At 28.7% G+C, this 72,089-nt stretch overlaps 1 protein-coding gene, 1 long non-coding RNA gene and 1 other non-coding gene across 19 annotated transcripts; all 3 read left to right on the top strand.

Moving 5' to 3' along the window:
* The first annotated feature begins 455 nt into the window (after positions 1-455).
* LOC137837187 (uncharacterized) lies at positions 456-11,024 on the top strand. 17 transcript variants are annotated; one of them, XM_090301561.1, is made up of 19 exons: positions 456-703; positions 1,205-1,344; positions 2,332-2,379; positions 3,625-3,708; positions 4,273-4,356; positions 5,683-5,917; positions 6,072-6,169; positions 6,253-6,297; positions 7,080-7,166; positions 7,248-7,368; positions 7,587-7,796; positions 8,175-8,314; positions 8,414-8,611; positions 8,770-8,860; positions 8,957-9,122; positions 9,897-10,007; positions 10,089-10,188; positions 10,486-10,556; positions 10,718-11,024. In XM_090301561.1, the coding sequence occupies exons 5-18, from the start codon at positions 4,301-4,303 to the stop codon at positions 10,544-10,546; spliced, it is 1,719 nt and encodes a 572-aa protein (XP_090157687.1). In that variant the 5' UTR covers positions 456-703; positions 1,205-1,344; positions 2,332-2,379; positions 3,625-3,708; positions 4,273-4,300; the 3' UTR covers positions 10,547-10,556; positions 10,718-11,024. The 17 variants fall into 17 exon arrangements, with proteins under 17 accessions (XP_090157687.1, XP_068502188.1, XP_090157689.1 ...); XM_090301565.1 differs by having other exon boundaries at positions 457-703; positions 5,822-5,917; XM_090301566.1 differs by having other exon boundaries at positions 457-703; positions 1,205-1,358; positions 5,822-5,917.
* Positions 11,025-39,601: 28,577 nt separating this feature from the next.
* LOC137836418 (uncharacterized) lies at positions 39,602-50,301 on the top strand. Its single transcript, XR_011085262.2, has 3 exons — positions 39,602-39,697; positions 40,653-40,713; positions 50,121-50,301. It is a non-coding gene; the product is annotated as an uncharacterized LOC137836418 (long non-coding RNA).
* A 7,654-nt stretch (positions 50,302-57,955) lies between these two features.
* LOC137836417 (uncharacterized) lies at positions 57,956-61,387 on the top strand. Its single transcript, XR_016520617.1, has 3 exons — positions 57,956-58,406; positions 58,981-59,057; positions 61,134-61,387. It is a non-coding gene; the product is annotated as an uncharacterized LOC137836417 (transcript).
* Positions 61,388-72,089: the final 10,702 nt, after the last annotated feature.

Below are 72,089 nucleotides of genomic sequence, written 5' to 3'. Positions count from 1 at the left end.
TTTAACTATTATAATTATCGTCACTTTATTTTAATTCAGTATAATTATCATTACTTTATTTTAATTATAATAATCATTACATTCTTTTAATTATAATTATCATTACTTTATTAAATTATAACTACCATTACTTTATTTTAATTATAATTATTAAATAAAGTAATACTTGGTTTAAAAGCTTAGCTTAGATGACAGCTGTCTCCATGAATGAGCCATGTGTCAAATTCCAACTTTCAAATTATCACTCTCTTAACAACAATGAGAAGAAATATTAAACCTAAAAATAAATTCAGTTATGAAAAAACACTGGAAAAATAAAAAAATGAATAGAAAAAAAAACAGAAAGTATGACTTTTATTATTTTTAAAAAACAAATATATGTAATCCAGTGTTAAAAAAACTTATATATTTATTTTCTCAATTTTGCAAAATTGATCTAAAAGAATAAAAATTTAGACATGTTGATGGAAACTTGTGTATGATAAGAATTGTTTTGAAAGGAGAAGAAAGAATGAAAGGTGAAGCGATTAACAGAGGGACATCTCAGTCATGTGTGGTGGAGCTACTGTATTCTCCGGTCACCAGTTCTTCGGTCTTCCTCATACAACTCATCCCTACCCACCGATAAACTCGGTCACTGCCTGCTTCTTCATCTCGGATTCTGCCAAATGCTGGTGCCAATCGCTTCAGCTTGGTTTCAATGGTATTTTCTTTCCTCATTGGAAATACATCTTTTTCTTTTCTCAATATATGAACTGTAACTGACCGAACCCTAGGATGAGTTTGGAAGAAGTACTTTACTGTTTATTTCTGCTTAGGGTTTATATTAGATCATTTATAAGATTAAATTCCAATAATAGAAATAACTTTTGCATGAATACTTACATCATAAGCAGTTATCTAATAAATACTTTGATGCTGTTCTTTGAATTAATTTCACTTTAAATATTTATAAAGAAAGTAGTTAAAATGACTTGACTTTCCTCCAATAAACTAGAGTCTGCTTGTAAACTTCACTTCTTGGCAAAGTTAAATGAAAAAGTTAATCCCTCTGAGGTTACAGGAGAAATGTTTGGAAGTCCCACATTGCAAGTATCAAGTCTTGGTGTGCAACTTATATATGTGTGGGGGCAATTATGCTTAATGTCAATTTGCTAAGATGAAATAGTACTTATTACTTATTCGGGTTTGCCTGGTTTTCCAGAAACATGGTGAAGTGGAGGAGTTTGTAAAGTCCCACATCATCTGCTTACATTTGATAGCTCTGCTTTAGACATAACCAGCTCTGATTATCCAAAGAGAATTAAAAACGGACCTGTGATCAAAGGCTACAACAATATTCTGGTTGTCTAATTATGGTTTGAAGATGAAAATTTCTTTTAATTTTTTATGTTGTACCAATTTTCTTTCTTTAGCTTTATCAGCAAATACTGCTGGCATTACTTTCTTTTGAGGTAGCTAGTATAGTTCTGGAACCTTGAGCTCTAGTTTTCCACCGAAACAGAAAATACACTAGACAAAAATTCCAAATTTGAGAAGTGTTTTTTGGTCTCTGTTACCACAAATAATTATGATAGTATTGTGTATTTTCCTTTCCTTTTTCTGAAAATTTGTTTGTATAAGAAACAATGTATGTGAAAGTAAGAAACAAACTGTATATATCTGATTTCTTGTCTGTTAAAAACAAAAAATAACCTTAAAAAATATTTTCTCAGAACAAACAACCTTAATATTTCTCTTTATGAGAAAAATTATGGGCTCCAGTAGTTACTTTGAAAGATACTGTGTACTTTTTCTAATAAATTTCAGTTATTATTTCAACAATACCAGATAAACCATATGAATACTTTTTGTTTGCGAGTTTATGAGAATTTGGATTTCAATATCTTGTACTTTACTGTTTATATTGGTATTTTGTGAAGTATTTAAGAAAAGAAATATTGAACTATTGATGATATATACTGCGAAGTGAATAGGTTTTACACAGTTGTAAATGTTATTTCTTTCAATCTGTGTTGGCACAAATGAAATTGCTGGTGCATTTTTGATTTGTTTGTAACATGTCCCTACTCTTTGAGGGAACTATTGTATATTGTTAAGTTCTGGTTAATATCCCTCATCTCAGCTTGTTGATTCACTGCTTTACATGATTGTCCTTGCCCTCACAACATAAAATTTGCAACTGGTTGATGGGTTATTTTTTCTTAGGATATTGTTAATGGTTGCAGGATTTAATTGGCATGATTGGTCTAGATGTGGGACTACCACCTCAATTTTTTATTCATTGATTTCATGTAATACATTAAGTGCTGATCTTTTTATTTCATACAGCTACAGTTTTTGGGCAGCATATTTTAATCTTCTCCATGGATTCGAAGGGTGAGTTATGTTAATATATGACTTCTCTTTTGCAGTTATTGGAATGCCACTTAAGGTACACAGTAAATAAATTTACTAGATAGACAATCATCGTAACAAAATTGTGCAAAAGAGTCATGGTTAGGCCCTTTCCTAATTTTCATGTTGTCGCTGAAAAATAAGTCAACTCTAGAGGGGGAGGGTTGATAGTCGACAGTGTAATGTATGAATGTTTATGCTTTTAAAAGACTTTTGATAAAATGATTTTCGCAAAACTAAATTGTAAAGATTTATCCGCATAGACAGTCTCAAGTACACTAAAAGAGCAGAGAAAACTCGTTTTATCACTTTTTCCTGAGTACACAATCTCACTCCTGGAATACCCCCGTAAAATCTCTCCTTGAGACTAAGAAGACCAAGTATTCTCTGACACTAAGCTGCTTTTGCTTTCTTTGACACCATGTATTACTTATAAAAATTGTGTATTTGTTGTGTTGATGTTGTTCTTGTCTTCGATGTTGTTCGTATTGTTTAGGCTTCAAAAATGTGTTCATGGTAAGACATTTGATTGTGGTTACTGAAACAAATCTTTGATTCTCAGAAAAGTGAAGCAGATCTTCTTGTAATCTTTAATATTCTTGTAGAAAGTTACTCCAAATAGTTTTTTGTTCTTTCTTGTTGGTCTGCTTATGTTTATTTTCGGTTTATTGATAAGTGCTGGACACTTCAAAAAAGGAAATTAAATGTACAATGTGTCTTGGGGATAACGTGTAATATATTTCCTTTTATATGTGTTATATTATTGCCATTTACATTATATTCAATCTTAAATTAAGGCAAGTAAAAATATTCACCTTATTTTAATACAGATCTTACCAGAAAGTAAATCCTTTCAGAAAACAGCACATTGGATGCGGATAATACTTGTTGATAAAAACAAATTATATATGCTAGCCGGCATGCTGTTTTTGTCTTATAGGAGGTTAGGTAATATAAATTCATTAAGCTCTTTAAATGATTTAGCAAGTTCCAAAGCATATGTTGTTTAACTCTGTTATTACTTCAAAACTTAATCTTGGTTGTTATTATTAAAACGTAGTGTAAATGTCATCTAATATGCTTAAACTGTCTGAGACTAGACACTGCTTGAGTCTTAACAGTTGTTTCATGTTTCTCTTTATGCACTGATGTTTTGATTGAATGGTCCTTTGGGTCAAATGCTCTGTGTATTGTTAATATTCTGTTATTGAACCATCTTTTTTGCAGTATGCACAACTCATGCCAGCATGCTTCACATATTCAGATGCTAAAATCTTGACAGAAAAATGTGCAACCCCAATTCTTAAGCAGGTAATCTCTTGGTAGATTCATGCTTACTGTCATTGTTGGTTTCAATTTAAATTACTTATAATGTGTTATCGAAAATGGTCAATTGGATGTATAGTCTAAAACTTTCAGTAGTTGAGTTGGCTGATATGCACGTGTCAAACTGTATACAAACAATTAATCGGATATGAAATGTCGTTTAACCTTAGTTGTAGGATTTTAACAAGATTGAACTCATTTGTTAATTGTTCCTGCCAAATTACCTTTTTTTTATTCTGGACTAATAATATATTGTTAAATAAACCTTATAGTACAGAGTTCATTTTATGTAGTGTCCATGGATCATGCCAAAATTGCCAATGGCATATAGGTGTACATGTACATCTGCCAAGGAAATAGTTCATTTCTATAAATAGTCATTTTATGCACTCAATATGAAGTCCATCCATAGTTTTCAAACTGTTTTTTATTTTATTAACATTAGTTTCAATTTTCCCTGTAAGCATTCAATTCTACTCACAGCTTGTCTGTCTAACATAGGTGGTTTTGAACATTAAATGTATCATGTGTTGTCCTGTGCTTTTACAGGTGAAGAGTGATTTTACCAGATATTGGTATGGAGATGAGCAGCATTTGGATGAGTCATGGAAACAAATATTCTTATATGACCATGTATGTTATTTGAATTAGTGAATAGTCAATTTGGTACTTTTTATTTTTTGTATATTAATACTTCATTTTCATACTTTTAGGAATTAAACGAAACATAAAAGTAACATTTCCTTTTCTCTGTTCTCTGCTTGTGTTTGAAATGAAACACAACACAGTACTTGAACCAATTTCAAAGCTTAAATCTGGGATGATTTGGCTCTGAACATGAGCAAAAATGAATCCTTCTTAATACATAATGATATATTTGTCATTAACCAACCATCACATAAACTTTAACTATTAGGAGAATGCATGTGAATTTTTTTCATGCTAGAGATAGTCTTAACAAGGCTTAAATTTGGGGTGATTTGACTCTGAACATGGGAAAAGATTAATCCTTCTTTATACATAATGATATATTTGTTAACCAACCATCACATAAACTTAAACTATTAGGAGAATGCATGCTAATTTTTTCCAAACTAGAGATACTCTTAACAATCTTCATCCATACCTTAGTTAAACAACTAGATTGCCACTGCATGCACTTGTTGCAAATGGAATTTAAGCATTCTTCTTCTGTACCCTGTTATATGATCCTCAGTTCTGAGACATCATTTTATCTGTGTTGCTTCAGGGATGAGACATCATTCTTGTTCTCCTGTTCTAAAATTGATTCTTATAGAAGTATGCTACGGGAAAAGAAAATAATGGCATTTATCTAATTTTAATGTAATCGAAAAATGAGTGTATGGGTATAATAGGATGGGTAAATTTATGCTGCTGGTTCATCTATTCCCCTGTGCATACACTATCATCTCTCTCTGTATTATGAGCTGTTTTAACCACATTAGGTTCCCTTGTATTCTTTTCTTATTTATTACTATTTATTTAATTTTTAAACTACATTTATGATCATTTGTTGGTATATCCTGGATTTTGACCTCATCTTAGGCTTACAACTTCTATCCTTATCCTTAGCATTTATGAGTACGCTTTTTTCAAGATTCTTTTTGACAAAACCGAAGCAGCCAGCTTGTCTTTTCAGCATTTGTAAACAAAATACTCTTGAATTGTCTCAGTCTTCTTTTTGGGTATGACAGTATGTTTGTTGGTTTTGGAATATAAAACTATGGCTAATTCCATGTTTAATTATTTTCAGTTGCATTTAGATTGACCTTGAAATTCCACTGTAATCCACTTGACATTTAATAGATGACTTATAGTAAATTAGAATAACATTTGTGTCTGAAAATTGTTCAGATTTAGATTTAATACATTAATAGATTGATAAAAATAATTTAATACATTTATTACTGTAATTAATAAAGTTTATATTATAAATAGTATGGGGAAAGGAAGACAGAAGTACCCTACCAAAATTGCAAACCAGCCGTCTTCCCTTTGTTGCTCTCTTCACCTCACCATTCAAGGAGGGAATTCCTTTTCCTATTTCAACATGGATAACCGATTGTTTTCTACTCAGAATAAGAACTTCGAGGAGGGCTTTACCAGCGAGAAATTAAAACGTTCAAATTCTTGTCCCATTCAAATAGGAGCAAATGGGAAATCTTGCCACCAAGTACTTTTCTATTTTTATTTTATTTTGTGTTGCCCAATTTTTCATTTTGGAGTGTGGTGGTTTTGTGTTTACTCTTTGTTGTTCAGTTTGTTTCTTGATTTTGTTGTGCATTTGGACACTAACATTTTTGTTTCGTTGGTTTTCAACTGTGAAGTGCCGGCAAAAGAAAGAGGATTTTGCTGCAACATGCAAGAACTTGAAGAAAGGGAAGCCTTGTCCGATTAAGTACTGCCACAAGTGCCTCTTGACTAGGTTAGTTCAACATTATAAATCTTGGGTTTTCTTTTTATTTTAGATTTGTATTTTCAAAATTATCCCATGGTTTTTTCATAAAGGCTTGATATGCTTAGCACCACTGTGGAAGAAGACATCTCAACAAGGTTTACTCCTATACTCCCACCTATCACATGCATCATATCAAAGAAATATATGAAGATGTGGGAACAGTGGAAGGTCCTAGAGGAGCTAAAGGCCTTGTTTTTGGCCATGTTTATGGCAAAGCCTTTTTTAATTTGCAACATGGTCCAAAGATCCATTCTTTTGCAACAAGTATCCGAAGAAATCACAAAAATATCTTGTTTTTTTTCTTTGTACATGTCACCAGTATCCCTAATGATAGACTATCTTGTGTGAACAGGGTAGGACCATCAATAACTCTGTTGTTTTTTATAGTGGTTCTGCCTAACTTGAGTTAGATTGTTGATTATGCTGGATACCTATGCCTTGTACAGAAAAAAATAATACATTTTGGTGGTTGCTGTGTGCTTCAATTATAGTTGCAAAGCAATGAATTTCGTAGGCACTTGCAATGCAAAAAACAATTTCAAATTTTCTAAAAAGAAAAAGTTTTGTTAACATTGCACACAGTAAATAACACTATTCAAAAACTCATTATAATAATATTATAATATTTTTAATTAAAAATTAAAATGAAAATATTAATTGATTTGTTTGTTAAGAGAGTTTTTTACTGTAGTCAATGTTAAGATATCAGCATCCTTTCTAAAACTATGACTAATATTGTTTTTGTAAATGTGAACAAAATGTTCTAAATATAGGGTCCAATGTGCTATACTTTTAGAGGGAATCCTAAGTATAATGATACAATACTGGTGTATATGTATTTTCTTTCTCTCATGAGGATTTTGGTACCGTGAATTAGGTATGGAGAGAATGCTGAAGAAGTGGCACATTTGGCTGATTGGATATGTCCAAAGTGTCGAGGGTTTTGCAACTGCAGCTTATGCCAGTGAGTTTTTTTTTCGTTTTTACTATTTGTGTTTCATACTGTATCTATAAGTTCAATATGACAGGAGAGTTATGTTTGTAGGAAAAAACGAGGTGAGCAACCCACTGGTCCCCTATACCGTAATGCCAAAGAATCTGGTTTTAAGTCTGTAGCAGAAATGCTTGCGGTTAAAAAGGCTTCGGATGATTCAGGATTAAATAAGGTCAGTGGCACGAGTATCTTACCATCAAATGAAGCTATTGAGAAAAAAATATGCTATTTTTCTAAAATCTTCTCTTTTTGATAGATTTGGTTAGAAATGATCTCTTGTTTAATTGTGCAAATTCATGATTATATGAGCGAAAATGTGTTTTATGATATGCTTTTTATGAGATGACCTTATAGTTGGTGGTTCATGTTCGTTTTTGTTATTTCTTGCAGGAACTTGAAGTACATTTCTCAGGAGAATTTGGAAAAGAAAGTTGTATAGATACAAATGATGCCCCCTTCCAAGAAGAGAGCAAACCAATTGAGGAGGAAATTCTTTTGCCCCCTGGCAAAGAGTTGAAAGAAATATTTGGCATTGAGGTACCCTCCAAAGATGTTGGAAATGCTTTGCAACTTTTAGAGTTTTGCAAAGTGTTTGGAAAGGTATGGTTTCATGTTAACATCCTAATGTTTTGTTTGATTAATTGTAATTATTACTGTATTTAATAGTTGATTGACTGAAAAAACATAATTGACAAATTCCTTTGTTCTTATAGAGGGATATTACATAATTGGGACTAATTATTTTTATCAAATATTATGCAACTTAAAAGTCAAGTTTTCGATGATTTTGTAGTTGGTCATTTAATGGTTTCACCATGAATAATATTCCCTCCTGTTACATTAAATTATATATTCTAGAAATAATGACATTATTATCACATGCGTAATTATTGTTTTGTGGTTATGATATTGCTGCCATTCATAATATATTTTATTAAGTATTCCTTCACATTTATTCTTGTGTGTAATTTTAATCAGGCTCTTGATCTCAAGGAAGGAGAAGCTGAAGCCATACTAGAAGAATTAGTATGTAAACAAAACATGCATGGAGAAAACACCTTCCTGATTGAATTTCATATTAGAGTGTTGGACTTGATCCTAAACAATTCGAGAAATGAGTGAGTTATCTCTTACAACTTTTGTTTGGAGTTTTGGGTGATTAATTTTTTTCTATGAGATACTTGAATTAAAGTTCCATATGGATGACTTTGATGTAGGTCTCCATCCTTACCTACTAGGGATGGAAATAATTCATGGTTGAAACATGTGGAGGATTTAATCATGAAATCCTATCATATATTAAATGATTTTCCTTTGGATTGGCTTCAAGAAGGAATCGGTGGATATTATAAGTTGGATTTGTCTAAAAAGTTTAAACTGATGACTTTTCTTTGTGACGAAGCTCTGAACACTGAGTAAGTATTTCAAGTCTAGTTAGAAAATATCCTTTTTCTTTGTATTCTTTCGTTTTATTACTTTCACCACTTTATCCTTCTTTTTGTTGTCTTTTTCTTCTAATTTTTGTTGTCTTAATATCATTTAAAGTGGTTGGAAACTTGCTTAATATGTCCAGGAAACTGAGGAGTTATATTCATGAGGAAAATTCAAGACATGCAAAAGAAGTGAAAGAAGCAAAACATAAGGTTGCTGCAACTAAGGAAAAGGTAATAGAAACAAAGGTATTATGCTCTTTGTATATGGATTATCCTTGCTGCTGTTACATTGTGTTCATAATAATTTCATGTGCATGTTATTTACAGGTAAAGTGTCTTGAGAAGAAGTTGCGGAGTGAGAAGGCCAAAGTTGTTCATTCAACTGTGTCTCCCTTTCCGATGGAGGAGCATGAAGCTCTTCTTTCAAAAATAAGAATTGAGGTTGATGAAGCACACACTGATATGCTTGGGTTAAAGGGCATAACTCAAAAAGGTATGTCATGATTAATCGATTATGAATTATTATCATCATTGATGTTATCTTGCCTAAAGTTCTTCCCACTTTCATTTTCTTAGGTCAAAATGTTTTGGTGTGATACATAAATCCATAGTTCAAAGTTATCCAAGTTGTAAACAAGCAATCATTAGCAAAAGATCCTAAAAGCAGAATAAAATGTTGGTTTTGTTTTATGATCACACTAGGATGAAAAATAACTAATATGTATGACAAACATCTATTGGTACATAGGTTTAGTCTTAGGTTTTACAATAATTTTGTACTATATACTGCTCAATGCTTTTATCATTTTATAACATGTTTCTCTTCTTGCACAACAATATTCACTTACACAACATCCTATAAGATGTTTAATTTCTCAGTTTAAATTCATCAATTTTGTATTTTACTAAACATCTAGCTAGGTCTTGGTTTGATAAAGAAATAATTTAAAGGGTGCACTTCCAAAAGGTATGATACGAGCTATGTAAATTAATCATTATGTTATAACGCCTAAAGTTTTCACATAATACACAATAACATTCAGTTATGCAACATCATATAAGGTTTTAAATTCCATTTGGTTTAAATTCACCATTTTCTTATGGAAAAATGATTGTTTGCTGCAAAGCATTTATTTTTGAAATGGTTTCATAAATATATTACTGCTCTTGGAATGGAAAGTTTGGGTACATATTGTTGCTTGATATCTTGTAAGAATTTAATTTTTTGCTATTGTAAAGGTTGTCATTTGTTCTTTTAATGTTACAGCGAAATTAGGTTGTGATGCTTTAAGGATCAAACCTGAATTTGTAGACAATAACGGTCAAGCATTCTGGAATTTTAGAAGTTGCAGTAGTGAATATACTGTTATTTTGCAAGGTAACACTTAAAATCCATTTGAAATGTTTATAGAATTATGATTGGGGTTTAGCAAGTTTTCTAAAAGAAAGCAACACGCAGAAATTAAAATAGAGGATGAAATTGCCAAAGCACCGGAAGAAAAGTGGTATGTTTATGGTCCTGACAAGAAGGAAGAGGTTCATAAATATATTTCCAAAAGGTGAGTTCATTTCTTAAATTTATAGTGGATTGCTCGTGTGGTTTCAGATTCTGGACATGATATTGGAAAGTTTAAATTCTTTATATTTTATCCATGAACATGATGCTAAATAGTTAGCAAAGCTAGCTTTTTATTAACTATCATTATTTTATCTATTAATTAAGAAGTATAATGATATATGAAAATTGGATTTGAAGAAGTTATTTAAGAGACTTCAAGATTTATAATGTGATATTATATTTCTCGACTAAACCACAACTACTCAACTGCATGTTTCTTTTCTACCTTGGTTTGCAGGTCTAAAAGACTTAACCGGCGTAAGGTTTCTCACGAGCTTTTAAGTGAAGCAAGTTTGTAGAACTTTTGTGGTTAGTATCTTTGTATTTGTATTTATGAGACTATTGTAAATTTATCTAATCATGATATTAGAAGTAACGTTATTTTTCACATGATATACATTTTATTTTATTTATTCTGGATTTGTGGATATGATTAAAATCATGGAATAGTTTTTCTTGTGTTTTTGCAGGTTTTGGTAGAAATCTTTGATGGGAACATAAAGGATTTTTTGATGTTAGAAAAAGAGAATTAGATTTCTATTCATAGTTTTATTTTTCTTCATTTAAATAGTTAGACAGGGGAAATGATGTGTTGTAAATATTCCAAATGAGCTCAATTAATTATTGGCAATCTAAGAAAGAATATTAAGTCTTTTAACAATGGTAGAAAAGTTGAGTTGTATATGGTTAAATATTTTATACATACTCATGTAATAGGTTTATTTGTGATTTACATGATTTTTTTAATTAATTATCATCCCCATTTAAGTATGTTAATTGAGTTGCAATAAATGCATTATTATCTTATTCTTGCAATAATAAAGTCTGACTTTCGATGAGATATGATTTATATTGTGAAAATAAAAGTGAAGTAAAATAGATTTAATATTTTTAGGATTTTTTAAATGTAGATTATAATGAGGTAATAATAAGCTTTAAAATATGATTTTTATTTATAAGACATCTTTATAAATGTAGGACATTTAAACAATTTTCATATTTTTTAAAATTATTACATTTTTTTCTCTTTTTTTACAATTTTCTATATATTCTTTTAATTCTTAAAAAAATATTGTCTTTCGTTTCTTGTAAGAGAGATCATTATGGTAGAGATAAAAATAGAAAAAAGTTAATATAATTTGAAATCACTTTATTAAATATCTTATTTAATTTTTGCAAACTTATATCCAAAAGAGTTGACAGATGCTTTTAGATAAATAGTTAGTTCAATACAATAATTACTTATTTTTTTTATATATATTTAAACAACGAATAACTAAGAATTCTATATTTATAAAACAATAAGTAAAGAATAAAAAATTTCAATAAAGGTTATTTGCATTAATTTTTTTCTAATAAATATATGACAATTATTAAAGACTAAATACTTGTTCAGTTACTTTAATAGTTAAAAAAAAAACAAAATTAATGGAATTAAAGTTTTTATACTAAGAATTTAATTTTTTTTCCTTTTTGAACCAAAAATAAAATATGTTAATACTTATTGTATTGAACTGAATATTTATTCTTCTTTTATGAACATGATTTTTTCTACCTTTACGCGCGTACATGATCCCAACAAAGTCAAGAATCTAAAGTGTTTGATGCTTTTTTACTAAAGATATGTCACTTAATTCATTACCTATCAAGAAGAATGATGTATCTTGGAATGTCTTATAAGAAAAAAGAGTAAGATTATGGAAACGAAGCAAGTTTACTAAACCTTTTAAAAGAAATTTGATGTATTTATAAAGCCACTTATTATTTTGATAGATGTTTATCCTTGTTATTTCATTATTGTATTAAATAAATTAAATTTTAGCACAAATACGTTGCTCACATGATAAAACCCAAATAGAAAAGTAAGGAGATAAATCTTAGAAATCTCTCTACATAACCAATCGCGAGTGACAAGGACCGTGTTCATCATGTTCAAGAATATGCTCATCATATTAAAAGAAAAAAAAAACTATAATAAACAAAAGTAGAGGCTATAAATCATCAAAAGAGAATATTATTGAAACAAAAAGCAAAACACATGTTACGAAGAAACAAGATAACTACTATTTATATAGCAGAAAAATAGGAAACAAAAAAGTTACGCTAAAATGACTGACTCGTTGAACAAAGAAGCAACACAATGAATCGTAAACAATTTTAATTTTTCTGTTTTTCTTCTAAATTTCTTCCCTTAAGCCGAAAATAAATATTGGTCATACCTTACATGGAATAGAGATTATGAAAAGTAGGTGGAAGAGTTTTGGTCAATATGTTAGTTTATTGAGGTTGGAACATATAGATAAAATCTTGATAAGACCTTGATGAACTTTCTCTCTCACAATGTGATAATCAATTTTTATATTTTCATTTTCTCATGGAAAACTTGATTTGAAGCTATTTTAGACTCATTATCACAATACAAAAGCATTGGTTGTATGTGTTAGATTGGAAGTCTTGCGCATGGGGTAACTGACCCATTGAAATTCATAAGTGATGAAAACTAGAGCTTTATACTTAAAATATAAATAATTGATAGTTAAAATCTTATTAGTTAATTAGATACTAATTTAAAAGTTATTTATCAATAATATAAACTAATTTATATACCAATAATTTTTTTAATCTCTAAAATAGTATCTAAATTAGTTAATATAACGACTAATTATTTTTTTCTAAAATTAATTTTTATTTAATAAATTTTTAGTAATGTCAACCAAATCAACCTACACACTCTCATGCATCCAAAAAATAACAAATCAGAAACTCGCTATAACAATACAAACCACTATTTTTTTATTTCTCTATAAAATACTTATTTATATTTCATCTTTACTATTATGGTAATTTTTTTAATTAATATTTGAAATATTTTTAAAATTATCTTTTAATATATTAACTTGTAATTGTTTTATAAAAATAAATGTTTTTAATACTTTTTGTAATTAATTATGTCACCATAAAATTAATGAATATATGATTTGTAAAAATCACATATAAAAAAGCTAAGATCAAAATATATAATTTAGAACTTACCACTAGTGCAGAAAGGCAAAATGAGGATAGTTATTTTACATTTACATGAGCGGCTATATAGCCGCATTTGATCAGCACACATTCTTAAATCGAAGAGATACAAGTGCGGTTGTACAACCGCATTTGTAAATACTATTTATAAGGACGACTATTTATGGTAGTCGTACTTGTATATGCTTATGAATCAGGGTTTAGGGGTTTAAAGGTAATGCATTTATAAGTGTTGTTATTACCATAGTCACACTTATAAATCTTGCTCAGGATTTATAAGTGCGACTATGGTAAATAACTGTCATTGTAAATAGTGTTTTTTTAGTGCAATCTGTTTAGTGTTAATTCCCATATAAATTAACCTGTTCAATTATATATACCCAGCCAGACAAATACATAAATTCAAAGAATAAAATATATATTGATCAAAATGTGTTACAAACACTAATCAAATTACATATAATTCCTACACTATTGATCAACTATCCTAGAGTTATAAAAATTTATGAAATATGTGGACCAAGAATGTCTCACATATGTTATGGCATCCGAAGTCATTGGTGTTTCATCCGTGAAGAACTGCATTTCAAAATATTGTTGACATAAATTAGTTTTAAGATACATATATGTTCAAGAATTATAAACAAAAATTAACATGTCATGTTACCAATTCCCAATCACTTTTAAGGCCTAGTCTTACAATGGTAATCATCCATTGCATAACGTAATAGTCACACTCATAGCTTCCTGGTTGTTTATTACACTATAATTCAATAAAAAGTAAAAGTTAGTATATTGATAAACAATGAAAAGAGAAAGAAAAAAATTACAAACCTTTATTCTTATATCTAGTTCAAATTTTGAAAATTTGAATTGGATAGACCTTTTTGGATGTTATATCCACGTCAAGAACTAGTTAATACAAAAAACCTCGTTAGTAGATGGTTAATTAGTAACATATAGAGTTAAGTTTATAGTGTACTTATGTATCAATGATATTCTTAAGACTTGCGAATATCTTCTTGTGTAGGGAACAAAACCACACAACAGTCTTATCAACCATTGATAACACAAGTAACAGTCAATGACGCCTATATCATCCATGAAAAGAATATTTAAAATATGAAATAGTAATAATTAACGACATATAGTTAAACTTACTCATTAATACAAGGGCATAAATAAATTTGTTTTCCCTATTTTTTAAGGGTATTAGTGATGTATGATTGGGTCTCATTTTCCTTTACTCCAGTGGGACTAGTATATGTAGGATCAAAGAATCCATACACATTTTCCTTCTCCTCAGTGAGAAGACTCCATGCAAAAACCTACAAGTTATTAGTTAAAGCATAATTAATAATAATTTAACATAAGATAAATTAAAATATAGGTAAAGATACTTACATCATAAAAAATTGAATTATATTTATATTGAGTTCCTGATCCCCATCTATAAATTCTAATAAATTTGTCATGTATATGTATAGTGGCAGTTTAGTGTTTACTTGAACAAACGTATCATCCCAAGGAACTTCAAAAGGATCTGGACCAATCTGTCTAGCAGCTACAACTAAGGAAGCTATATGATTGTCAACCAGAGCCTCATGTTTCTTTCTCATACTTGGTTTCCGACGAGGTTTCTACAAAATAAAGAACATTTGTATTAAATTATATGTAATATATAAATATAAATTAATATAATGAAATTAAATTATTATCGGAGGTTCTGGCATAATTCAAATGAGGTGTCTAGGTCAGGCAACGAATGTCTGAAATGCATCGGCCACAGTGGTTACCTCATCTGAAGGTAGTGTAACACGAGCATCAGGTACTCATATTTTTTCAACTGTTACCTTTGTCACATCAAGAAAGAGGAACGTTATGTAAGGTGGTGGTCTCTTCATAGAATTTTCCAATGGCCACCACCTGAGGAAGCTTGTCGCTCGCTACCAGTAGCTTACATTCCCTCGTATGCCTAATGATATCCTCCCCTGATGTTGTAGAAGCCGCACAACTCCCCTTTGTGCTCTTGGGAGTGGGACTAACAAAGGGTTGAATCGGCTCAGCACAAACTTGTAGCGATAGAAACTCTTGTCGCAACTCTAGCCGCATCTGATCAATCTCTTTCTCATCTCCTCCATTAATTCGTCACGTATATTAGTCTTCATTTTTGCTTTGGTCTCTTGGGGGGAGGAGGATGAGTGTCGTTATGAAACTCCAAAATATAGTTTAATTCCAACCCCTTGTCTAGCTGCACGAACACGACCACAGTGCTCAGGTCCTCCAATTGCTTGAACCAGGATAACGTGATAACCCACACCTCAGACAACTTTTCAACAATTCAAAATCTTTCTGGTATAATATACAATCATTAGGACATGCATGTTTCTTTTTATACTCCATACCCATTGGACAAAGAATCATTTTGGCCTCATAATTACGATTAGGTGGAGTATTTCCCTCTGGAAGCACATCCTCAACAACTGAAGCAATTTTATGAAGCTTTTATCAGTCCATCCATTTACTGCCTTCAAATTCATCAATCTTAATAACACCGACAACCGTGTGAAGTTAGTTTCTCTAGGATACAATGGAGTCTCTGCATTGCTCGACATACTTCCATATCTATGCGCTTCTGCAAAAGACTGAACTCTCACATCACGAATCATGTCCTCCAATTGATCATCATCAACATCATCATGTACTGCATCATCCATGGTGGACCCCACATATTCTTCAGTTACGGAAACACGTGGTAAATTTCACAATTCACCACACTAACTTCTTTAAAGAAGAGTACTCATATAATTCTACAACATCTTTAATTTCTCTCCTTAAGCCACTCACAAACCTAGTGATCTTTGAATCTTCACTATCATGCATATTTATCTTAGTCAAAGTTATTTCTAAATCTTTAAAATATTTGTCTACCGTCCTAGGTCCTTGATGAAGCCATTGGAGCTTCAACAAGAGTTCCTTCCTATAAGGAGGAGGAACAAATCGCACGCGCGTACATGCTTTCAAATCATACCAAGAGACCACGATTGACCTCTTGTTTAGCCCAATGCCCAATACAGTTTGTTGCCACCATTGTATGGCATATTCTAAAAACACTAGGGAAACTAACCTAACCTTTTGGTCCTCGGTAACCTTATACACATTAAATAGTTTTTTAACTTTAGCTTTCCACTAAAAATACAAAGTAGGTCATTGTGCCCACTAAAACTAGGTAACTTTACAAAATTAAAAGAATGTTGTGGTTGTTATTGGTGTTGATGGTGCTGGTTTGCGAAATTGTGCACTCGCCAATTATGTTCTTGACTCCCATAGTGCATGGAATGTCCAGTTGCTCTTGGCGGCTCCCATCTCCTTTCTTGAGTTTGCCTCGCTTGAGCTTCTTCTAGTCTTTGCAATCTTTTCGCTAGTTGGCTTATTTCCTCGTCTTTGTGGACAATTCATTTCTTGACCTCCACAAGTTCTCCCAAAAGGTGGGTTTTGTGATGTGATTTCGGTTTTGAAGATTCACCTAAAGAAAAATGACCCATAATTTTTGCACAAAGGAAACAAACAATAAGTGAAAACAATTTAAACGCTCCTCACGTGTTTCACTCAAGAAAGAAATGCTCTCAACAAAGGCCTATCTTGGTGTTCAAAATATTCTCAAGTGAAAGAGGACAAAGCCAATAACACTTGATCTTAAAGAACCACAACGAAACTTAAGAAATTTGGAAAGACAATCAAGAAAAGCTCAAAACAAGAAAGCTAAACCAAATTTGGGAAAAGAGATTATGACAAAACATGAAAAGGAAGACAAGCAAGAAAAAGGCACACAAAAAGACTCTAAGATACTTACTAAACTTTTAACAATGAAACTTTCTTTAGAAATTTGTCAAAGCAAAAGGATAAAAATTCCACAATGTTGAAACCAATTTGCCAATAAAGATGAACCCAAAATTTTGAAAATGTTGCTCTTTGAAAGATTGGAACAATTTTTTTTTTTTGCGCAAGTTCCCATTTCTTTTTTATACTTGTTATTGGATTTTGGGAATGAAATGTCCATAGTTTTGACTATGCATATTTTCATATAACTCCAATTTTCACAAAAAGTTTGGGATTCAAAATAATTGATCACTTGAAATCTTTTGTTTGGAACTTAAATCTACTTCTACTAAAACAAGTTTCTAATTACTTATAAACTTTAAAAATTAAAAGCAAGTAAGCAGAGGAAAAATTATAAGGACTCCCAGAACACTAAAGAACATATGACTCAAGGCAAAGAGGTAATAACAAAAGAAGACATAAAGGAATATTCAAAAAGCGAAACAAAGTTATTGAATAAGGTAAAATGCCAAATTTAAAAGCAAGAAAGTAAAAGGCTTAAATTAAAAGTGCTTGAAAGTAAAGACAAGAATTTAAAGGTACTTGAATGTAAAGACAAGGAATTAAAGATGCAAGAAAGTAAAGTGTCAATCAACTTTAAACAAGATAAGCTCAAAAACCAAAGCTCTGAATACCACATGATGTGAGTTGATTTTAGATGTTTTCATTTATGGTGACACTTTTACTTAAGATTAGGATTTTAACAATTAATGGTGAGGACCTAAGGAAGATTCTCACTGGACACGAACTTAACAAAGTGCTTAAGTAAGTATAAAGGTTCACTTCACAGAGGCAAAAATGAAAAACAAGATATGGTGAGGATGAGATGCAATTGCGGGATTGAAAATGGTCACAAGGTTAACATCAATGGTGGTCATGACCTCCCAAATGATGCACCATACTCGTGATTATGAGAGAAACCCAAGAGCAACAAAGAATAGAAACTAAAGAGACAAACACATAAAATGGAATGGAGAAATGGAAGGAAAATTGAATGAGAAAACAATGATGGTGGGTGCGAAATGTCACACCATTTGCAGTGTGATATTCTCCAAGATGAGTGTGTTGGCTGCCACTTGAGAACTTTCCAAATCACTTAAGATAAGACCTCAAACCTAAGAGGACATAAGCCTCACTAAGAGCTCACACAATTTGTGCAGAGTTTCTTTACTCCATTTAAATTCAACTTGTAAAATACAATGGGTAGACCTCCTATTTATAGGTGAAGGAGACTTGAAAAACAAGAAAGAGGGGTAGGATGGTAAAAGGGAAAAAATGGGCAGCCTTAGTCAAACCCGCACCCTAGGCTTGTCCTTCTAGAAACTAGGTCAAATTGTCTTCCTAAAGGGCTAGGAACAAGCTAAAATGATAACTACACTCCCTATTATGCTAAAGACATCTTATTTTAGCGTATATTTTCTATTTGGACCCTTAAAGTGAGACTAAATTATTTACAAACATATTCTATTTTCTAAGAAGACCAAAAGGAAGAACTTCTGATATTCAGGTTTATAGCTTCTTCTTCTTTTGTTGATTCTTTCTCAAGGTTTGGTGGGGTCTAACTTTGTATCTGGAGATGACTGACCCTTTTGGGAAGTTCTTGTTGTGTCCTTAGTTATCTGTCGGTTTGTATCAGTGGTGGAGGGACCTGTCCATAGTCTGTCGTGGGGGAGGAGGTGGTGGATGGTTTTAGGAAGCAACAGGTTCGAAAATAGGAGTTAGTGATAAAGTTAGATTTTGGGAGGATGTGTCGGTTGGTAATTTGAACCTCAAAACGGTATTCCCTAGGTTGCATTCTTTATCTTTGAACTATGGAGAGAAGGTAGGTGAGGTTTGTGTGTGGGTAGAATCAGAATGGCGGTGGACTCTAAGGTGGAGACGTGCTAGGTTTGTGCGGAAATCTATTATGGAGGAAGACCTTTTAAGGCTCATATCTCAAACCAATTTGAATAAGGAGGTGAAGGATTTCTAGGTGTGGAGGAATGAAGAATCAGGGGTGTTCACAGTGTTGGCGTATGATCACTTAGCTTATCCCGTAAGAGGTCCTCACAATGACCTCTTCAAGTGCTTTTGGAGGTAAAAACGCTACCCAATGTGCTTTTTACTGCCTGAAGGGTCTTGCTGGATAGAATTCCAACAAGAGTGGCATTGAGTACGAGAGGAGTGTCAGTGCCTACTCCCTTATGTGTTGTGTCAGGCTAAGGAGGAGTCAAGTCAACATTTGTTCATAGAATGCGTGATTGGAAAGAAGGTTTGGGTCACATGTTTCAGATGGATTGGTATTATGTGCAACACAATGATTTGCAGTACCATTTTGTGAATTTTCATTTGGAACAGGTGAATAACAATCAAAATTTGGTGTGGAAAGGTATTTGGGCAGTCATATTGAGGTGTATTTGGGGTAAGATAAACCATGTTAATTTCAAGCAAGAAACAGTTGATGCGGAAGAGATTTTTCAAATGGCTCAACTTAAGTTTTGGTTGTGTATGAAATATAGGATTCCTTCTTTCAATTACTACTTGGTCCTGAATCCCCTTCCGTGTATTAGAAGTTATAGGTAAGGGGAAGGAACATAAGAAACAAATCTGGAGGGAAAAGGTTGAATGTAGGGTAGCTATAGTACACGAAGGAAACTCTCACGTGAAGGGTGCTTAGGAGGCTGGGAGAATTATGGCAACTCTATAACAACTAATTATTTTTTGTCTCTAAAAATTGATTTTTATTTCATGATTTTCTTGTAATGGTAACTCTATAGTCAAACAGTTTCTAATATTATAAAAAATTAAAAATAAATAATGCCTTAGACTATATTTTTTATATATTTTTAATTAATTTATAATAAATCCATTTCATATTTTTTTTTAAATATCCCAAAATATTTAGATGTGTCTCTGTCAGGTCAACATTCATAAGCATGCATCAGTTAATTGCATTATTAGAACTAAAATAAGATTGCAATCTAGAAATGGAAACAAAGGAGGCGCCGATCCGAGTGAGGTTGTAGCAATCTAGGTTAAACTTATATATACACAAATATGGGGACCCCCATCTTATTCATGTGGTTGAAATTTTTTATTATATATTAATTAATTATTTTTATAAAAATAATGTGTCAATCAATCTTTAAGAAACCAATAAATTATAAAATAATAATTTTTCAAACATGAATGAATATTAATTAACGCTTCCTAAGAATAGGAAGTATAAATTATTAAATAATATCTTTTTATGATATACATAAATATTAATTAACATTTCTTAAATCATATTTTAAAAGTAGATATTTAATATCGGTTAGGAGTAGGTTCTTAATAGATTTATATAAAAATTGGAAAAATATTATAATAATAGATTTATTATCTTTAAATTTTGGTTTTTGAATTAAAAATAATACATAATTCATTATCACAAAAACGTGCAAATTCATAACATATAAATTAACGTTACCTAAATTGACTTAAACTCAGATAAACATTAAAGATATATTATATCAGTATTGACGTAATTGACACCAACTTAAATAAATAATAAAATAAATAAAATTAGTGTCAGCTTAATTAGTGTTAAATAAATATAAATACTATAAAAAAATAAGATTAATATAAACTAGGTCGCTTGCCGATCAACAAAAAGAAAATTAGATTGATATTAACCTTATTTTAGTTACTGTCAGTTTTGCTGACACTAGTCCGATACTAACATAAAATTTTAACTTATTAAAAACAGTTAAAAATAGTTAGTGTCACTTTAGAGTTGACTAAATTAACTTTGTAGTGTCTAACATTAATTGGACACTAATTCGACACAAACATAAATATTTTTTTTATAAAAAAAGAAAGAATCAAATAAATAGGTTATGTACAAAAAAACCTAAAAACCGTCAAAATCTATATACATCAACCTTGTATAATCAAAACCTAGTCTTTAGCCATCACAAAGCCCCTACTTACAACCAAGTCCAAGTTTTAGCTGGGTCCCTCCCCATCCATCTTCCCTTGTTTAAAAATGACTATATTCCTATGATCCCAGATATCCTAGATTATTGTTACCCATAACCCCTTTCATACTAGATTTTGTTTGTTTTTTTTTTATCAGCAATAGACAAATCAATTAAAGGAGAACACTTCAGGGGTGTCACAACCCTTATACAAAGAAAGCTTACAAAATAATAAGCATAAAGATATCATTACAGATGTTAAACCTAGTCAGTTCGAACATTTATTCCATACAGTACATCCTGCTATTTTACATCCTAGAAAATGTTGGACATATTCCTCATGAGCCTGACACGATGATTGAGGAAATTGTGTTAATTAGAAAATTAGGGACAAATAGTCAACCTTTAGGTAAATAAAATTCATTGTTTATAACCATTTTTGAGCAAAGAATTTTTGTTATTATTGCACCCTAAGTCTTTAATGATATATTTTTCTACCCATTAACATGTTTAAGGAATGAGAACATAGATGCAATATAGAAAAGGGAATGGTTAGTTTTAGTTCTTTAGAGTTAAAATAGTTCACTTGTTAGAAATGGGAATAATCTATTCCTATTGATTAAAAAAAATGTTGAAAAATTCATGTTGATATCATGAATAAATAGAAAGAAAATGAGGAAAATGTGATGACATGTTCTTCCTTAGAATTGATTTCAGAATCTATCGCATATGTTTCGAATTATTAAGTGGATATCTTCTTTTCTGATAAGTTTAAGATCTCGTTCTTCCTTCTCTTCCAAATATTATGTTTTCAAACTCGATTCAAATTTGCACATTGATTATAATTATATTGCGAGAGATATTTGGAGAAGATTTACTTGAACCATTAATATATTCAAGCGAGATTTGCTTTGATGCATTTAATAGGGGATTTTTAATTTCAGAAATTTGAGAGAATATCTCTACAGAAAATTTGCTTCCAAATCTATTTACGAGATATTGCAAATTTAATGTTCTAATTCTTTAACTTAGATTTGTTTTCCCGTTTTGATTTAGAGAAATAACTTGAACTTATGCATGATTCGGCATGAACACACTTCATTAAGACCATTTAATTATACGTTTTTATCAAGTCGTCTAGTCAGACCGTCTACTTTGAGATTAGATCCTTTCATGCGATTAAAAACACAAAATTAGTAAAAATAACAATTACGATCAAAATAAATCTAATTAGATGAATATAATTAGAATAGTGAATTTTTTCATAAATATAGTCCAAACATTTATTATTAAATGAAATTATGTCGATAAAATTTTAAACATTGTAAAAAATTCTTTAGAAGTGTTAAATAAGATTTAGCTTCTTAATGTAGAATTTCATTTTGTATACATTCAAAATTTGTTTTTGAATGTCTAATAAATATTTTTTAAAAAAAATTAGGTATCTAATAAATTATAAAATTTGGTTTAAGTTTATAAGAAATATTTATTTTATATTTTTTCTTTAGTATTATGTTAATTATTTTAATTATCTTTGAAATAATTTTTGATTTTTTTCAACTTCTATTTTTTTATCATTAATACATTTCCAAAATATGATAAGGTCTTTTATTAGGTATCTAAAATGAAAAAAAAAATTATTAAGTGTTTAAAATAAAAATCAGATAAATATAGAGAACTTAAACTTATTTAAACCTTATAGTTTTCTTTAACTTACCTATCATTCAGAATGTACTTTTACAATAGTTATCTCTTTGATTTAATCACATCTAACATTTATAAAAGAATTAAATTAATTACATTGAATGATATTTACTGTACAATTTATAATGAATTAGAATGTTTTTTTTTTCAAGCCAACTAACTCAATTCATTTAAATAAAACTTAACATTTGAAACATTTCCGGATGAATCAGTTTTTTTTTAATCAAAATAAAAAAATAGGAAGTACAAATCAGTTATTCTTCGAGTGCAGATTTGCTTGGTTATTGTGGAACCATTGTTGTGTATGACTGGGTATGCAGAATTGTGTTTCATAATGTTCAATTGTTAATTTTTTCCCAGTTTAGGATGAGCAGTGCGCCGACTTCGGTGAATAAGGTTTGGGGAGGAATTTGGATTGTAGTAATTAATGAGGTCTGGAGGCATAGGAATAGGGTTATATTTAAAAGGGGAGTAATAGATGTACGGGAGGCTTTCGCGTTGGTCCAACTAAAACCTTGGTCTTGGGTTTCATCCAAGTCTCAGTCTGCGATGTTTAGATTCGATGATTTGTATTAGGATAATCTTATGAGATGTTTACTTAGTATGTCAGGTGTCCTTTTCTGCATTAAGTTAAGAGTATCTTGTGTAGCCATACTTGGTTGTATGTCTACTGGATGTGATTAAGGTTGTCATTATGTATAAGGGTTGAACCACCCCAAAAGTGATTCATATTTATTTATTTATTATTACCGATAAAAAAAAATAAAAATTCGTATACACATTTATTATTAATAAATATAATATTTTATCTCGATTTATTATAAATAATGTATAATATTGTTTTGTCTTATAAATACTACACATTATTAAATATAATAGAAATATACCTAAGAAAATAATAGAATTGATTAATAATATTGCTACTCCGGGGATAATATATATATATATATATATATATATATATATATATATTATTACTCGATACTAATACGACAACTATATTATATAATACTAAAAATAATAACTTTGAAATTTAATATGCCAAATGTTTATTGATTATTGCTAATTAAATTATTAATATTGATAATAAATAAAGATTGCAACTTAATGGACAGAGCTGATAAAAAACACTTATTGGACAGAGAAAAGTAATGTGTGGTGGAAAAAAGAAAAGGTAAACTTTCTTAAAATCATAATTTTAACAGTCATTCTTATGTTTGATGCATATGAAAATAAATTTATTTATTTTTATTCCTTTTTAGAATTATAGTTGGGATACTCTGAAAGTATTTTTTTTATTTAATTTATTTATTTTCAATAAAAAAATGAAAATAAAAAATTTGTGAGTTTGATTGGTACAACATTACAAGTGGGCAGACATGCATGGTTAGATTCAGATTTACGACCATGCCTTGGAACTTCTTAAGTTTTGTGCATAAATGTCAAATTTGACTGTCAGATTCAACTGTGCATGAAAAATTCATCACAATTTGTCTTATAAGAAAACATTGAAATGTGTACACTCATCCAATGAATTCAAAAACTTTACTCAGATGATGCATTAATTTGGCATTAGATGCTGAATTAGGTTACAAACACAAGCTATTTTGCAAAACAGTAGCAGTTGCTATTTACTGCACCATGCTACTTTAGCAGCCCACAACATTAAAGTTATTGTTTTCTTCCTTTGAATACTTACCAAGAAATAATTAGATTAAAAAAAAAAACAAAAAAAATATTTCGAAAAAAAGAGTAATAATCTTTAAAATAATTAGATTCAACGTTGTACCAATCAAATTCCATACGTTGTACCAATGAAATTCCATGCATGACTCCAAAAGGATAACCATCTCTATGCATCACTGCAAAAGAAAAAGATGAGAATCTCTATGCATGACTGCAAATGGATGAGGGTGCAGCAGTTCACCACTTATGGCCTTGCAGCAGTCTAGGATTAAGAACTTAGTTGAGCATCTCAATGATACATTAATAACCTAGTTGAGCATCTCAATGCTACATCTGTACGAGAATTTAATGAGAAAATTTTGATAATGTTCTAGTTCTTGTACTTGGTGTTCTGTGTGGTGGTGGAGGGAGATTTTCCAAGAAACGGTTTTGTTATGTAGTATTAGCGTCTGTAGTTCCAAGAAAATAAAAATTATTACTACTTCACTTATTGTTTTGTACCAGTCTTCACTATCTCAAATGCTTCCATCTTAATTTCTTTATTCATTAATATATCAGATCATATCATATATTATTTCCATCAAAATTGAAGAGCTGTATGTGTCAAATAAACAGAGAAGAAAGATTACACGTCAGTGGTCTTAAGATAAAGCCTTTAAGTAGGCAATGTAGCAGTACCCCTGAAGTCTGCAGCACTACCCTTAGTTTGCAGGGTAATTCAGATTTGTAAGTGTAAGGGTTCATGTTTTTTTATGAAGAGGGTGATGTTCTTTTTATTAATAAAAAATAAAGAAGTTTCAATAAGTATACAAAAGATATTTTTTAAATGTAAGTTATGTTATTTTTTCTGGAAGTCTAAACATTTTTTTTTTTTAAGTTGAGACATAGAATTAATTTTTTAAATAAAATAAAAAAAATTGTGATAAAGTAGACCCCAAATACCATATTAGAATATTAACATTGTTTATAAAATAAAAAATTATTCTAAAAACGCATATTGCTCTGATTTGGTCCATTTAATAGTCACAGATTATTTGTTTTGATATATCTAATAGTTGCACATTATTTCATTTGAGTCAAGTAAGACTACAAGGCATTTTTTTTTGGAAAATAAATTTTTAACACTAAATTAAGAACATTATAAAGGTAAAGGATTCTATAGAGGAATCAATCCGACCACAAAATTACTATCAATATTGAGATGATATAAATGATTATATTACCAACAACAGTCACATTACTAATAACAAATATTATAATCAATTATTTGAATTTCACAATCCAATTTATCATTTATGTATACAACATTATAACCCACATTCTAGGGGAATTTTGAGGTTTTTTTAACTAAATTGACATACTTGTCTTTTTTTTTTTAATAGGATTTGGATATTCTTTAAATGTCCAAGTTATTTAATTCATTCTTTGTAAAAAAAAATGTATACAAGCTTAGATATTTGGAAAGTATAACCTTGTATTTGTATACATGAAGATATTTTTAACATTAAAAAAAAAAACTTACTTTGCATTCACGAAGCAAGTGTCTAAGTCACAACCACTTTTAATATTATAATTGATTACAAGAAAACATGATCTTAGATTGGCTAATAAAAGTCTCAAATGTTAAAAAATCGACACTAAGTATATATTTGTGTTGGTGTTATGTGTGCAAAAAAATTATGCTATATACGTGAAATTTTAAACAATTACGCCGATAAGAATGATGTTAATAAAGTGGACTCAACTATGCTAAATGAAGGCTTATCCCTTGTTAAAGAGATGCTAATAAAGTGGACTCCGTCATCGCTAAAAGAGACGCTAATAGAGTGGAGCTTAGTCATCGCTAGAAGGGACGCTTGCGTCTGTAAAGTGATTTCGGGTTCACTAATAACCCGCGCACCCCATCTAATGTCTCTAACGTGTAGCGTTGGCCATGCCCTTGCAAATTCACGTCACCTATAGCGTCAGCTAGGACTTCCCTACCTCGTTTTTTGGTATTTTTAAAAAAAAAATATAATTCATTTAATTTCAGTTGTTTTAGTCAGTAAAATCAGGTAGGCCCAGTCTACCTCATTTTTTTTTGTATTATTTTAGATATAATTTCATTTAGTTTTAGTTTTATTTTAGATATTATTTTAGACCCTAGCTACCTCATTTTCTATATTTTTTAAATATAATTCATTTTATTCTGATGACATCGGCTAAACCGACGCTTACCATTATTATTTTATTATTTTTTATAAGCATTTTTTTTTCTAAAAATTGTTAGTGCCGATGTAATCTTCTCTTAGTTGACTCTAAATTTTACAATTTTGTTGCAGTAAAATCTGTTTAACCCACTCTAATATCATCTCTGCTTTGATCGACACTATTTTTAGATAGCTAAAATCTTTGCATTAAAAAGTTTAGCATTTTTCCATCCACACATTAGTTTTCTCGGTCTTTGATAGTAATGTTTCACATTTAGCTCATGATCCTTCACAATCTCTGTCAAGTGCAACTTCAAAAGACTATACAAAACCTTATAGACTCTTCATACTCTTTCACATACTCAAATTTGGAAACGGTATACTACATGCTACATAAAGGATCTTAGTAAAAAAAAAAAGTCATTGCTGATAAAAAAAAAAGTCAAATTTTTTATCAAGACAATTCATAAAACCAATTCAATATGTAGAAACCCTTTTAGAGAACACAAAAGATAAGTCTGCTAATACATATAAAAAAAAAAACTTCATGTGCATATGGATTAAAATTCTTCTATATTGTGGGTTTCCAATGCAACCTCGTATACATAAATGTCAAATTGAATTGTGAGATTCAAATTAATGATGATATTTATGTTATTAATAATGTGACCGTTGTTGACTAATTTTGGTATTAATAGTAATTTTGGTGGAAGGGTGATATTTTACTTTTATAGTACTATTAGTGTTAAAAGTTTTATATTTTTGAATGAAAATGCCTTGTAGTTTTACTTGATTGAAATGAAAGTCTGATTTGAATTAATTGAGAGTAGTTACAGTACCGAAACAATGGCAAACATATTCATTCATATACTGTGGACTTCTAATTAATTGTGTTAATGAATCCAACACTATAAATAAATACCTAGGTGTAACCTTTCTTCTGTGTTTATCACACACGATACACTAGTATTCAATTTTGACTTAAATTTGAATGCAAATAATATATGATCTCATAAATATTAATGAATAAAGAAATTAATTTAGGTTATTCTACTGATGCATCAAGTATTTACTATCGAAAATAACTCTAAGATGCAATTATTCTTCTATTATACCCTTAACTTAACATATACTTATACTTCTAACAAACATCACATACACTATAATACACAGTTCACATAGAAAAAACTAAAACACAATCCATTATCACTACAAAGAAAATCATCAAATAAAATTCAATTTTTAGAGAACAAAATAATTAGTTGTAATAGTAACTAAATTAAAAACTATTTTAAAAACTAAAAAAAAATGTTTTTAAATTAGTTTCTATTATTGTTAAATAATTTTTAAATTAGTATCTAATTAGATGTCAAAGTTTTAACTATCAATTATTTAGTTTCTAAATTTGATACCAAAAACTTTGACCACTAATTAGATACCAATATAAAAACCATTTAACAGTAATAAAAACTAATTTAGAAACTAAAAATTTATTTAGTCCCTAAAATAATTTCTAATTTAATCATTATAGCAATTTTTTTTTTAAATTAGTGTATTAAATATTTATAAATATTAATAATTGTTTCTCAGTATATTTATGTTTCTCCAAATTCAAAACAGAATTCTTCATACCTAAATTATTCAGCAAAAAATTTCAAATTGCTCTTCAAAAATAATAATATAACATTGTAACCTGATTCAGCATCTCAAGACTTTGACGTTAACTTCATCTCAGTAAAGTTATTGAATTCATTGGATCAATGGTACTCATTTCAATGTTTTCTTATAAGACAAATTATGATCAATTTTTCATGCATAGTTGAATCTGACAGTCAAATTTGACATTTATGCACAAAACCTAAGAAGTTGCAACGCATGGTCAAAAATTTGAATCTAACCATGCATGTCTGCCACTTGTAATGTTGTACCAATCAAACTCACAAATTTTTTATTTTCATCTGCATCAAACATAAGTATGAGACACAGTAACTATCAAAATTATGATTTTAAGAAAGTTTACCTTTTCTTTTATTTATTATCAAAATTAATAATTTAATTAACAATAATCAATAAACCTTTGGCATATTAAATTTCAATGTTATTATTTTTAGTGTTATATAATATAGTTGTTGTATTAGTATTAGTATGAGTAATAACATTACTAATTATATATATATATATATATAAATTCTCCGGAGTAGCAATATTATTTAATCAATTCTATTATTTTCTTAGGTATATTTCTATTATAGTGATAATTTGTAGTATTTATAACACAAAACAATTTTATACCTTATTTAAAAAAATGGGGATACTAAATAATCACAAACCCTCGTTTACTTTACTGTTATTGATAACTTTCATTAATTGCAGATAAGTTTAAATATTGATTTTAATGGATTCATTATTAGATTTAATGGGAGATAAGTTTCTAAATGATAACTATCAGGTATTCATCATCTTTAACATTTGTTTGTAGTAACGTCAACACATATATTGGAAAAGAAACTAAAGAAAAATAGACATAGAAAAATGAGTGAAGATATATATCTTTATGTCACACTTAATTATAACGTCGCATATGCATTAACACAAACTCTTTCAATTGACTCAAATATTTTAATGTAGTAGTATTTACTAGTATTTTTATCTCTAAATGTGTGTAGTATAATAACATAAAACAAAGACATATGAAGTACACTATATAAGAACATGAATAAAATCATATTAAAAAAATACCCTCATAATCCATTCTCAAATATAACATCAAACTCTAATTGGGATAGCATATAATTGATCATGATTACTCTTCATCTCACTCATATGCAAAAGGTTCCTACTATAAAATCCTAGTTAGAATATCATAGAGACCCTCCTATATAAACTTGCATACTCCTAAAAAAAATATGAATGAATGGATGAATCATGTTATTAGGTTAGCATCTCAAACTGTATGCAACATAATAATATAAGAAGTAAAAGAAATATATAAATGTTGTTTTTATGAGAAATATTAAAAAGTTAGACATAATAGTAAACCATGTTTATTATGTTGCATTAACTTTGGATGTTAATCTAATGAGATTTTTCATACTATGTAGTGTGAAAGATCAAATACTCATATTTTTTATGCATTGAGATAAGATACACCAATGCATGCATTTGTTTTATATCTCACATCCAATTTGAAATTTACCTATAGAAGGTTAGAAGTGTGGAAAACACATTGATATATTTGAATCTTAAATTTGCATGTCTATCATTTTCATGCTCTAAAACATAGATAGGCCCTATCGTGTGTTGTAATTATTATGATCATTTATTAAAAAAGAGTGAAGAAAAAAGAGATTATAGTTATGATGGCTATGAACAATTTTTTTATCAGTAAAAAATAATTAGATTAAATGGGGATACTTTAGGGTCTTCCAATCCTTTTTCAAGAACAAAAACAAGCTTGTCGCCTAACTTTTTCTTTTGTCAGCAAATAGCAATAAAATTAAATAGGTCCACTTCAAGGGTGATCCAACCCTTATAAAGCATAATAATGTTCAAAGAATACCTTTTCATCTTCATATCAACCAAAAACTTGCCACCTAGCTTACAAACCATGAACAATCGCAAAACAGAACATAAGCAAAATAAATTGTAAAAGCTTAGTCTTCCTGACTAAAAAAACATAGCAATCACTACAAGAAAATCATAAAATAGAAACCAATTTTTAGAGACTAAAATAATTAGTTGCAATAGTAACTAAATTAGAGACCATTTTAGAAACTAAAAAGAAATTTGGTTTCTAAATTAGTTTCTATTATTTTCTATTATTGTTAAATAGTTTCTAAATTGGTATCTAATTAGCAACCAAGGTTTTAGAGACTAAATTTAGAAACTAAATAATTGGTATCTAAAACCTTAGTTGCTAATTAGATACCAATTTAGAAACTATTTAACAGTAATAGAAAATAATATAAACTAATTTAGAAACCAATTTTTTTGTTAGTTTCTAAAATGGTCTCTATTTTAGTTCCTATTGTAACTAATTATTTTGGTCTCTAAAAATTGGTTTCTATTTCATGATTTTCTTGTAGTGAATGATGGTTGTGAACAATGATACAGGTGTTGGCACTGATGTTGCGTCCATGAATGATTTAGATGTTTGCAAACAATAAACTAACACACTAAGAAGGAACCTTATGCTATGTAAAACACTTGAGTTTTCTGACAAAAAATGACAAAAAAAAATGTCTTAAACCTATATATTATTCATTTTCTATCTTAGACTTGTAGAACCTAATGAAATATATGGTTCAAGCAGTCCTCACATAGTTCATTGTGGCCAAATTTAGTGGTTGAGTATCCATAAAATACTGCAATACAAAATAAGTTAAAATTAATGTTAAAGTACATATAGTTTATTATAAACAATAATTTAAATATGATTGCATGTTCTTAACCTCTATTAATGCTAAGTCTTATAATGGTAGTCATCCATTGCATAACATAGTAGACACACTCATACCATTCCGATTGATTATTGCACTACAATTTAATATTAATTAAAAGTTAATATTGATATTTTGACAAACAATGAAGAGAGGAAGATAGAAAATTACAAAAAACTTTAGGATCAGCCATGTCAGCTTTTGACAATCTTCACTGTGTCGACATCTCAATTTGTTATATCCACTATATGAGGTAATTAATAAAAAAAAACTTGTTAGTAGACATTTAAGTATTGTACATAGGTAAGTTGATAATGTCAACTATTTACTTGAGATATGTGGGTTGTTTCTTGTGCAATGAAAAAAACCACACAACAGTGCTATCATTTAGGGATAACACAAGTAATTGTCAGTGACCCCTGCATCATCCATGAAAACAGTTAGTAAAACTTTAAAGGATGAAATACTAATAATTGATCATTTATAGTAACTGAACTTACTTACTGATTAATATAAAGGGAAAATATATTTATTTTCCCACTATATGAAGACAGTTGGTGATGTATGATTAGGTTTCAACTTTCTGAGTTCCCGTTGGATTAATTAATTGGGGATCCAAGAATCCATAAACATCATATTTTCCCTTATTATAGAAACTTTAGACAAATACCCACAAATAATTAATTAAAGCATAATCAATAACATAATATAATAAAGTAAAATGAGATATAGGTGGAAGAGACTTACATCATAAAAAAATTGAATGACAAATATATTTAGCTTGTGGTTTCCAGCTACAAACCCTAACACACCAGTCATATATAAGTATACAAGGATTTCACTACTTCTTTCAAGGGTTTGTACTTATAATAGCTGAAGCAATCTTTAATAAAGAGGTTATAGGATCATCAATGGAAATTGAATGCTTCTTTATTAGCAGACTTGGTTTCCGATGCAGTTGCTACAAAATAAATAACATTTGTATTAAATAAATATAATACATAAATATAAATTAATAATTACAAATTAATTTCTTACGGGGGCTTCCGAAATGAATTGAAAGAGGTGTCTAGGCTAGGCTATGAATGTTTGACATGCCTTAACCATAGTAGTTACCTCATCTGTAGGCAGAGGAACGGGAGCTTCAACAACTCGTACTTTGTCCACTGTCACCTTCATCACATCAATGGAGATAGCCACATTATGTAAGGTAGTGTCCCCTTCAAAGACTTCTCCTATGACCACCACCCGAGGAGTGAAATTGTCCTCTACAAGTAACCCACATTGGCTTATTTGACTAATGTCATACCTTGATGTTGTAGGAGGTTCACAACAATCCTTTGTGCTCCTAAGAGCGGTAGCCACAAGTCACTCGACAAGTTGTACAATTTATCCCCTTTGTACAGAATCCAAGTATTTTTAACATGTATTTTATAAAGTTTCACCTAATCGAGTCATACACATTCTCAAAATCTACCTTTATAACTACTACACTCTTGTTCTTTCGACTTAGCTCATCTATCGTTTCATTAGCTACAAGTACTCTATCTAGTAAGTTTAGGGTTTAGGGTTTATCCTATTTTAAAACAAAGGAATAAAGTTTGAAAATGTATTAATCAAAATTTTCACAACTAATTTATTCAGTTGAAACTTTTTAAAGTATTTATCACAATAACATAAAGATATTATTTTTTGTAATTACTCTACGCTTTAACTAAAAGAGCTAAATTAAAATATAATGTGATATGAAATATATAGAATTAGATAAATACACTTTAGGATAGGATTACTCACATTTAAAACAAGAAAACAAATGTACAAACAAACTTGCTAACATGGTATTGACTTTCATGTCAAATTCTTTTACCTGCTTGTTATTTTTTATGTTATCAACAAAGAAAAAAATAATATAACGAATTTAGGTTCTCCAACCCTTTAAAATATATATATATATATATATATAATATATATATATATACATTAACATAGTTTACAACTCAATGACATGAATATAACAAAACAATTTTCTAATATAACAAATCTTTTCATAAACAGATTTAATATAATTTTATGACATATATTTATACTTAAAAACTTTATAAACCATGTAATATTTTAGCATAATATGTTTACCGATTAAATATTCAAATCAACAATAATACCTTTATCTTCAAAACATAAAATAAACTTTCATATTTTAATATTCGAAATTAAATTACTATGATTCACAAAGCAAAGGTAGTTAATCATAATATATAAAATTAATTCAATCCAAAAAATAATATCAATGTTTTCAATAATTTAAAGTTTTAAGTATTTAATTTGATATATGATTGTATTTACATATTTAATTACAATGAAGGTATTACTTTAAACCATGTTATAACAAAATCAAATCTTTAATTTACACGAAACAAAAATATAGTATTTATTAATATTTTAGTTTTTAATAATGATCAATAAATATATATAATAGATTTATCCCTATTTAAAATGAATAAACTTATAATATTGAACTTTATTTCTTTAAATAACAAGAATTATAATAAATCTTTTATTACATAGTCTTTTAAACCAATTATTTATTTTCCAAAAAATATTATAAATCGTTTAGCAATTGTTAATTTTATTAATAACTTAATATTACAACTTATCATATTATTTTAATTCAATTGAATGTTCTGATCATTATTCATCTCTTATCTTTGTAATTGTAATCTACACACTTAAATAAACTAGTAATATCAAATTTAATATGAAACTTTTATTTGACTGGCTTGATACTATTTTATTGAATAAAATGTTTTTACTTTATACCAATTTTAAAAGAGTGTTAATATATTTAGTCATACTTAAAAATATATTACTTCATAATTTATACTAAATTATGTTAATACATTGATGCATAATTTAAAAATTATTATTCTATAATTTATTTGTTCCTTTTAAAGATTGATTTACACATATTTTTTAAATATAAATAATTCATTAATCATAAATTTTTTCAACCACATAAATCAGATGGTGGGTCCCATGTTTTTGTGTATATAAGTTTAACCTAACATGCTTAAACTTCACACTTTCTTCGGCACTTCCTTTCTTCTTTCTTTTGGTCTTTTTCCTTTTGCAGTCTTGTTGAGTTCAGATGCTGCAAATGAAAGAATATTGTTTGAGTAAGTAAACTTTTTTCACATTCTCAATATTTTTCATTTATTTATGAAAAGTTTAAAATATACCAAAATCTTCTGCAATTTTTTTTATCTAATTAATATTTTGTTTCAATTTTTACTTTTTTTAATAAGTCACTATTGTTAATAATATTTATTTATGTCATGGTACCATATCTTTATGAAAAATTTGTTTTAAAGTATATATATGGATCTGGTTTATGTACTATATTATGGAAATCATTTTATCAGTTAATTGCATTATTTGATACATTTGTCCAATAAAATTTATTTTCACTCATGAATTTATATATTTGTTGAATAACTTTGTTAGAGATCTTTGTAAGATACACATTTGGAATGTTTTTCAACTAAAAATGAAACAAACATTTTCATTGTTGTTGTAATAATATTTGAGAAGTGTTTTTATCTATTCCTAATAATTATGCAAGAATTATGTATTTTTACTTTCTTTCTTTTTTTAAAAATTGGTTTATATAATAAGTTATATATTTATCCTAATAAATTTTACTTTTGTTATACACTATTATAAACTTTTGTAAGCAGTCTATTTAATGGTTGCCAGATTAGTTTGGTGTTATTGGTGTAGGAATTGGACTCTTATCTCAAATTTTTATTTCTTTGATTTTAGGTAATACGTTAATAGCTAATGTTTTTTTAGCTTGGTGCTTTTCATATAGCTACAATTTTTTGGCACAGTATTTTGATATTCTCCATACATCTAAATGATGAGATATAATGTTTATATGACTTTCTTTTTGTAATTATTTTGGAAAAATAACTCAATTTTCAAAGTAAATATTTTTTTTAGTGTAATAAGGGATTTAATGTATCTGAACCTCTCTTATTATTTACTCCCGTTTTACTTTAATAATAAGATAAATTTTAAATAAAACATTTAGATTTAATATGAGTTCTAAAAAAATTAATGTATTGGTGATTTATATTGTAATATTAATAATTTTATATTTGTAAAATTTAACATTTGTTTTTCTATTCTTAAAGAAGAGAGTGCTCGTGATGTTGCTACGAGAACATTTTGGAAGTTGAAAAGTTACAATAATGATCTATATGTTGATGAGTTTCCAGGTAATTCTCAAAATCATTCCATCAATATTTATGAATAACAATGCTATTGTAACCTAACAAAAATTAAAAGAAAAAAACAACATATAAATATAAAATATATAAGATGAAACTACTTTTATGATAAGGTTGAGTGTGTGGAATATGTTAAGAGAAAAAAAAACTAATCATTTTTATTTTATTAGTGATAATTATTTTATCTATTAATTTTGAAGTATAATAAAACATGAAATTAGTTGTAATTATTTAATAAATTATAAATTAAGACATATATTTATGTCATATCTTCTAAGTAGCTAGTGTAATTAATTCTAAATTAAGGCATATATATATTTAGATACCTCTTGGTATACAAAGATTACGTTCTCTCTATAGTAATTTTCTCAATCAAACATATTAAGTGCGTATCTCTTATTCAATGTTCACAAGTTGTTAATGATGTTAAATCTTGAAAATAAATATAGATTTCTTCTATCTTAGAACACAAAACTAAAGGATTTTATTATTCAGACATTAATTATTAGGTCACAACTTAAAAAGTATTAATCATTATATTATAATGCCTAAAGTTTTAACATAATACACAATAACATTTAGTTATGTAACATTATATAAGGTTTTAAATTTTGTTTGGTTTAAGTTCACCATTTTCTTATGAATTGTTTACGACAAAGTATTTATCTTTCAAAATATCTCGTTTGGGAAATGGTTTCATAAATATATTTTGTCATTTATTCTTTTTATGTTACAATGATACTAGGTTGTGATGCTTTGAGGATCAAACTTGAATTTGTAGACAACAATGGTAAAACATTCTGGAATTTTAGAAGTTGTTGTAGTGGATGTACTGTTCTTTTGCAAGGTAACACTTAAAATCTAATTGAAATGATTATAGCATTGTGATTGGAGTTTTTGCAAGTTTTCTAAAAGAAAGCAACATGTAGAAATTAAAATACAAGATGAAATTCCTACAACACCTGAAGAAAACTGGTATGTTTATGACTCTGAGAAGAAGAAAGAGGTCGATAAATATATTTCCTCAAGGTGAATTATTTTTTAAAATTTCTAGTGAATTGTTCTTATGATTTCAGACTCTGCATATGATAGCTACAATTGCTTGTTTCCTTTCTACCTTGGTTGCAGGGCAAAAAGACTTAGCCGTCACAAGGTTTCTCACGAGCTTTTAAGTGAAGTACTTTTATGGTCAGTACCTTTATATATATGAGACTATTGTAAATGTATTTAATAATAATGTTAGTAGAAGTAACTTTATTATTAACATGATATACATTTTATTTATTTTAAATTTGTGGATATGATTAAAATCATGGAATGATTTTTCTTGTGTTTTTGCAGGTTTTGGTAGAAATCTTTGAGGGAAATATAAAGAATTTTTTCATGTTAGAAACAAGAGAATTAGATTTCAATGTAATTACTATTCATAGTCTTATTTTCTTAATTTAACTAGTTAGATATGGAATGATACAACTATCAGAAAGTTGTAATTAGTGACAATATAAGAAACAATATTGTAAATATATGGTTCAATATTTTATACCTACTTATATAAAAGGTTTATTTGTGTTTTTATGTGATTTTTTTAAATTAATTTAAACAATTTTTTATTTTATGGTTGGAATTTAATTTAGTTATATACTCTCTATATATAATTCATTTGATGATTATTCATTTTTCTGGTATTTCAATCAAGGTTGTTGTTAAACACAATTTTTTATTACTAGTTTTATCTTATAATTGATAAATTGTTCCTTCTCTACCATTGTTGGAGGGCTAAAAGATTTAAATGGTGTTTAGTTATTTAGGTATTTAGATGTAAATGATGTTAATTAGTTAGGTATTTAGTAACCTTTGATGTGTATGTGGAATTAAAATTCTCTCTAATCCTTTTTCATTATTATCAATACATCAATATTTTTTTTTCCATTAACATACTAAAATATTTTGCGTCATACATATATTAAAATAAGTGGCAAGTCAGAAGTATATTTACAGAATAATATTAAGTTTTTGTAATTATTTATTTAAAATCTGCTTCATCAATCCCTCTTAATATATATATATATATATATATATATTTTATAATAGTAAGAAATTATCTAAAATAATAAAAACGTAAATGTATTCATATGTATTGAATTAGTTATTTTTTTTTGTATTTCTAGAAACTTTAATGAGAGGTAACTAAGTTATTGTTCTTCTTTCTAAAACTGAGTTATTGTTTTTCTGCATGTTTTCCTATTTGTCACACTCCTTTCAATGCAGCAAGTTTGAAAAATTATTTCTTTCATTTACTCTTATTTATGAAAAAAAAAGTGTTCATAAAGTATATTTAAAAAGTGTTTATGAACAAAAGAGAAATTATGATTTCTAATTTTTTTGAAAAACATTGAAGTTGGATTTGAAGTATAACTATTATTATTATTATTATTTTTAAAAATTAAAATATTAAAAAAATTGTTTTAAGACAAAATAACATATTTTATATCTGTTTGCTTCTGTTATTTTTTTTAATTTTACAAATAAAAAAATTAAATATATTTATATTTAAAGACAATTAATAAAGGATATAAAAAACTTTAATATTAAAGAAAGAAAAGAAAACATTAAAAACATACAAAGACAATTAATAGAAAGTAACACATCTTTAGATTTTTGTGCATTTCCGTGACCGTTCTTCTGCTCTTCTGCATGCATTACTCTTATCTTTTCTCTTTTAATATATTAATTTATTATTTTTTTATAAAAATAAATATATTTGTAATTACTTTTAATATATTATGTCACGGGGAAATTATTGGATATATATGAGTTGTAAAACTCACACATAAAAAAAAATCTTAGATCAAAATATATAATTTAGAAGGTACTTTTAAAAGTATTATAGGGTACTACAAAATGATGATGAGTATATGAAGACATAAAAATTATGTAAAATTATTTTTTAATTGAAAATATTTTTAACACCAAAGAAAGTTATATTTGTTTTAGTTTTCCTATTATATAGTATTTTACAGTTTTGAGAGAAAAATTGGTAATACTGGACTTTGATTGTACTTTTATATATAAGGTTATTTTAAATTGAAATTTATTTATTTGGATATTAGATTAGATTTATTGTTTGTAATGTTTTGGGTTTTTTTTTTTTTTTTTTGAAAAAATATGAAATATATTTATTCAAAATTAATTAGAAATATATAAAAATACAGTCTATAATTTAAGATATTATTTATTTTTATTTTTTTAGAACATTAGAAACTGTTTGATTTTAAACTTATATGCAAATTAGATAATAAGAAACTTTATCACTCCATGAAAGTCATGTATTTACCCAATTTTCTTAGTTAAAAAACAATAATAGTAAGAAGTGAAATAAATATAGATAGATAGAAAAAGTAAGGAAACAAAATAAGAATAAGGTTATAAAAAGTTGGATTTTGATAATAACTATTATTATTATTATTATTATTAAAAAATAAAATATTTAAAAATATTTGTTTTAAGATAAAATAATATATTTTGTATCTGTTTGTTTCTCTTGTTTTTTTTTTAATTTAACAAAATTTATCTAAAACAATAAAAATTTAAATAAATTCATATGTTAAACTTTTTTTTGTATGTTTTTATAAACTTACTAGTGTGATAATAAACTTTATTATTAAATAAAGAAAATGAAATAATAAAAGCAAATGCAATTAGAAGAGAAGAATGAATCTGTTGTATATTAAAGTTATCTATGATCATTCTTACAAGGGACGTATTTTTATAATGAAGTTAATGTCTTCTCACTTACCTATGTTTAGTATTTTAATTTAAGATATTATTTATTTTTATAATATTAAAAATTGTTTGATTTTGAACTTATATGTACATTTTAGTAAGAGGAAATAAGAAACTTTATCGGTCCAATGAAGTTTTCTTTTTATTCCACGCATTTCATCCCATTCTTTTATTAAAAAAAATAGAAAAAAAGGTGAAATAAATATAACTAAATAACATAAAAAAAAAAACTCATTTTCTTATGATTTCTCTTTCTTTCAAAACACTGAAGTTGAGTTTTAAGTAATACTTTATTTTTTCAAAATTAAAATATTATAAAACAGTTTTGAATTAAAAAAATTTTTTAAGAGAAAATATCCATTCCAGAAACTTCCTAATTTTATTATAAAAGAAAGAAGAAGAAACACGGAAAACAAAGAGACAATTAACAGGACGCATCTTTAGTGGAATTATTTTCTTCTTCTGTCACGACTGGTTCTTCTGAGTCGTTTAACTCGTTCCTACTCAGCTATCAACTCGGTTAGTTTTCGCTTACCTTCATCCATAGCTGCATGGATTGCAACCGCTTTCCATGATATTTTTCTTACACTCATTTGAAACTGATTTTTTTTTTCTCTTTTATCTGGATCAAGAAAGATCTAATCTTAACCTTTGAAACTTCTAGAAACTTCTAAGTTCGGTATTATAAAAAAGGGAGAACCTATGCAGGTTGAGTCACGATCTTCTCTCATTGCTGCTTCTACCTTAATAGTTTAGTTCACTCTGAATTTTACATTGTATTTCCTTTTCCTTTTTCTTATTCTTTATCAATTAACTAGATCTGATTTTGAATTTTACATGATATTTTCTTTTCCTTTTTCTTATTCTTTATCAATTAACTAGATCTGATTTTAATGACTTTGCATCCTTTTAAAGACAAACTTTATTATTAAAAAGGGAAAACAAAATAATAAACTTATAGACTATTCTGTAACTCTCTTCAGTGTTCCCTTGACTATTCTGTATTTTCATCTTCTTTCTTTTGCTCTTCTTCACGAAGAGATTAACAACAGCTCATGCTTATTTATCTGGATTTATATTTGTGCATGACAACTAATTTTTTCTGGTATTTTTTTTTTCTTCCCATTCATACTGGTTCAACCAGAATCTGTTTGCAAGAAGTAATTTATGGTTTATTTCAGTCTGGGTTTAGACTAATTAAAATATTTATAATTTAAATGAGCAAACTTTGACATTATTGAATTTTTTTTCATTTGCATGCAAATGCTTCGAACTGCTTTCAAAATAGTGTTCATAAACTATTTCTCCTCTTCACCATAAATTATGAAAATAAATTAAAATTTACATTACAAATATTACATTTTAATTTTATTTTATTTTTAATAATAGAGATAATTTATGCATGCATGTTTGTTTCCATGATAAACATTTGGTGTGATTGCGAGTTTGATGTTCTTGTGTTTCTCGTGTGCAGCAGCTACAGATATGAGACAATATATTTTAATCTTTTTTATGGATATGAAAGGATAAGAATGGTGAGTTATAATATTTTAATGACTATTCTTTTGCATTGGAATGCCACTTTAAGAAAGTAAATATATGTATCTTCTCTTATTTACTTCCATTTTAAATTAATCTTAGGAAATTTTTTAAGTAAAAGTTATTTTTAGATTTATATTTAATGTACGAGTGTTTTAAAATATTTAATACATTTGTCCAGTACAGTTTATTTTTTACTCTATAAATTTATATATTTGTTGAATAACACTCAAAAGACATATTTTAAGATACACACTTGGAAAGTGTTTTTCAAGAAAACAAACATTTCATTTCTGTCCTTACAATATAAAATTTTGTAAGTAGTCTATTTCTTAAGATATTGTTAATGACTAATGTTTCTTACCTTGATGTCTTAGTTTCATATAGCTACAATTTTTTGGCATAATATTATGATATTCTCCATACATCTAAATAATGAGATATAATGTTTATATGACTTTATTTTTGTAATTATTTTGAAAAATAACTCAATTTTCAAAGTAAATATATTTTTTAGTGTAATTAATAAGGGATTTAATGTATCTTTTAATGAACATCTCTTATTATTTACTCTCATTTTACTTTAATAATAAAATAAATTTTAAATAAAACATTTAGATTTAATATGAGTTTCTAAAAAGATTAATGTATTGGTGATTTATATTGTAAATATTAATAATTTTATATTTTTAAAAATTGACATTTGTTTTTTTATTCATAAAGAAGAGAGTGCTTGTGATGTTGCTAACAAAACATCTAGGAAGTTGAAAAGTTACAATAATAATAATCTATATGTTGATCGGTTACCAGGTAATTCTCAAAATTCTTCAATCAATTATGAATAATGATGCTATTATACTTAAGATACTAGTTTTTTTAATTTGAGAAGATAGGTAAGATTGAGTGTTCTGAATATGATAAGAGAAACCGAGAAAAAAAAAAACTAATCATTTTTATTTTTATTTCATTAGTGATAACTATTTTATCTATTAAATTGTTTATATAAATATTAAAGTTTTGATACTAAGGAACACCAACACCTTCATTGTTGTTCGCTTTGTCTTCGCCGATCCCCATCTTATTTCAAGAGTTACAACAGTTCTTCAAAACCTCGGAAGGTGCCCAGTTAATCCAATCTTGCACCCACGATCAACAACAACCCAATTTGTTCTCAGTCTGCAATGGGATGTTGTTTTCTCGACACCAACTGTTCCTTTCAGCGTCCTATAAATTTAGAGAAAAGATCCTCCATGAAATGCATGAGTCCCCAACAAATGGTCATTCTAGCCTCAAGCCTACCCTCGCCCGAATTGCTGCCTCGTTTTATTGGCCGGGATGGACGCAGGATGTGAAACAATTTCTCCAGCAGTGTGTCACTTGTCAAAGAAATAAATACATGCCAAAAAAAATTCAAGGGTTACTTCAACCTCCATCGACACTAGCACAAATATGAGAAGATTTGTCTATGGATTTCATAACTCACTTACCTTCCTCTGCAGGTCACACAATGGTTTGTGATGTGATTCCAATAGCAAAGAAGAGAATGATTCTTGACATTCTTAGGAATCAACTTAAGTTGGACAATAGTTAGACACTTTTTCTTAGAATTGGATCAATGTTCTAAGTCAAGAACTCACCAAAACTAGCACCAAATCCAAACTCATTTGGAAGTTCCACATATTGTCAAATTGAACCACCAAAAAGAGATAAAAAAAACAAAAGCACCGAATAGAATTGAATAAGAACAACTATGAACCAAACAAACTGAATTAAAAGGCAAGAAAACTGAAAAGGAGTGCTGGAAATTAAAAGGAACCGAACCAAACACAAAGAAGAAGAAGAACAGCTGCTGGAAAAAGCAAATAACCGAACCAAAACTCAAGAACACAAGCTTAAAACATGAATAACAAAAGAGAAGGAAGGAAGGAGAGGAGAAAGCTCATGAAGATGGATGTATGGTTAGATGATCACGCCACTAGAAGGATGGATGCTCCTAGATGAGTGTGCAAGCCGCCACTTGAGGTAACCATGGAACCATCAAGATAAGACTAGAGAAGAAGGCTCAAAGCTCTCCAATGCTCTCTCAAAATTTGAGTATAGTTTCTCTAATTAAAATTCAAATCTGAAATGTACAAGGGAAGCACCTATATTTATAGCCTAGAGGTGCTGAAAAACAAACTAAAAGAATTCAAAATTCCCTCCTAAAAGCTACTAGAACCGGCGCCTAAACCCATGCATGAGGAAGGTGTGACCTCTTCCTTCACTTTGGCACCTCCTTATTTACTCCTACACCTATCTACTAACGCACCCCCCTTCCTAAAGCTCCTAACTAAAGACTAAAACATGCTTTAACAATAGAGATTTCTAATGTTTCCCTCTAAGCACCTTCAACCAAAGAAATTACAAAAAGAGAAAATAATTGTCCCCTAGCTCCTAAAGCTTTGAACATGCTTCTTGTAAGCCTTTGAGGTGGGCTTTGACCTCCATGGGCGTCCTCCATTTGAGCCTCTACCTCTTCTTGATCTTGTTGATTGGCCTCCATGTCCACTTGAGCTTGATCTCCATCAGTTTGGGTCATCTGTGACCGCCTCACCAAGTACACCCATTTTCTGGCTCTTCCCACGCACTTCACGACGCAACAACTCGCAAGGCGCTTTGCTGTGGAGATCTTCCGCCTTCATGGAATGCCAAAAACCATCGTCTCAGATCGAGATCCAGTCTTTGTTAGCACGTTTTGGAGATAACTATTCAAAGTCCATGGTACAACATTAAAATTTAGCTCTGTCTATCACCCACAAACGGATGGGCAAACAGATGTTTTAAATAGAGGGCTCGAAGCTTACCAGCGATGTTTCACGGAGGACCACCCGCACACATGGTACCATTACCTCCACCTCCCAGAGTTATGGCACAATACGACGCATCACTCAGCTATAGGCACCTCCCCCTTCCATGGTCTATACGGTCGTCCACCTCCCACCATCCTTGATTTGTTGCACACGCCTCGCCTCAACACCACCATCTCGGATCTGCTACACCAGCATACCTTAGTGTTGCATGCTCTCAAACTTAAGCTTCGCAGAACTCGCCAACGCATGTGCGACTAGGAAAATTGGTACCGTTTGGACCGCACGTTCAACATAGATGATTGGGTCTGGGTTCGCCTCCAGCCATACCGCCAACAATCTGTGGAACGTCGACCCTGTCAAAAATTATCTCCTCGTTACTCGGGACCATACCAAATAAGCCCCCGCATAGGCACCGTTGCGTATGAGCTCAGGTTACCTACCTCATCTTGCATCCACCTAGTGTTTCACGTCTCACTTCTTCGGCTTTTCAGAGGACCAACACCATATCCTTCCCCACACCCAAACTCCATCACGAACATTAACTCGACTACTCCCTTAAGTTCCCCAATACAAACCGCACATGACCCTCTGACTACACCGTCCTTGCCGCCCAATCAAAATACGCCAACACATCTAATCCCAACTTTTTCAAAATGTCCAAGTCTTGAGCCCCACATTTCACCTAATCTTCATAAATCCCTAACTACACTTAACCTCATTCATAACTCTTGCATGCATGCCATTGCACCTAATCTATTAAATCCCACTGGCCCACCCCTAGAAACCCGTGCCTCACCCACTCCTCATAATAATCCATTATCTCATGTCCTCAAACCAAATACCATAAACCACAATAGTACCCCTCAAGCCCTGTGCCTCACCAACTCCCCTTAATACCCAAAATGTAGAAAACCCTAACCCGGGTCCAACAATACTTGCACCTATGTCCAAACCTTTAATCCCACACATTCACCAAATTCCTATAACAACCAAGCCCAACCAATCAGCCCAACAACCCCACTTAACCCAAAAAGGACATCAGACTCACTTTGAGGACAAAGTGCCTCAACTAGCGGATGGTAATGTTACACCAGGGTCCAACAACATCAACAGGCCCAAACGTCAGATTAATAAACCTAGATGGATGAAAGACTTTTTGGTTTAATGGGCTAAAGGATGTTCAATTTAATTGTTTTCAGTTTTAATGTAATGTGACTTAAAGGGAAGGCCCATTGTGACCTTTCCCAAACCCTATTTTAATATGAGTGCAATGAATGAATGAGAGTTTTTCCCTTTTCTTAAAATTTTATCTCTCGTAGTTTTTAGGTCTTAGTGTTACTATAACAAAAACCTAACTGAGAACAAGTCGTTCAAGGGGTAAAGAACCTAATTTGAATAGGAAAAACTAAAACTAGTTATTTTCCTCTTCAACCAACATCAAACTTGTTATTGTGCTAGGTTAATTATTTCGTCAACATCCACCCTTCCCCCTCTAAAGACGACCCCATTCCTTTGGTTCCAAATGCTCCATAAAATTGTCACCCAAACACCTTTTCATCCAGACTCTATTTCTTTTAGAGTTGAATTGAAACTGGTAAAATTGTAGCAGATGTTTAAGGTCATTATGAAAAACTGACTTAATTCTCACCCACCTAGAAACTTGCGACCATACCTCATAAGCTATCGCACATTCCACAAAGATATGTTGAGTCAATTCTTCTACCTGATTATAAAAAGGGCATAATAAAGAAGGGAGGCCTCTTCTATAGAGATTCAATCTAGTCAGAATCTTGCATTTGAGAATTCTTCAAGCTAAGGATAAAGCATTTGGTAGGACTTTGGTGTCCCATAAAGTTTTCATGGTTAGACATGGCTCAAGATGTTCGAAAGACTGTAGAACTTCATAAAGTGGATTTGACAGAGAATAAACCATCCTCCTGAACTAACCAAACAACATTATCATGAGAGTCTTTATGGGGTTTGAGGTTGTTCAAGTCTGTTAGGAGTTGGGACTGTTGTTCATACCCCCATGCAAAAGGGTACTTTTGTTTCAGTGTGTAATCACCAATTCATTTGTCTTTCCCAAAAAGGACTTTATCTAATGGCCCCAATTTCCAAGCTAATTGTTTGTATAACTAGTTTCTTTACATTCTTCATAAAGATTGCACAAGTTCCTCCACCACTAGGATTGTGTTGTGCTTGAAGAAGTTCTTCTAGTATTTCTGTAGATAGAATATTTGGACAAAACTACTTCTCTACACACCCCAGATACGTCAACTTTCAACCTCCACATTCATTTGGCAAGGAGCGCCATATTGAAACTTCTAATATCTTTAATCGCCCAAGCCTCCCTCAATCTTTGGTTTACAGATGTTTTCTCATTTTACCCAAGCAATCTTCCTTTTCTCGCTACCTCATCCCCACAAAAATCTCCTTTACAATCTTGTTAGGTCTTTACATACCTCCATTGGGGCTTTAAAGATGGACATATAATACAGAGGTACAATTGTGAAGACAGACTTGATCAGACATACTTTTCCTGCAAAAATTAAGTTCTTGCCTTTCCATTTTGACAATTTCTTCCTTACTTTATTGAGGACTTCTTTCCAAAACTTTCTCTTTCTCAGATTGTCTCCAACTTGAAACCCAAAATACTTAAAAAATACTGACATATGTGTACAATTTAACACGTTGGCTTTAAAATAAATTAATATATATTTGTCAAATAGATATATGATTTATATTTCAAAATTAGTTAGATGACATGAGACATCTAACATTTTATCTTGCAAACATATTTTCTCATCTAACTTGTATAAATATTTTCTCATCGCTAAGAAAATATACTATAAAAATGCCAAAATTTATCACACTTAATTACAAAAGTACTGTGTTTTTTTACTTCTTTTCCTTTTTATTTAACTTTTGTTTGTATTAAGAATTATGTATGGGAAAGTATAAAACAAACTATATGTAATCTGAATTTGTTTCCTGTTAAAAACAAGACATAACCACAAAAATGATTTTAATCTTTTAAAAGTTAAGAAAATATTATTTTTAATTTATATGTCCTAAGTTATATGTCTTTAAACGTGTTACATGTCAAGAAATATGAATAAATGAAAGAAATACTTTTGACAATAAAACGAATCTCTTGAGTTCAGAATTTTGGAGTCTCTTGAGATAGTAGACAAACGGCCAGAAAATACAAGCCTCCGAAAATACCAAACCGATCAAACCAGCAACACTGCATACATGCCTAAGAAAAAACCTATCAAGTCCTTCCACCCAAAAGAAGCAAAGTAAAATAATATAAGGGAAAGAAAAAACAAACTTCAATCCTTCATAACTCCGGAAACAACTCAAGAACTTGCAACACATACCAAAGTCCTTTGTTGACAAAAGACCAACACACCCACAAAGACCTCCAACTCCACCCTTATTTTTTAATTAGACTTCAAACAAACCAATGGGTCCAAACACCATTGGGCATAAGTAAACGAAACACTGTTTACTCTACTCGTGAGCCATACACATTGAGTTGGGCCAATGTGAAAATCTTCAAACAATCCACTAAACCATTCTTAAAGATGATGAGGTTCCTCTGTTTCCAAATTTCCCCAATCACAACAATTCACATACACTTTGAGTTAGGCCAAGGTGAAGATCTTCAAACAATCCACTCTACCATTCTTAAAGATGATGAGGTTCCTCTGTTTCCAAATTTCCCCAATCACAGCAATCCACATACTCCCCCAATATCTATTAATCTTCTGAGAAGCCCAACCAAGATAAAACTGATTAAAATGGGAACAAGCATTCCAATGGTATACGAAGGCCTCCCCAACCCACTTACTGCACAAACTCCATACCTTCCAAGCTACCTTGCATTTGAAAAAAATATGACTCCCAAATTCCTTCTCTTCCCTGCACAAGAAACACATACTGCTTTCCAGATCAATCCCTCTTTTCTCCAAGTTCACATGTGTTGGTAACCTATCAGCCAAGACTTTCCAAACAGTAGTCATTGACGAGGGTAACACCTTAAGACTCCAAAAGCCTCATAAATAGAAACATATGTACCTTCCTCAGCCAACCTTAACCTAATGTACGGTGCTGAACTAACAGAGTAACCAAAAATTTCGTCCAACTTCCAAACCCATTTATCCATAACCCCTAAAGATAAAGCCTTGTCCTCAAATAGAAACATTAAACAGGTTTCCTCATCCACTTCCCACGCAAAAAAGGGTACGCCTCCACTCCGCCTTCCAAGATCACTTGTTATTGACCCAACCCCCAGCTCTTGACACAACAACACTTTTATCCTTAGTAATTGAGTAAAGCCTTGGAAATCTTACATTTAAAGCCTCGTTTCCAATCAATTATCTTCCCAAAATCTAATTTGATTCCCATCACAGCCTCCAAGCAATATTATCCTTAAAGTTAGTCCCCTACTCCTCCGACGCCCAAACTTTCTTCAGGTCATTCCACCAAAGCGAATCCTTATAATTACTCTCAACCACTCACAATTCTATCCAGTTGTCGTATTTAGACTTCTCTTTCAACAACCCACCCTCTACAAACTAAAGACGCCAAATCCATTTCCCTAAAAGCGCATCATTAAAACGCCTTATATCTTATACCCAAACCACCTTTCTCTCTAGAATTGCACACCTTCTCCCACACCACCCAAGTTACCTTCTTGACATCCTTCCCTCAACCCCACATGAAATTCCTCTGTATTTTCTTAATAGAGAGAACCACAGACAATGACATCTTGAAGAAAGACATATAAAACAAGGAAATGGAAGAAATAACTGACCTCAACATACAAACTCTATCAACCATAGATAAAAACTTCCCTTTCTATACCACTCCATACCCAAATACTTGAATGAGGCATTCATAATCTCGCAGTTTAAAACAGACGAGTAGAGTCGTAATTGAGATTGACTTATACCCACCCCACCATTCCTGCTCTTAGAAAAATTGACCTTAAAACCAAAAACCAATTTAAAGTAACATAATATAGATTTAATCACCATTATATTTTGTGGACATGCCTTACAAAAGAAGAGTATCATCCTTACTGGGGTTTATATTAAGATCATCTTCCTTTTAACTTTTCAAAAGATTTGTTGGTAGTTGTAGTTTTTTATTAAAATAGTTTATGTTTCCATTTTTTTATATAAATATTATAGTTTTGGTAATTATTACATCTTTTAATATATTTTAAATCTTAATTTATTTTATTTTAAAATATATGTTCAAATTAAATCATACTTCAAAATATTATAAAAATAATAATATTTATTTCCAACTTTAAATTAAACTATAAATTTTTTGAAAAATATTTATTTATATTAAATTTTTACTATTATCACAAGAAAATAATTAAATAAAAACTTATTTTAGAGAGAAAAAATAATTAATTACAATATTGACTACATTATAAATTATTTTAGATACTAAAAATATTGTTGATATCTAAATTAATTTTTATTATTGATAACTAATTTTTAAATTAATTTTTAATTAATTACTAAGATTTTAAATATTAATTATTATTTTAATTAATATTTATGTATTTTTAAATTTATCTTTTAATATATTAACTTTTTTTTATAAAATCAATAATTTTTAATATTTTTGCAATATATTATGTCACCAGGAAATTAATAGATATATGAGTTGTAAAATTCACACATAAAAAAAACTTAGATCAAAACATATAATTTAAAAGATATTTTTAAAAGTATTATTGGGTACTAAAAAACTAAATATGGTGCATATATTAAGACATAAAAATCATGTAAAATTAATTTTTAATTGAAAATATTCTTAATAGTAAAGAAAATTATATTTGTTTTAGTTTTGCTATTATAATATTTTACAGTAGATAATACTGGACTTTGATTTTACTTTTACATTTTAAATTGAAATTTATTTATTTATTTCGATGTTAGATTAGATTCATTGTTTATAATGTTTAGGGATATTTTTTTCTTGAAAAAAATATGAAAATTATTGATTCTAAATTAATTAAAAATATATAAAACTAAAATCTATAATTTAAGACATTATTTATTTTTGATTTTTTAATAATATTAGAAACTGAGTGATATTAAACTTATATGCACATTAGAAAATAAGAAACTTTATCACTTGGTGAAAGTCATGTATTTCTCCTCATTTTCTTATTTAAAAAACAGTAATAGGAAGTAGGTGAAATAAATACAGATGGACAGAAAAAAGTAAGGAAAACAAATTAATAACCAGGTTCTTAAAATTATGATTTCTATTTTTTTTTTAAACATTGAAGTTGGATTTTGAGTATACCTATTCTTATTATTATTTTTAAAAAATAAAATATTAAATATTAAAAAAATTAAGAAAAAGTAATATATTTTATATCGGTTTGTTTTTGTTATTTATTTTAAATTTAATAAAGTTTATCTAAAACAATAAAAATTTAAATATATTCATATCTATTCATTTTCTTACTCTTTTTTTTTATGTTTCTATAAACTTAATAGTGTTATTATGTTTCTCAGGACCGTTCTTCTACATGCATCTTCATTCCTTCAGCCCGCATCTACTGTCCTTCCCGTGACCCTTCTTCGCATGTATTTTCTTTTGGCTGCAATCAACAACTTGTTCATAATTCAGTGAAAACACACCCTTATTTACCTCATATTCATATTTGTGCTGAATTTAACATATTATTTGTTTTTAATTTTTTATAATATTAGAAACTGTTTCATTTTGAACTTGTATACACATTTTAGTAAGAAAAATAAGCTTATCACTTCATGCAAGTTTTATTTTTCATTCCACAATTTCATGTATTTCATCCTATTTTCTTGTTTAAAAAAACAGTAAAAATAAGGTGAAATAAATATAACTAAAGTAACAGAAATAAATGAAAATAATGTTCTTATAATTTCTCTTCCTTTCGGAACTCCTTTGGAAACACCGAAGTTGGATTTTAAGTATTACTTTTATTCTTTTTTAAGTTAAAATATTATAAAATAGTTTTGAATTAAAAAACTTTTTAAGACTAAATATCCATTCTAGAAATTTCCTACTGTTTGTTTGATTATAAAAGAAAGAAGAAGAAACAAGAAAAACAAACAGGCAATTAACAGGGACTCATCTTATATGGGAGTTATTTTCTTCTTCAGTTTTTCCGAGTCATTCAACTCATTCGACTTAGCAATCAACTCGGTTAGTTTTCATTTACCTCCATCCATAACATATTTGTGCCACATGATTGCAACTCTTTTCAATGATATTTTTCTTACTCTCACTTAAAATTGATTTTTTCTCTTTTTTTTTTGAGAAAGATCGAACCTTTGAATGTTTTTGCAAAAAGTAATTTATTAGTGTAAGATTTAGATCAACTCAACAATTTAAATGAGTAAAATTTAACAAAATAAATTTTTATATAAATATTATAGTTTTGAAAGTGTTTGCGTGCAAATGTAAATGCTTGGAAAAAGTCAAAAGAAATGTATCTATAAATTATTTTCAGTTCACCTCTTCACCATTTATAAAAATAAGTTAATTTTATATTAAAAATGCTAGATTATAATTTTATTTTATTTTTAATAATGGAATTAACTTATGCATGCAGGAATAAAATACACATCCAATAATTCTTTTATGTTATCTGAATAAATAAGAAAATAAGAAACTTATCAAGAAAGTATATTTTTTTTTTCATATTATAGAACAAATTATAAGTTTGAATTTGTTTAAAACATTGAAGTTCCATTTTAGGTATCCTTTTATTATTTTCTCAAAAAATTAAATATTATAAAACACAACTTTCAATTAAAAAAACTTGCTATAAAAGAAGATAATTTATTTTGCATCTATTTGTTTCTATTATTTTTTCAATTTTATAAAATTGATCTAAAACAATAAAAATTAAGTATATTTAATATGTAGGTTATTCTAGAACATCAGCTATGAAGAAAGAAAGAAATGAGAGAGGGAAAGCAATAAAAAAAGGGAAACTTCTGCAAGTTGGAATTGGATCTTCTCTCATATTTCTCGAATTAATGAATGACGTTTTTAATTTGATTTTCTATGGTATGTTCTTTTCATCTAAACCTGTATGTTCTTTTCATCTAAACCTGTTTTTTCTTTCAAACCTCAATTAATTAATTAGATATGATTTGAATAAGTTTGCATGTTTATTTCAACTTACATTATAGTTTGAATCCTTATTTGTAAAATTGGACAAGCCTAACATACTAACTGCAACTTATGAAAATAATCAATGTCTCTATTTGTTTTTGAATAAATATTATAGTTTTGGTAAAAAAAAAAGTGTTTGCATGTAAATACTTGATAAATTATTTTTAAATTGACTTTACAAAGACTTTAATCTATAGTTTTCACATAATACGTAATAAGGTTATGCAATATCTTATAAAGTTTTAATTTCATTTGGTTTAAATTCCCCATTTTCTTATGAAAAAATATTTTTTTCAAGCAAAACATTTATTTTCGAGAATATATAAAATAGGAAATGGTTTCGTAAATATATTAAGATGGAATATTTGGATACATATTGTTGCTTGATATAGGGTAAGAATTTAATCTTTTTGCTATTTTAAATATTGTCATTTCTACATGTTACAGAGACTGTTTTGAGAATGAAACTTAAATTTTTGGATGATAATGGTAAAGCACTATGGAATTTGAAAAGTTACAATATTATTCTTCGCAAGATAACTCTCAAAATCCATTTGAAATAATTATAGTATTGTGATTCGGGTTCTAGCAAGTTTTTTAAAAGAAAATAACATGCAGGTATTACAATACAAGATGAAATTACTTGTATTAATGGCAAGAAGAAGAAGAGGTTGATAAGTACATTTTCTTAAGATGAGTTCATTTCTTAAATTTTAGGAGACCGTGCTTACATCCATGTTATTAATTACCATTATTTTATCTATTAAATAAGAAGTATAATGAAATTGAATTCCAAGAAGTCATTTAAGATACTTTCAGATTTATAATGTAATGATAATGTAATATTTTATAAGAACCTTAATGTACAATATTTGATGTCATATTCAGATCTTACATTTTAGGACATTACATTATCGACTAAGCCACAACTACTAAATTACATTTTTCTTTTCTACCTTGGATGCATGACTAAAAGACTTAAGAGTCACAAAGTTTCATATGGACTTTTAAGTGAAGCAAGTTTATAGGACTTTTTTATGGTTAGTATCTTTGGTTCTAATAGCACATGGGTCTTATGTAAATTGTTCTTAATAGAATAGTTGTTGGCCAATATACTCATTGGTTTAGATAAATTGCATATGGGTATTTTTTCACTAATGGAGTATTGGTGTTGTATTTATGAGACTATTATAAATTTATCTAATACAATGTGTTAGAAGTAATGTGTTGCTAACATTATTTTTAACATGATGGACATACTTCTGGACTTGTGATATGATTAAAATCATAGAAAATGTTTTTATTGTGTTTTGCAGGTTCTGGTGGAAATTTTTCTCTGATCGAGGCTGAAGTATGTTTCCTTCTTTATTTGATCGAGGCTGAAGTATGTTTCCTTCTTTATTTGTGTTCTTTGTACTTAAGGAATTTTCACATTATTGTGATGTAGAAAGATTCTAAAAGTTGCTTAAGATGTTTTTCATGAGATATTATGTTTCAATGTAAGTTAAGATATTTTTCATGAGATATATTATGTTTCAATGTAAGTTAATATATTTTTCATGAGATATTATGTTTCAATGTAAGCTATGTTTTTCATGGGATATTATTGTTTCAATGTAAGTCATTTAACTAATTACACAATAAACACATCTATTGAAAAATGATGTATTATAAATATTCCTAATTAGCTCAATCAATTTTTGACTATTTATTAAATATTAGTTATGTATATTTTATTTAATACAACTTATTGTTGTTATTTTCTTTAATCAAATAATTCATTCTCAGAAATATATGTAAGGTTATCTATAAAAGTTGTTCGTAGTTCAATTTATTAAGGATCAAAATTTTAAAGATGAGTTGGATATGTATTAGATTATTTTCTTCTTGCAATAATGAAGTCTTTGTTGATATAGGTACATTCTATCTTGATTCATGTCTTACTTGATTCATGTCTTAAATAAGAACAAATTATTTTTATTATTCTTAATTTTTTAACGATTTTTTTCATCCTTTAAATTAAAATATAATAATAAAATTATTACTCCAAATTTGATAAATATATTAAATAGTAAATTATTTTTTTGGAGTATAAGACAAATAAAAATGTTAAATTAATTTAAAATATAAAAATACAACAAATTAATATGACACATCTGACCAAGTTACCAAAAAGAATATAAAAATAAAAATAAACTATATAATTGTCATAAAAAACTAAGTAGAACATAAAATAATATAAATTATATAATTATTATATCGTCTAAAAAATTTCATATGATTGCAACATACTAAAAATAAAATATTATTTCTTACATTATAGTTTATATTAAATTTTATTTACTTGGATGTTTAGTTTTTATTTAATTCTTTGCCATGTTTTCTGATAATTTTTTTTAAAAAAAGTATTAAGCAAATAAATACTAAAATATAAAATTTGAAATATGGGGTATCACTTTCAACCTAAATACTGAAAAAATCCTTCTTAACAAGTGGTCTCTCATACATGAGAATTGTGAGTATAGTGCTCTCACTACAAGAAACAGGAAAACCAAAGAAGGGTTAACCACTAGACCAGAGAAAAGTTCTTTGGTCATATTATCACTTTTATTTTACTTATTATTATTAACATAATTTATACATATTAATATTATATTCACATTATTATTAATATTATATTCATATTATTAATATTATTCATATTATTAATATTTATTAATATTATTCATATTATTAATATTTATTAATATTATTAATATTTATTAATATTATTAATATTTATTAATATTATTCATATTATTAATATTATTCATATTATTAATATTTATTAATATTATTAATATTTATTAATATTATTCATATTATTAATATTTTTACTATTACTATTATTAATATTATTATTAATATTAGTATAAATATTATTATTAATATTATTATAATGAATAGTTTCCAGTGTCTGATTCTTCAAAATTTGATACTGCAAATGTAACCAAAAAATAAATTATGATGATGTATATATGTGATAAGTTAATGTCACTTCACAAACAACTTATTTTTACTTATTGAAATTCATAAAAACAATCTTTAAGAATTGAATAATAATTTCAATTAATGAAGTGCCTTCTAACTTCAATTAATGAATCAACCTCTAAGACCTAAGTTCAAAGCATATTTAAATATATATACCAGTTTAGGCTAAACTCACTAAAAAAATTAATTATATCTATTTATTAAGAATTGAGAAAATATAAAATATTTTATTGATGTTTTACAATAAACTTTTGACACTTAAAAAAAATTAAAAACTCTATTATTTTGATGAGATTTTAGAATAAATATTTAGAATTTAACGAAGGTTTTAAAATAAACCTTTGGAAATTAACGAAGGTTAAAAAAATCTTTGTTATTTTATGGAGGTTTTAAAATAAACCTTTGTAAATTAACAAAGGTTAAAAAAAACCTTCTATTTTGTGGAGGTTTTAAAATAAACCTTTGGAAATTAACGAAGGTTAAAAAAACCTTCGTTATTTTGCGGAGGTTTTATAATAAACCTTTGGAAATTAATAAAGGTTAAAAATCTGTTATTTTGTTGAGGTTTTAGAAAAAACCTCCATTAATTAAATCAATTCCTAAGGTTATATTAACCTCCACTAAATAACCTCTATTAAAACCTTTTTTTCTTGTAGTGTCTTACAACTTTTCCACCATTTTTACTCCCATAAGTGAGTCTAATCTATGCAAAATTATTTAAATCTAATTTTCTTTCTAAAGTAAATTAGTAGAAATAAAAAAAGTCTATTTTTTCCCATGAAATTGCTTACTTCAAATTTGAATTAACTTGTCAATTTAAGAGTCATTTATAGACTTGAATGCAAAGTTTCGATATCCAAGACCAAGTATATTACTTTAGGGAACTCATTATGTATTTAAGTGTATTTATATTTTATCTATTTTTATATATTTAACAACTATTATGTATAAAATTAATCCATAACAAATTCAAATTATATTTCAAATATTCAATTCCGAGTAACTAGATTATCGTTAATTAGGGATATATTTTAAAGAAAATAGAATTAATAATAGTGTGCTTATATAAAAAAAGAGATGAAGGTTTATGATGTATTATATTCTTAGAGTCATTGAGAGTGATTTGTAATATGTTGTATAAAGTTAGAATATATGTTTATAACTATTTTTAAACTTTAAATAATTTATTTTCATTTTCATTTTAGAATATGATAACCTCTTTTATATATTATGAAAAAAAACATAATTAAAAATAAGTTTAATTATCTTTTTCATCCCTATATTTATAGTTAATAGTCAATTTGGTACCATGGTTTTTAAAAAATTCAATTTGGTCCTTAAGTTTTTTAAAATGTATTCAAAATGGTCCTTTCGGTTAAATATAACCAAACGGCATTAAGTGGTGCTTATGTGACAGACACGTGTAAGTTACATGGATTGTGCTTACATTACTTTAGTGAATACTGAATTAGAGTTTAGGTTATTTAAATTGGGGATTTCGAATTTCTGATTTATGGTTTCTGATACGAGGATTGCTCCCCTGGTTGGATTCTGTGGTGCGCTTCCCTGCTTCGATTCCATTCGGAGGTGTGCTCCCCTCATTCGATTTTGTGGTGCACACCTCCAAATGCAATCGAAGCAAGGAAGCGCACCACAGAATCCAACCAGGGGAGCAATCCTCATATTAGAAACCCTAAATCAGAAATTCGAAATTCTCAATTTGAATAACCTAAACCCTAATTCAGTATTCACTAAAGTAATGTATGTAAACACCATCCACGTAACTTACACGTGTCTGCCACATAAGCACCACTTAACACCGTTTGGTGATATTTAACAGAAAGAACCATTTTGAATACATTTTAAAAAACTTAGGGACCAAATTGAATTTTTTAAAAACCACTGTACCAAATTGACTATTGGCTATAAATATAGGGACGAAAAAGGTAATTAAACCTTAAAAATAAAACAAAAATATGAGATACGAACAACAACAATTAAGAAATCATTTATATATATATATATATATATATATATATATATATATTTTGTTATAGATAGATATTATCATTAAAAAAAATCAATAAATTAACAAAATTGTCTAAAATAAATAAATTCAATATGAGAAAATAAACATAACTAAAAATTGAATTGAAAGATTCTAGCCAAATATATTAAATTAGACTCTTTTGATATATTTTCAATTTTTGGAAAATTTCACTAATCTATTTTCAAGCTTTCTGAATAACATTTTTTTTTAAATATTGTAAACAACATTCACTTTGAGTTTTAGAGAGAGAAAAAAAACACTCACTATCTCTAATCTAAAAAAGTACCATTTAAGATTTTATACACAACAGAAAAAAATACTAATATTTTTCTCATTTCTTATATGATACAATTATAAATTTTTCCAATTTATCCTTTTGTCATTTATTTAACGCTGCTGTTACATGTGTTGCGGAAGTTCATCCTCAAATACTCTTTTTTTCGGTATAATTCAATTAATAGACATTAGTCATAATTATCTTAATTAATTTAAATTTTTCATCCTGTGTTTCCAAAATCTTTTATCTTCTATTAAGTAATAACAATAACAAGTAAATAGATTCTGTTAATATTTTACAATATTTTAAATTAAAAATAAAAAAATATTTTTTACTTTTTATTTTATGCTTATAATTCAATTTTTAATAAATTATAATTATAAAGTTATAAAAAATAAAAAATTCCGTTTATATTCTCTAACAAATAATTAAGTAAATAATCGTTTTCTCGAGTTTTTTTTTTTTCCAAATGACGTAAAGAGAGGGTAAGCGGTTAGCTGTTTCTCAATTTTAATATTTTCTTAAAATATAATCAATTTTGGTTAAAATTATTAATTAATTAAAAGTAACTGAGTCAAGGTGGTTTTGTTCAGTTTGTTGAGCATAGTGGGTAAGTTATTATAAATCTTTTGACAAGTTTTCAATCTCTAACAAATACAAAATTTAAAATTATTTCGTGACCAAAAAGTTTCAATAAGTTTCAATCTTCAACTTCTGGGTACTAATAGGTAATGGTGACAGTGAGACTTGCAAACAAGAATTTTTTAAACCAACATTTGATAATTTACTTCTTTATTTTGATAATTGAATGTGTCACTTCTGCAATTTTTCTGCAATTTGATTGATCAGTGTAATTGATGATGATTTTGGTTATGCAGTAATCATAGGTGCAGATTCATTAATGATAAAAAAAATGCACACTTCTTATTTCTTAAGGTTGTGTAAACTGCAGAAGAGGTTGATACCAAGTTTCTGGTTATTATTGTTATTTGTGGAACTTTCAGAGATATTGTTCTTGTTGCTGTCGTGTGGACAGATATGAAAAGCAATTTTTTAGTTTTTGCACAGGAAAACTAATTTGTGATTTTCATTTTCATGATGGTCTCAAAGGACTCTTTATATTTTAAGGTTGTTGTTATAAATATGCTATGTTGTTGTTTCAGATTGAGTGACAGCGATGGAGCTTGGGTCAAATTCTGATAATAGTAAATCAACATTTTGTCTGGTGGATGAGGATCATACACTTGCAAATTCTATCCGATTCACCCTAAATCAGGAGTTAGTAGTGTCAATATTCTTATGTGATTTTAGTAATTTTTTTTTAAATTTTACTCATTTTAGAGATAAAATTTTACCAAATTGGTAAAATATCTGTAATATGAATATCATGTTCTTTTACTAACTTCTTGATGTTTAAGCCTACTAAATCTTATTCCTAAACTCTTGATATTGTACGGTTTTCAAGTCTGTTTTCTATATATACCTCTGTTTTCTCTTGATGTAGCTTATAGTAATTATTAAACTTTACATAATTTGTCAGTAATATTGATTGTTTAAACCTTATAGGATAACCTTAAACATCAAGAGTTTAGAAACAAAAGGAGTATGAATGTGTTTAGATTTCAGTTCCATCTGATTAAAATGACAACTGTTACAACAATGCCTTCTCTTAATTACAAGGTGTGACATTGTTTTTTAATTTGTTTGTCGTGTGTAAACATTCATCCAGAAAACATGAAAAACATGGTGTTTTTGTTGTCTCTGTCTTAATAATCCACAATTTAGAACCCTTGTGATGTGAGTTTAATTCAATATATCCTGATTCATTGAGTTTGTTGGTGTTGTTTTGCAGTCCGAGGGTGACATTTTGTGGGTACAGCATTCCTCATCCCTCATTTAGTCGAGTTAATATCAGAGTCCAGACAACAGGTAATACATGAAGTGTCTTGAGTTTCTTGTCCATTGTTTATCACACTGAGCCAAATGTTACTATAAGTAACAAAATTCTGCCTCAATCATGTACTTTAGGTTCATATTTGTTTTAATACACTTACAAATGTAGGGCTAGCCTTCACACAACTATAAGGTTGTTGCCCCATGATCATGAGGTTATGGGTTTAAATCTTGGAAACAATCTACACTTATGCTGCAGTGCTCTTTTTCACAATCACAAGTTCCTTTACATATACCACTAATTTCATAGTCTGCTTTGCAACCTAATATACCCTGTTGGACCCTTATTTTTGCTAGTTTTGTTACATAACTTGTATGATATTTTGGATCTAATGATACTAAAATCCTTGAAACAAGTTAACTTTTATCACTTATTTCATGAAACAATGCTGCCACCATACCTTGGAAATTATTTTCAACATAAAATCTGCCAATGCAATTTGTATTAACAGTATGATTCTTCATCTCTTGCCTATCAGTTGGAATATTGTCATCCTCTTTTAGAAAGGTATTTTAACCATTCTTTGAAGATAGGTTGTGTTTCTTATGTCCTTGCTGATTCCAATTTATTCTTGCCTTTTTCTAGCAAAACTCTTGCTGTGTTTCCAAAACCTTCTCAAAATTTAATGTAGTTTCAAAAGATGGTTTGTTCCACTCAGTCACAAATAAACTCAGCATTAGTTTGATCTATCCCTTCTTTAACAATCTCTTTGATCCCCAACTGAATTTTGAATTTTTCCTCCAATCTTACCCTCCCTTTTCTCTTCTTTCATGAGTGGATCAATCCTGTGAGCTTTAATCGGTAATCTTCTGCTCTTCCTTGATCATGTCCTTTCACAAAATGATAACAAAATGCAGGCAGTCTTTCACTCACACTGCAGTTCAACAAAAAATCCAAATCCTTCCCTTTTCACTAGAGTTTGATCAAGAAGTTGCTTATTTAAGTCAATAGCTACCAAAATTCAAGCAAAGTGGCCAACAGATTTATAGATATTAGCTTCATCTAACGAAATTGGTACCCCTATCCTTTCAACTACTGCATACAAAATTCTTGGCCTGCAAACACTCCCGATGAAGAAGACCTATTATTTTTTACCCATACTTGTGCATTTGTTATCCTTTGTTGTATAGAGTTAATATTCAGGGAACATAGGAATAGCCTCAAGTAACCTAGCTTGAGATTCCAATGACCTACTGCTAATATATTACTTAATTAATTCATTTGCTGATTCAAAAGAAAATTTGGGAAAAACCTCTTTTGAGAGAGAAATGATAGGGATCACAAAGACTTACATTCATCAGTTTTCAAAAGGCTTGTCACCTTTTGAAGAATTACTCTGCCATGCAAATGATGTTGGGACCTAGCCAAACCTGCTTGATACTCCTTGGGAATTTTGATACCAACCATATTAGTTTTTCTGCATGGCTTAGGAAGATGAGTTTCCTGCATTAAGCAAGAACTACTGAGAACCTAAGCAAAACTTTTTCTTTTCCAATCTTGGCACTTCACCTGAAGATAAATCTTCAACACAAGCCCAATGAAAAATTGGATTTGTCTTCATTGGAACTAGAAAAGGAAAACACTATGATCTCATAATGTTTCTTTGAGCGTTTGACTCGCAGAAATTATCAATAATATGCAATATATTAAGATATTTACTTGTATAACTAGATCTGATGATACTAAAATATTGGTCCTTGCTTTCCTTATTGAAAGTTAGGAAAGTAAGATGTTTTATGGACACTAAGCCCTTGTTTGGATCCGAGTGATTACTGTTCACCCAGAAAGACACATGTTTTCCGTACACTTTCCATTCTATTCATCTTAATTTAAACAATCTACCTTTCTCCACATTTTTCTTTCAAATCATTTCAAATCCGACTTCCTAATTCAAGCAAAGCATAAAGGATTTAGGTAATGCATCTATGAATACTGTAAGGGAATTATGAGGTCAGTGTGAAGGTGGAGCATCTAAAAGCATCATTATGTATCTGATATGCAACATACTTTTACTTTGTAATTGTAATTTTGTCTTCAATATGTTTGTGCAGGGGATTCAGCAAGTGAGGTGTTGAAAGATGGATGCTTGGAACTGATGCTTATGTGCAAGCATATTAGGAGCTCTTTTGATGATGCTCTTACTGAATTTAAAAGCTCCAAAACCAACTGAACAGGGTATGGATACCAGATAAAGTCTGCTCCAGACTTCTACTTTTAGTTTCAAAACTGATTTGCCTTTTTATTGTTAGTCTTATAGTAGTATATAAGCATTGGTAAATGTTAGGTTAAGGAAATAAAAGTAGATTTTTTTTTTCTTTCAAATAAAGCATTTATTGTATTAAAAATACCAATGTCATTTAATGCCTTTTTTAAGTAGTCAAAAAAGTATTTAATATAATACTTTAACTAGTATCGACAGAATCACTTAACTGTTTTCACCTTTTAATTTCGAAGTGTCACATTGTTTTCAATGTATTTCTTATTTTCAAAGATTTGATAAAAAAAACAGAGAAGTTTAGAAAATATATTTTTAATATTTTTTGTATTTGGAAACAGGAAATGAATTTTAAAAAACGGTATTTTTGTAACCAAAAAGTAAGAAGATAATGAAAATGCTAGTAAATAATTAGGATATTTTTGGACAAACTTTTCGTAGAATAGTTTCTAAGAAAGAGAGAAAAATAAGAAGAATAAAATCCAAGTAAATAAAATTTAATATAAATAAATTTAAGAAATAATATTTTATTTTTAGTAGTATGTTGCAATCATATGGATTTTTTTAGATGATATAATAATTATATAATTTATTTTATTTTATGTTCTACTTATTTTTTATGACAATTATATAGTTTATTTTTATTTTTATATTCTTTTTGTTAACTTGGTCAGATGTGTCATATTAATTTGTTGTATTTTTATATTTTAAATTAATTTAAATTTTTTATTTTTCTTATACTCCAAAAAAATTAATTTATTATTGAATATATTTATCAAATTTGAAGTAATAATTTTAATATTATATTTTAATTTAAAAGATGAAAAAAATCGTTAAAAAAATTAAACAAAAAATTAAGAATAATCAAAATCATTTCATCACATTGAATCAAAATAGAATGTACCTATATCAACACAGACTTCATTATTGGAAGAATAAAATAATCTAATACATATCCAACTCATCTTTAACATTTTCATCTTAATAAATTGAACTACTTACACTATAAGAAAATCATGAAATAGAAACTAATTTTAGAAACAAAAAATAATTAGTTGTTATAGTGACTAGATTTGAAACCAGTTTATAAACTAAAAAAACTTTTGGTTTCTAAATTAGTTTCTATTATGTTAAATGGTTTCTAAATTGGTATCTAATTAACTATCAAAGTTTTTGCTACCAAATTTAGAATCTAAATAATTGGTAGTTAAAACCTTGGTAGCCAATTAGATACTAATTTAGAAACTATTTAACAATAATAGAAACTAATTTAGAAACCAATTTATTTTAGTTTCTAAAATGGTTTCTAATTTAGTCACTATAGTAATTAATTATTCTTGGTCTTTGAAATTTGTTTTTATTTCATGATTTTCTCATAGTGTTATTAGAAACGACTTTTATAGATAACTCTACATATTTTTGAGAATGAATTATATGATTAAAGAAAATAACAACAATAAGTTGTATTAAATAAAATATACATAGCTAATATCTAATAAAAAGCCAAAAATTGATTGAGCTAACTAGGAATATTTATAATACATCACTTTCCAATAAACGTGTGAATCCCCATCTAATTAGTTTAATGACTTACATTGAAACAATAATATCTCATAAAAAACATCTTAACTTACATTGAAACAGTAATATCTCATGAAAAACATATTAACTTACATTAAAACATAATATCTCATGAAAAACATCTTAAGCAACTTTTAGAATCTTTCTACATCACAATAATGTGAAAATTCCTTAAGCACAAAGAACACAAATAACAGAGGAAATATACTCCAGCCTCGATCAAAATCGATCAGAGAAAAATTTCCACCAGACCCTACAAAACACAATAAAAACATTTTCTATTATAATTTTAATCATATCACAAGTTATAAACAAATAAAAGGTCCATCATGTTAAAAATAATGTTAGCAACACGTTACTTCTAACACACGGTATTAGATAAATTTATATTTGTCTCATAAATACAACACCAATACTCCATTAGTGAAAAAAGACACATACAATTTATCTAAACCAATGAGTGTATTGACCAACAACTATGCTATTAAGAACAATTTACATAAGACCCATGTGCTAACTATAAAAAAAGTCTCATAAACTTATTTCACTTAAAAGTCCATATGAAACTTTGTGACGATTGAGTCTTTTAGTCATTCATCCAAGGTAGAAAAGAAAAATGTAACTTAGTAGTTATGGTTTAGTCGATAATGTAATGTCCTAAAATGTAAGATTTGAATATGACATCTATATTAAGGTTCTTATAAAATATTACATTATAAATCTGAAAGTATCTTAAATGACTTCTTGGAACCCAATTTCATTTTCATTATACTTATTTAATAGATAAAATAATGGTAATTAATAGAATGCATGTAAGCATTATCCTAAAATTTAAGAAATGAACTCACCTTAAGAAAATATACTTATTAGTCTTTTTTTTCTTCTCGCCATTAACATACCCGTGTTCTTCTTGTACACTAGTAATTTCATCTTGTATTGTAATATCTGCATGTTGTTTTCTTTTAGAAAACTTGCTAGAATCCGAATCACAATACTATAATTATTTCAAATGGATTTTGAGAGTTACCTTGGAGAAGAAGAATATTGTAACTTCTCAAATTCCATAGTGCTTTACCATTATCATCCAAAAATTTAAGTTTGATTCTCAAAACAGTCTCGGTAACATGTACAAATAACAAATACTTAGAATAACAAAAACATTAAATTCTTATAATATATCAAGCAATAATATGTATCCAAATATTCCATCTTAATATATTTATGAAACCATTTCTTATATATTCTCAAAAATAAATGTTTTTCTGAAAAAAATAAATTTACAAATAAGCATTCAAACTATAATCTAAAGTCTAAGTTGAAACAAGCATGCAAACTAATTCAAATCAAATGTAATTAATTGATTGAGGAAATATGAAGAAAAAGCAGGTTTAGATGAAAAGAACATACCATAAAAAATCAAATTAAATGCCATTTGTTCAACAAATACAAGAAAAGACCCCAATTCCAACTTTGTTTCTTCGTACATGATGTTCTATAAATATATAGGAAGACTAACCTACATATTATAAATATATTTAAATTGTTATTGTTTTAGATCAATTTTACAAAATTGAAAAAGTAATAGAAACAAATAGATGCAAAATAATATAAGTTTTTTTTAATTGAAAGCTTTGTTTTATAATATTTAATTTTTAGAGAAAATAACAAAAAGATACCTAAAATCCAACTTCAATGTTTTAAACAAATTCAAACTTATAATTTATTCTATAATATGAAAAAATATACTTTCTTGAGGTGATAAGTTTCTTATTTTCTTATTTTCTTATTTATTCAAAATAACATAAAAAAATTATTGGATGTGTAATTCATGCATGCATTTTATAAATGGTAAAGAGGTCAACTGAAAATAATTTATAGATACATTTCTTTGACTCTTTTTCAAGCATTTACATTTGCATGCAAACACTTCTTAGTTTCAAAACTATAATATTTATATGAAAAATTGTTTTGTTAAATTTTAGTCATTTAAATTGTTGAGTTAATCTAAATCTTACACTCGTAAATTAGTTCTTGCAAAACATTGGAAGGTTCGATCTTTCTTATTTTTAGAAAAAAGAAAAAAAAAATCAGTTTTAAATGAGAGTAAGAAAAATATAACTGAAAACAGTTGCAATCATGTGACCCAAATGGATGGAGCTAAACGAAAACTAACCGAGTTGATTGCTGAGTCGAATGAGTTGAATGACTCGGAAGAACTGGAGAAGAAAGTAACTCCCATATAAGATCCGTCCTTGTTAATTGCCTATCTGTTTTTCTTGTTTCTTCTTCTTTCTTTTATAATGAAACATTAGGAAGTTTCTAGAATGAATATTTTGTCTTAAAATTTTTTTTTAATTCAAAACTATTTTATAATATTTTAATTTAAAAAGAATAAAAATAATACTTAAAACCCAACTTCAGTGTTTCGAAAGGAAGAGAAATCATAAGAACATTATTTTCATTTATTTATGTTACTTTAGTTATATTTATTTCACCTTATTTTTACTGTTTTTTTAAACAAGAAAATAGGATGAAATACATGAAATTGTGGAATGAAAAATAAAGCTTGCATGAAGTGATAAGCTTATGTCTCTTACTAAAATGTTCATATAAGTTCAAAATGAAACAATTTCTAATATTATAAAAAATAAAAAACAAATAATATGTTAAATTCAGCACAAATATGAATATCAGGTAAATAAGCGTGTGTTTTTATTGAATTATGAACAAGTTGTTGAGTGCAACATTGGGAAAACGAAAATGCATGAGAAAAAGGATCACGGGAAAGACAGTAACAATAACTTTAATCTGAGGAATTTAAAAATACTTTAAATATTAATTAAAATAATTAAAATAATAATTAATATTTAAAATCTTAGTAGCTAATTAAATATCAATAATAAAAATTAAATTTTGTACTAGTCAAGAGTGTTTGGGACCTCGGTCCAAGTGTTTAGGTATGGTCAGCTCGATTGTGCGAGTTATGCCTAGCTCGGCCTGGACCGGGTATGAGCCCAAAAGTGTGTTACGAGGTCATTCGACAAGAACATTTGACGTGCACCGTGAGACCCGATAAAACTTGATCTCACACATATTTGCAACTGAGTATTATGCATAATGAGAATCGCGAGACATGTATTGTTGGGCTATGAAGGAAGTGAGGCCCCCACCTTGCAACAAATCATGGAGGCCACGAGGGCTCTCCAGGAGGCAAACGAAGAATATTGACGAGAGTAGGAGCAAATTCGAGAAGAGGTCAGGGCAGAGTAAGAGCGACTACGAGCGGAGGCTCGAGTTGACCAAGAACGTCTTCAAGCACGCCTTATGGCCTAGATCGTGGCCTCTCGAGCGACCATGGTGGAGCATGCACAAAATGTGGAGTTGCGTAGGACCAATGAGGAGTTGCGAACAGGGTCGACGTCCCGCTCGGGAACATTTCCCACATTTTTTATTAAGGGACGACCCCAAGCCGTTCTCTCAACAAATCATGGACGAGCCTGTGCCACCCATTTACATAACACCCAAGATCACCTTGTTCACTGGTGTAGATGATCTTGAGAATCACTTAAAGGAGTTCAGAGCTCAAATGATTCTCTCCGGGGGGTCTGACGCAATTCAATGTAAGATGTTCATGAGTACATTCACAGGGACAACCCTGCAATGGTTTAGTGGGATTTTGGATGGTCATATCACCTTTTTCCCCAGTTCTCTAGAATGTTTAAAGAGCAGTTCTCAGTGAATAAGGTCAATGCCCACAACCATGTGACTTGTTCAATGTTAAACAGAGCGAAGGGGAGTCGCTCAAGGCATACTTGAATAGATTTTGTGCAGTCCCCGTAAGACTTCAAACGCAAGATGAGGAGATGATGGTCACCGCTTTCCAACAAGGTATGTTAGCGAGCTCGTTCAGTGACTCTCTGATCAAGAACCTGACTCGTTAGAGAGCTACCGTCCATATTGAAGTTGAGGAGGCCATGCTTAGGAAAAATGGAAACTCATGATCGAAGCAACCCAAACTATTTTCTACATGAAAGACAAAAGTAACTATTTTGTAGCTTTAACATTCAGCTTTTGCTTCGTTCACCCGTTCCAACTTTTCTTTGCACTTGCATAATTTCTAACATACCAACTTTGTCTTTTGGAAATTTTATTTGAAAGCCACAAGCTACATGGAAGACTTGGTTAGTGGGGCTTTGTGCAGGTTGGTGTGGGAGGAAGGGGATAGTTTCAGTCACGTGTGGTGGAATTGGTAGTATTGTTTAGAACTAAGGATAGGTGGTTTCAAGGTTATTTTTTTTAATAATATTGATGAAATGGTGAAATTTTGTGAAAATTGGAATACGAAAATAGACTTTCAGAATACGTGTTTATGGAGCACACAATGTATTTTAGAATAGAGTTTCTAGAATTGTAAGGTAGATTATGGAAAACAAAATCAATAATAGTTTGGGAGTGTTTGTCATTGTATTCTAGAACCATCTTTCAGGAATAATATCAAGTACATTGTGAAAACAGTTTCTAGAACTTTTATAGATGCATTCCAAAATTTGAAGTTTCAGAGATTTTCAAAATTGTTGATCTAGAGGGTATGATGGTATATGTTTTAGAAAATCAACTTTAAAAAAGGAAAAATAAATTTCAAAATGAGAAATTCAAAATTGTGAATTTGAATTCTGAAAATATAATTTTGAAAGTGTAATTTTTATTCTAGAAACCTTATTTTGGAATAGAAAATTATATTTTCATAAAGTCATATTCACTATTTCATATTTCTCCAGAATTCATTTTTCTTATTCCAGAATTGACTTTCCAAAATGTATTAAGCTATAATGTTTTTTCTAACATGAATTGATTTTTTTTTGCAAAAATATTATGGATTACGAGTTTTACATGAAGATATCAAATGAGGTTGAAGTTTGTGAGAGTATAAATGATGTTGGGGATATAAATGATGTTGATGTTTATGGGGATATAAATAATATTAATATGGAGTACTCAATATCTTGTAATACATTAGATAATGAATGTAAAACACATGAATGTAAAACACATGAATGTAAAACACATGAATGTATTGATGTGTTTAGGACATATGAGGTAAAGGTTACTGCCACATAAGTATTTATAAGTTGTATTTGTGAAGCCTATTTGACGAATAAAATAGAAATTGCATAAGTTTTTGTAAGTATTCACTACTTTGATGATCTCCAAGTGGGTACAAAAATTATTTGAGTTTGACTTTGTTATTGTTATATTAAGGTAAGATACATAGAATGGGAACGAGGAAGGAAGACGTACACATTGTTGGGTTGTGAGATATGAGGTAAATACAAACGATATAAAAATAACTTAAAGCTTACTGAAAGCAGAAGTAGGAAATATAACTATCTTTTTATTGCGGTGGAAACTGGTAAAAGGTGGTGAAGGATTTATGAAATTACGTTGTGTCTCTCATAATCACAACTTGACAAATATGTTGGTAGATTAACAATTAATGAGAAATCCATGCTTTTTATATGACAAAGAGTTCAGATAAACCTAGAAATATTTTGCTAACAATGAAGGAGCATAATGATAATAATGTAATCACCATAAAGAAAGTTTATAATGCCCTTACTGATGCAAGTCGTTCTTGCATTTCTTTAGATCTTCTCCGTGAAAGATGAACTATGGCGGAAGCGTTTTGAGGAATGGAGTAGTCGTGTTTTGTGAGATGGAGATGAAGGTTAGAGTTCCTAGAGTAAGGTTGGGCCAACACTTAGAAGGAGTCTAGAGAGTATCTTAAAAAAGACTACTCTAGAGAGAACCATGACAGGTACAAAGTTTGCAAGAAATTGAGCAGAATTTCTGTATCCAAATCAAAGTTGAAAATACAAGAGAATGTATGTCCTATTTATAGGAAAGGGAAACTTGCATTGCAAGTTTCACAAACTCTAAACCTAACCTTAACTTATGGAGCAAGTTTCCCATAAGTCTCATAATTGGAATTTAAGGTTAGGTTATTAAACCTATTTTATCCATGGCCTAAATACAATGTTCAAAATAAATCCCTATGCAACTTGGTGTAAAATATAAGGTCCAAAATTAAAACTAGTCTACTTTTTACAAATATTTACAAGGCTAAGAATAAAATATCTTATGTAAAGCTTTATATTCTATGCTCTTAGCTTGGGTTGTGGTGACTAGATATGTTGGGATGGTCCTCCATCACTTATTGTGTATCAAAGATCGAAAAGAGCTTATAGAATTGAAATGCAACAATTGAGGATATTACTTTAGCGAGACATGTATCTTTGTTGGTGTAGGTTTAATAAGGGTACGAACATGGTGCAAAATATATTTTAGACACATCATGATTCAGTAAAACTATTGAATTTGTTTAACATTATGTTGATGATAGATAGTACCTACAAAACTAACAGGTACAAGATGCCCTTATTTGAGGATACTCAACAAGGTTGACTTTCTTTGGTGCATTTGTTTTACTGGCTCTGAACATGAAATAACTTTGTGTGGGCCCTTAAGAGATTGAAAGAGTTGTTTATGAGAGTTGATGCATACCATAGGGTTATAGTTAGTGATAGTTGCTCTGATGAATACATGTTGTGTTTTTCAAAGCTTGTAATTTGCTATGTCACTTTCACATTGATAAAATATAAAAGTAAAGTGTAAAATGTAAAATGTTATTACATCCATTCAAAGGCATAAAATCAAAAGATATAAGTTTGGGGATTTGTTCTGGATTGCAATCATGTAGAAGGATTTCAACATCGTGTTTAGGAATTCGAAGATCGTTGTTGGTATGATTGACAAGTTGGTTGTTGAAAACTTGACTTACTAAGCCTCTGATAGTTAAAGTTTGCACAAAGTTAATAACAATATGACACACAATATGAATCATTAGACTGCTTATAATATGGTTCATAGTTATAATGTTGACCATGATAAAATTAAGAGTAATTATGTAAACTTATTATTAAAAGAAAATAAATACATATATAATGCGAAGGAAATGAAACAAATAAAAGAACCAAATTGTAAACTCCTTAGACAATCTAAAAACTCAAAAAAAAAAAAAAAAGTCTACATATAAGACTATTTATAACGAATCGTCTAATCAAGACCTTTAAGTAAAATCGTCTAGTAAACAAAAAAATCCTAAGAAAACGAACATAAATAAAAGAGAAAATCAACAATAGGAACATAATGAGATGGTGTCCCTTAGCAACAATGCCAATTTGATGTATTGGTTTAGTTGTGTCTAGTTTTCAAAATAAAACTAAACTTTCCCTAATGTAATATAGGTCGAATCCCCGAAGACACATTCAATATATCACACTTCCACTACTTCATAATCTCCTTAATATAATTAAAATTTGGGGGAAGAAAGGAAATTGGAATGAAAGACAAATTAGAACATAAAATAGAGTGAATAATATATTGTCTATACACAATTATCTAGTAAACCATCTATCAACACAAGAAATATAAAGAATTGAAATGTAGATGAAAAAAAATATAAAAGACATGAAAATAATCTACAATGAAAACTAAAACATAAAAAAGTCCATGAAAAAGAAGTTAAGTACAATTATTAAAGTGTCTAGTCAACAATTTCTTACTAGACCGTGTAATGATTCTACAGAAAAAGAAAAAAAGAGCGTTTAAGAGTAAATCATAGAAAAGTAAATGGCTAATAAAAAAAAAATGATTGTAATGTAAGGTGCAGGAAAACTAAATGGTTGAAATGTAAATTGTAGGAAACATAAACTAAAAAAAATATAAAGTGAAGAAACTTAGAAATGAGAATGTAAAACAAAGCATAAGTAGAAATATAAATTGTGATTGAATTAATCATGAAACAGAAGCAAATTGAGCGTGTAAAATATAAAAAAGAAAAAGTAAAATGAGAGAGAAAGGAGAAAGAGAGAAAGGGAATGAATAGAAAGTAATGGAAATTTTGAATTTCCTAAGAGCATTTATAACTATGCTTCTAGGTATCTCTCCAATTAAAAGTAAGGAGGGAGTGAGGTTGAGCTCTTTTTATATTAATCTTAATAAACTTATGTGTGTTCTATTAATCTTTTGTCTATTTTGAATTATACATTATTGTACTTTTTTTTTATATATTGTTTCATTTATTTATTTATTTTAAGGCTTATAAAGATCTCAAATTTTTGTGTGTTTTCCTTTGATTTGTACATGTGGTACAAATAGAAATAGAAGCAAAACCTACTTAACAAGAGATGTTCAGGAAGATTTTGAAAAATCTTTTTTAAAACTGACTCATGAAAAATTTAATAAATAAAATTTAATAAATGTATAAAATATATGAATAATTCTATATCCTGATGTATAACTCTTACTAATATATATTTTTGGAATATATTGTGAAAATTTACAAAAAATATGAAATTATTGTTACAGTGTGGGACTAAAACTATAAAATGATAACTAATGACAATTTTTCACACTATTGAGGGAAATTTTGTCAAAAACCAAGAAAGGTGTCTTTCCTCGCTCTTCAAGCTCTTCTTATGTTGTAGCTTCCTCGTGCATTATCGGAGGACTATTAATACCTAAAAGTGGTCTACTTATGTTTACACAAAATCCTACAATTTAAAGAAAAAAATATACACCTATACAATTTATACTAGACTAAGAAGAAGAAAGAAAATCCCAATATTTTATTCTTTAAGCGGAGAGTCTTTCTCCATGAAACTTCATCTTCTTCTATCCTGATGAAATTCTGATTGACAGAGGACATACTAAACCAGCCAAACCTTTTAGGAGGATGACCAAAACATACATAGGACTCCAAACTTGGTCAGACACATTCTTTTATTCCTCAAAGGATCCTCAAGAGAAGAATACTTGAGCATAGACTAAAATATCAAGTATTCTTTTTTTTAGTCTTTTATAAGACATGATTAAATGTAATAAATTGAGTTTCTGGCCCAAGAAAAATAACCTAGCTTAGACTCCTAGAAACCCTAGCTAGAGGAGACATGTGATCACACTCTCCATATTAAGCACATGCTTAAATGTGAAAGCATAACTCTCTTAGATCTGCTTTTAGTGACATGAAATAGGTGCCTACACATGTTTAATTTGAATTTTGAATTTTTCTCCACACACTAAGCTCACTGAACCTCATTCTATAAATAAGTATTGACTCTTGTAATAAACAAGATATTTTGAGAAAATAAAC

The sequence above is a fragment of the Phaseolus vulgaris genome, chromosome 4 (assembly GCF_051622355.1).
Source record: "Phaseolus vulgaris cultivar YP4 chromosome 4, ASM5162235v1, whole genome shotgun sequence".
In the NCBI taxonomy this organism is placed as follows: Eukaryota; Viridiplantae; Streptophyta; class Magnoliopsida; order Fabales; family Fabaceae; genus Phaseolus; species Phaseolus vulgaris.
This window is presented reverse-complemented; position numbering and strand designations above follow the sequence as displayed.

Coding starts and splice junctions, on each gene's coding strand:
- LOC137837187 (XM_068646087.2), top strand. CDS start 4,301: ATGGAGATGAGCAGCATTTGGATGAGTCATGGAAACAAATATTCTTAT. Junction 6,298..7,079: donor GAAGAAGACATCTCAACAAG/GTTTACTCCTAT, acceptor ACCGTGAATTAG/GTATGGAGAGAATGCTGAAG. Junction 8,315..8,413: donor CTAAACAATTCGAGAAATGA/GTGAGTTATCTC, acceptor ACTTTGATGTAG/GTCTCCATCCTTACCTACTA.